General features: G+C 44.0%; 1 pseudogene; it reads right to left on the bottom strand.

Annotated features, from left to right (window-relative positions):
• Nucleotides 1-39,547: 39,547 nt before the first annotated feature.
• LOC126290527 (5S ribosomal RNA) lies at nucleotides 39,548-39,664 on the bottom strand (annotated as a pseudogene).
• Nucleotides 39,665-72,089: the final 32,425 nt, after the last annotated feature.

Below are 72,089 nucleotides of genomic sequence, written 5' to 3'. Positions count from 1 at the left end.
GCCTCAGTTTTCTTGGTCATTGCTTCAGAATTCTGAAATCGAATATCACGAGGCATTGTCTTTAGTGATGGAAATAGAAGAAAATCACAGGGTGCAAGATCACGGCTCTAAGGCGGATACAGTATACAGGTAATATTAATTGAGCCAGATATGGTTTGACTTTATACTGAGGTGATAAAAATCTACATCTACATCTACATGACTACTCTGCAATTCACATTTAAGTGCTTGGCAGAGGGTTCATCGAACCACAATCATACTATCTCTTTACTATTCCACTCCCGAACAGCGAGCGGGAAAAACGAACACCTAAACCTTTCTGTTCGAGCTCTGATTTCTCTTATTTTATTTTGATGATCATTCCTACCTATGTAGATTGGGCCCAACAAAATATTTTCGCATTAGGAAGAGAAAGTTGGTGACTGAAATTTTGTAAAAAGGTCTCGCCGCGACGAAAAACGTCTATGCTGTAATGACTTCCATCCCAACTCGTGTATCATATCTGCCACACTCTCTCCCCTATAACGCGATAATACAAAACGAGCTGCCCTTTTTTGCACCCTTTCGATGTCCTCCGTCAATCCCACCTGGTAAGGATCCCACACCGCGCAGCAATATTCTAACAGAGGACGAACGAGTGTAGTGTAAGCTGTCTCTTTAGTGGACTTGTTGCATCTTCTAAGTGTCCTGCCAATGAAACGCAACCTTTGGCTCGCCTTCCCGACAATATTATCTATGTGGTCCTTCCAACTGAAGTTGTTCGTAATTTTAACACCCAGGTACTTAGTTGAATTGACAGCCTTGAGAATTGTACTATTTATCGAGTAATCGAATTCCAACGGATTTCTTTTGGAACTCATGTGGATCATCTCACACTTTTCGTTATTTAGCGTCAATCATGGGATATCGATATGTACATATACAGATGGCGGTAGTATAGCGAACACCGGGTATAAAAGGATAGCGCATTGGTGCCGCTGTCATTTGTACTGTGGTGGTTCACACGGCGGGAATTAACAGACTTTCAACGCGGAATCATAGTTCGAGCCAGACGCATGGGACATTCGATTTGGGGAATCGTTCGCGAATTCAATATTCCGCGATCTACAGTGTCAAGAGTGTGTCGAGAATACAGAATTTCAGGAATTACCTTTCACCAAGGGCAACGCAGTGAGCGACGAGCAAAACGACTAAGAGCAGCGACGTTGGCATAGAGTTGTCAGCAACACCGCGTGAAATAACCGCAGAAATCAATGCGGGATGTACGACGAACGTATCCGCTAATACAGTGCGGCGAAATCTGGCATTATTGGGCTATGACAGCAGACGATCGATGCGAGTGCCTTTGCTAACAGCACGACATCACCTGCAGCGCCTCTCCTGGGCTGGTGACCATATCGGTTGGATCCTAGGCGACTGGATAGCCGTGGCTTGGTCAGATGAGTTCAGATTTCAGTTTGGTAACAGCTGGTGTTAGGGTTCGGGGGTGACCAGACCTCACGAAACCATGGACCCAAGCTGTCACTAAGACATTGTGCAAGCTGATAGTGGGTGTATAATTGTGTCAGTTGTGTTTACAGGAACACAACTGAATCGATCATCGACTGGAAATGGTTATGTTCGGCTTCTTGGAGACTGTTTTCAACCTTTCATAGACTTCATGTTCCCGAACAACGATTCGCCATGTCACTGAGCCACAACTGTTCGCGACTGGTGTGAAGAACATTTTGGACAATCTGAGCGAATGATATAGCTTTCTAGATCTCCCGACATGAACACCATCGAACATTCATGGGACGTAATGGAGAGGTCCCTCGTGCACCAAATCCTGCACCGGCAACACTTTTGCAATTGTGGGCGGCTTTAGAGCCAGCATGTCTCAATATTTCTGCAGTGGACTTCCAACGACTTATTGAACTCATGACCCGTCATGTTGCTGCCCAATGCTGGGCAAAAGGTGGACCGACACGATATTAGGAGGTATCCCGTGACTCTCGCTACCTCAGCATACGTGCAATGTGGGGCCGCACATTGTTGCAATTAAGTCGGGACCCAATACGAGAATGTTCTGTTCGTTTCCTTGCTAGGTGCTTCCCGAGTTTAGCCATTTCTGACATGTATTATGTTGCTGTAACAGTAGAGTGCAGCGGAACTGCATGCCGTTAAGTCATTCCATGACAGTAAAGAAATGTGGTCAGCATCACTTTCTTTGCAGATGGAACAGGCTTCGCCTATTTTGGTGTTGGAGAACGTGGCGATTTCCACAGTGCGCTCGTTCGTTTTCTTCCTAATGACAATATGCAGCCGTAACTGATCACCGCTGACAATCGATTCCAGAAACGCATTCTCTCCATCATTAAAGAGATGCAACACCTCACGACTTCTGTGTATTCGCACAGGCTTTTGTTCGGGAGTCAACCCGTGGCACCCACCATGCACAAACACGGGTTGTATGCAGATAATCATGTATAATCGTAAAGACCTACCTTGTGGAATTGTCAGTACTTAACTGAGCTTAAGTGATGTTGTCCGTCACTCCTCACGGGCAATAATAGAAGCCGTGTCGACGTTACTTCAGTCACAACAGATGTCGAAACACTAGGCCCACCTTGTTCAAAAAATGTGTGTGAAATCTTATGGGACGTAACTGCTAAGGTCATCAGTCCCTAAGCTTACACACTACATAACGTAAATTATCCTAAGGACAAACACACACACCCATGCCCAAAGGATGACTCGAACCTCCCCCGGGACCAGCCGCATAGTCCATGGCTGCAGCGCGTGAGACCGCTCGGCCAATCCCGCGCGGCAGGCCCACCGTGCTTAACACAAAAAAGCCGACTTTCTTTGCACGAAGTAGTGCATCTTCACCGTAAGCTTTCTGCAGATTTTCGTTAAGTTTCAATGGCTTATGGTTTAAACGGATACAGAATATCACTGCGCCGTACTGCTCCTCTTGCGTCACCTCTGTTGTTAGGTATGGTAAATGTGAAGAGCGTCTACAAAACAGAACAGTACGGACAACCTAGCGACACGAGAGTGCTGCCACTTATGCACATTATACAGAAAAACTCGCTGTTTTGAAGTAATTATGTTGCAGATGGTTTGTAGGCAGTGGTCTAGGATTGCGCCGGCACAGTATCTCAGCGTATTCGGTCCAAGGGTTAGCAGCCCTCTGTAATAAAAAAAAAAAACTGAGCTAATGGATCTACAACGACGTCCGCCCCGAGAAGATACACCGAACAAAAGCGAACAAAATGAGATCATTAAAAAAAAAGAAAAAAAAGGGTAGCGTCTTTGATTTATAATCAAAACGTCTTTGGACCGGTTTCGTTCCCCGACGTTACCTAAATTTTGATAAATAATCAGCATTGGCGGCCGAAGACTTCCGGCATAAGAAGTCAGCCTCATTCTGCCAACGGCCTTGTCAAAGACGGCGGAGGAGCGGATAGAGGTTCTGGGCACTCTCTTGTCCTAGGGGTGGGAAACTGCCCCTAAAGGCGGAAGAATCAGCAATGATCAACGACATGTGGTTGCAGAAGGCAATGTAAACCACTGCATTAAAGACACGTAACGTGTATCCACAGGACATGTGGCCTGTAGTTGAAGAAGTGTCATGATGATCTCTCCATTGGCAAAAGATTCCGGGATAGTCCCCCATTCGGATCTCTGGGAGGGGACTGCCAAGGGGGAGGTTACCATGAGAAAAAGGTTGAATAATCAACGAAAGGATAACGTTCTACGAGTCGGGGCGTGGAATGTCAGAAGCGTGAACGTGGTAGGGAAACTAGAAAATCTGAAAAGGGAAATGCAAAGGCTCAAGCTAGATATAGAAGGGATCAGTGAAGTGAAGTGGAAGGAAGACAAGGATTTCTGGTCAGATGAGTATCGGGTAATATCAACAGCAGCAGAAAATGGTACAACAGGTGTAGGATTCGTTATGAATAGGAAGGTAGAGCAAAGGGTGTGTTGCTGTGAACAGTTCAGTGACCGGGTTGTTCTAATCAGAATCGACAGCAGATCAACACCGACAACGAGAGTTCAGGTATACATGCCGACGTCGCAAGCTGAAGATGAACAGATAGAGAAAGTGTATGCGGATATTGAAAGGGTAATGCAGTATGTAAAGGGGGACGAAAATCTAATAGTCATGGGCGACTGGAATGCAGTTGTAGGGGAAGGAGTAGAAGAAAACGTTAGAGGAGAATATGGGCTTGGGACAAGGAATGAAAGAGGAGAAAGACTAATTGAGTTCTGTAACAAGTTTCAGCAAGTAATAGCGAATACTCTGTTCAAGAATCACAAGAGGAGGAGGTATACTTGGAAAAGGCCGGGAGATACAGGAAGATTTCAATTAGATCACATCATGGTCAGACAGAGATTCCGAAATCAGATACTGGATTGTAAGGCGTACCCAGGAGCAGATATAGACTCAGATCACAATATAGTAGTGATGAAGAGTAGGCTGAAGTTCAAGACATTAGTCAGGAAGAATCAATACGCAAAGAAGTGGGATACGGAAGTTCTAAGGAATGACGATATACGTTTGAAGTTCTCTAACGCTATAGATACAGCAATAAGGAATAGCGCAGTAGGCAGCACAGTTGAAGAGGAATGGACATCTCTAAAAGGAAGCCATCACAGAAGTTGGGAAGGAAAACATAGGTACAAAGAAGGTAGCTGCGAAGAAACCATGGGTAACAGAAGAAATACTTCAGTTGATTGATGAAAGGAGGAAGTACAAAGATGTTCCGGGAAAATCAGGAATACAGAACTACAAGTCGCTGAGGAATGAAATAAACAGGAAGTGCAGGGAAGCTAAGACGAAATGGGTGCAGGAAAAATGTGAAGAAATCGAAAAAGATATGGTTGTCGGAAGGACAGACTCAGTCAGCATACTGGAAAGTCGAAACAACCTTTGGTGACATTAAAAGCAACGGTGGTAACATTAAGAGTGCAACGGGAATTCCACTGTTAAATGCAGAGGAGAGAGGCCAAGAGAAGTCTACTAATAATAAATACCGGCCTTAATTTGAGGAAGAAATTTCTGAGAATGTACGTCTGGAGCACAGCATTGTATGGTAGTGAAACATGGACTGTGGGAAAACCGGAACAGAAGAGAATCGAAGCATTTGAGATGTGGTGCTATAGACGAATGTTGAAAATTAGGTGGACTGATAAGGTAAGGAATGAGGAGGTTCTACGCAGAATCGGAGAGGAAAGGAATATGTGGAAAACAGTGATAAGGAGAAGGGACAGGATGATAGGACATCTGCTAAGACATGAGGGAATGACTTCCATGGTACTAGAGGGAGCTGTAGAGGGCAAAAACTGTAGAGGACGACAGATATTGGAATACGTCAAGCAAATAATTGAGGACGTAGGTTGCTTGTGATGAAGAGGTTAGCACAGGAATAATTCGTGGCTGGCAGCATCAAAACAGTCAGCAGACTGAAAAAAAAATAAAATGCAGATATTAACATTATCAGTGAAACTAAATTTAAAAAATCAGTTTCAGTCTTCGTTTTAATAAATGTCATCCACCGCCTTCTGCCTAATTTGATCGTAAATCTTACAGAGTTCGGTTAGTCTCTTGACTGTAATACTGGATCACCTGTGTCTTCCGTATGGACTCCCATTTCTTATTCTACGAGGGCTGTCCGGAAAGTAAGTTACGACTGATCGCGAAATGAAAATCACAGTGAAAATCAGAAATGTTTCATTTATAACAGTTAGCTACACCTTTCAGCTACTTCTCTACGTAGTCGCCGTTCTGACTCAGACATTCGTCGTAGCGTTGTACCAACTTTCCAATACCCTCATCATAGAAGGCAGCTGCCAGTGATTTCCGCCAATTCTCTACGCTGGCCTAAAGTTCGTTGTCTGACCCAAAATGTTGTCTTCATAGCCAGCGGTTCGTTTGAGCAGAGATGAAACTCAGTGGGTGACAATTACGGACTGTCTTGCGGGTAACCAAACATTTCCAATTGAAACGATGCAGGAACATCTTCATTGTCCCTGCAGAATGAGGCTGAGAATTGGCTTGAAGAAGAAACCGCACGACAGTTATGTAATGTTGGTTGCATAGCTTCAGGGGAAAATTCTCAGCAGGCCCTCGTACTTGGCGGGAGACACTATTTTCTATACCATATTTACGCGCTCACTAAGAGCTCAGGAATGAAAAGAGCGACATAATTCTACGTAGAGTCATACTAGAGACACTGCCCAACACATCTTTGCAAAGCTTTATCGAATTTTCATAGTCGTTTCCATTTCGCGACCGATCGTAACTTACTTTCTGGACAGCCCTCGTATAATGTCGTAAGACACTCCCGCGTCCCCGGAGATGCCTTCAGTGTAACCTCTCAGCCTACCCACCCTCTGTTCTGCGTTTATCACTAGGTTACTCAATGCACACTCTTAATGACGACGACACTCCATAGCGTATCCTAATTATAAAAAGCAAAGGAAAACTCGGTGGCTGGTCGGCGTTTCACGACCTTCTGCGACTGATAGCGGAGTTAACTTTTTTTTTTTTTTTTTTTTTTAGCTAGCTGATGGCTGTAACAGATAACCAATAATAAAACTAATGTAAGGTGGATACGTTGAATGACCGAATGTCAAACTGTGTCAAGAGACTCCTGGAGGGGTTGGTGAATTTTGCTTTCTCGGAAATAGGACAGACAAAATTGGAGAACGGAAGACGTAGTAGTAATAACTTTTACAAATCAAAACAGCTTTTTTTAAATAAAAGGAGTAACTACTAACATCCAAACATACAAACCTTCGGAAAAAAACATGGAAAGCTGCCTGAAGCATTTCTGTGTATTGAGGTGAAAATGGAGAACGGGGAAACACAAAATGATAAGAAGGCTTTAAAATTCGACGCTGCGGGAGGTCAAATGGATTGATCTAGCATGGAATTCAGACTTCCTGTAACTTACGACTTAGAAAAGTAAAAAGCGTGATGAATAGACAGGGTGTTTACGACATGAATCGTTCCTCAAAACTGGAGTTGAAGAGATGGTGGAAGAAAAAGAAATGCAGGTCTTGATAGAGTATGTAACACCACTGTTGATGATGTAGGACAGGCTACTGTCGTCAAGTTGAATTGGAGAAGATAAACTAGCAAGGGGAAGTAATGTGGAACTAGTTCACACTGACTGTGTTGTTTCTGTTACGTATATTGGGTTCCGTTCTGCACGCCAAGCGGAGTGCTTTAAGTGTGTGTACATGTGCAGTTCAATAAACTGTATGATTTGTAGGCACATACACTTATAGTTACACATCAAATGACGCCGCACACACTAACGTGGCAACACAACTTATTGCCGGCCGCGGTGGCCGTGCGGTTCTAGGCACTTCAGTCCGGAACCGTGCTGCTGCTGCGGTCGCAGGTTCGAAACCTGCCTTGGGCATGGAAGTGTGTGATGTCCTTAGGTTAGTTAGGTTTAAGTAGTTCTAAGTTCTAGGGGACTGATGACCTCAGATGTTAAGGCCCATAGTGCTCAGAGACATTTGAACCATTTTTGAACACATCTTATTACGGGCAAAATACACAGTCTTTTTTTGTGGAAATATTATTTAAAGGCTTAATGCCCGCATTATGTAACACGTAAACAGCGATGTGAAGCACCGTAGTAGCTCGTTTGTTGATAAAACATCTCAGATTCTTTTTGCATTGCAATTAATACTGCTTTAATGTCGTGGTCTCGCATAGAGAAATATTATTGCGTGGCATCTTTTTCACTGATTGTTTAGGAGTTAAATTAATTTCTTTTAAATTATGTAGCTGAGACATGAGGTAGCCGTTATGCAGCAACTACAAGACTTTAATGAAAATTGCTATTAATATTTGCAAATAAATTAAAATGACGCTGAAGTTAAATTGAAATATAATAATATAACTGAAATGCAAACTTTTTAAGTCATTGCCGCGGCTCTGTGCCGTTTCATACTTTCGGTATTCAATAGGACGTTGCGGCCGAGCAGATGGCCGACAACAATCAATCATGGGCTCGCACTGTATTGCGCGTTCTGGTAGTTTAAAAAAATAAGTTATTAGTTCCCTAACACGGAGGGATACTAAAGATACATAAAAAAGATTTTAAGAGCAAATAAACACCTATATTTAACCCAAATGCTACATAAGTACTCTTACAATGTCTCTCACGTCTGTCACCATCCAAGATCAACACTAGGGTAATTGTTTACACAAAATCATTCGACTGTTTCAGAGTTATTAATATTTATAACATAGAACAAAGGATAAGACACATAATAAATGCATATTGTTTTGAAGTACAATTATTTTGGATTTCAAATGTTTTTCTATACATTTTCTACATATGTACACAACCATGTTTTTGTTTACCGAAGAAACAAATATTCTACAAGACATCCTTTAATTACTGACATGCAGTATATTACATTGAAGAGCCAAAGAAACTGGTACACCTGCCTAATATCGTGTAGGGCCCACGCGAGCACGCAGAAGCGCCGCAACACGATCAGGCATGCACTCGACTGATCTCTCAAATAGTGCTGGACAGAACTGACACCACCAACCCTGCAGGGCTGTCCATAAATCCGTAAGAATACGAAGATGTGGAGATCTCTTCTGAACAGCACGTTGCAAGGCATCCCAGATATGCTCAATAATGTTCATGTCTGGGGAGCTTGGTGGCTAGCGGAAATGGTTAAACTCAGAATAGGGATCCTGGAGACACTCTGCAGCAATTCTGTGTTGGGTGTCGCATTGTCCTGCTGGAATTGCCTGAGTACATCGGAATGCACAATGGACATGAATGGATAGAGGAGATCAGACAGGATGCTTACATACGTGTCATCTTTTACAGTCGTATCTGCACCTATCGGAGGTTCCATATCATTCCAGCTGCACACACCCCACACCATTACAGACCATTAACCAGCCTGAACAGTCTCATGCTGACATACAGGGTCCTTGGATTCATGAGGCTAGCCGAGCGGTCTAAGGCGCTGCAGTCACGGACTGTACGGCTGATCCCGGCGGAGGTTCGAGTCCTCCCTCTGGCATGGGTGTGTGTGTTTGTCCTTAGGATAGTTTAGGTTAGGTAGCGTGTAAGCTTAGGGACTCCATGACCTTTGCAGTTAAGTCCCATAGGATTTCACACACACTTGAACACACTTATTCATGAAACTGTCACAATACCTGTACACATACATCCGCTCGATACAATTTGAAACTGGACTCGGCCGACCAGGCAATATGTTTCCAGTCATCAAAAGTCTAATGTCGGTCTTGACGGGCCCAGGCGAGGTTTAAAGCTTTGTGTTGTACAGTCATTATGCATACAGGAGTGAGCCTCCGGGCCCGAAAGGCCGTATCGATGATGTTTCGTTTAATGGTTCGCGCGCTGACTCTTGTTGATATCCCAGCACTGAAAGCTGCAGCAATTTCCGGAAGGGTTGCACTTCTGTCACGTTGAACAACTCTCTAAAGTCGTCGTTGGTCCCTTTAGTTCTTGATCTTTTTCCGGCCGCGGCGATGTCGGAGAACTGATGTTTTACTGGATTCCTGATATTCACGGTACACTCATGAAATGGTCGTATGGAAAAGTCCCAACATCATCTTTACCATGGATACGTTGTGTCCCATGCCTCGTGCGCCGACTGTAACACCACGTTCTAACTCACTTAAATCTTGATAACCTGCCATTGTAGCAGCAGTAACCGATCTAACAACCGCACCAGACATTTGCTGCCTTACATACGCGTTGCGCCGGCCGCGGTGGCCGAGCGGTTCTTGGCGCTTCAGTCCGGAACCGCACGGCTGCTATGGTCGCAGGTATGAATCCTGCCTCGGGCATGGATGTGTGTGATGTCCTTACGTTAGTTAGGTTTAAGTAGTTCTAAGTATAGGGGGCTGATGACCTCAGATGTTAAGTCCCATAGCGCTCAGAGCCATTTGAACCATTTCATACGCGTTGCCGACTGCCGCGCCGAATTGCGCCTGTTTACATATCCCTGTATTTGCGTAAGCATGCTTATTTCAGTTTCTTTGGCGCTTCAGTGAACAAAATAATATGCTTCGTTGTGTTAAGCACCATGTCGTACCAAGTCTCTTGTAACGGTTATGACAGCTAATAAAGATGTCGGATTTTGACAATACAATAAAATATACACACTACCTGACAAAAAGTGTGAAGCAACCGGAAGAAGAGGAAACGAAATGAAAATTTACTGGCTAAAATGGTTGTTGTTGCTGTCGTTGTCGTGGTCTTTAGTCCGAAAACTCGTTAGATAGAGCTCTCCATGCGTCTCGGTCCTGTGCAAGCTTCTTCCTCTGCAAATAACCAATGCAACCTACTTCCATTTGAACCTGCTTGCTGTAATCACCTCTTGGTCTCCCTCTACAACTTTTACGCCCCACTCTTCCCGCTAGTACAGTAACGTGTCCTATCAAGCGATTCATACGTTTAGTAAAGTTGAGCCACAAATTCCTTTTCTTCCCAGCTCTATTCATTACGTCCTCAGAAGCTACTGATCTACCCATATAAACATCAGCAATCTTCTGTAGCAAAAATATTCTATTCTCTTCTTGTCTGAATAGTTTGTCGTTCACATTTCACTTTTATGCAAGGCTGCACGCCAGAAAAATACCTACAGAAAAGTCTTTCTAAGATATAAATCTATATTTGACGTTAACAAAGCTTTCTTCTTCAGAAAAGCTTTTCTTGTCACTGCCAGAGTACATTTTACGAGTATATGCTCTCTAGCTCGGCCAATCATCAGTTATTTTGCTCCCCAAATCGAAAAACTCATCTTCTACTTTAAGTGCCTCCTTTCCTAATCTAATTCTCTCAGCATTGTCTGATGTAATTGGATTACTTCCATTACTCTTCTTTGGCTTTTGTTAATATTCATCTTACATTGTATTACATTACGTTCAACTGCTCTTCAACGGCTTTTGCTGTCTCTGACAGAATCATAATGCCCTCGGCAAACCTCAGAATTTTTATTGCTTCTCCTTGAATTTTAATTCCGCTTCCAAATTTTTCTATGGTTTTCTTTGTGTTTGCTCTCTGTATAAATTAAATAACAGAGAATAGGCAACAACACTGCCTCACGCTCTTCTCAACCACTGCTTCCCTTTAACACCTCTCGACACTTTTCACTACCGTCTTGTTTCTCTAAAAGTTATAAATAGCCTTTAGTTCCATGTATTTTCCAGTCAACATTGTCAAAATCTTTCTCTAAGACTATAAACGCTGTAAATATAGGTCCTCAACCCAACTTCTAAGATAATTAGTAGCATCAGTATTGCCTCGTGTGCTCCAACATTTCTACGGAACCCAAACTGGCCTTCCCCGTGTCAGCTTCTATCAGTTTCTCCGTTCGTCTGTAATATGTCGTGTTAGTATTTTGCAACCATGATTTAATAAACAGATAGTAAGGTAATATTCACACCTGTCAGAACAAGATTTCTTTGGAAGTGGAATAATCACAGTCTTCTTTAAGTTCGAGGATGTTTCGCCTGTCTTATACATCTTGAACACCAGATGGAATAGTTTCCCTAGGCTGCCTCTATCATGAATCTAAGGCTCACAACCTACTATCCCGTGTCGTAGCAAGATGCTTAAATCTGGGAGACGTTATGGGAAAAAACCATAGTTCCATTTTGTGACAAAAGTCCCATTTTCGACTTTCCTAATATTCCAAGATCATCCTCTTTACCGTACTAACCCGCATCAACAATAAAAGACTTGCAGCTGGTATTAAACATTACGAGAAGCACAATCAAGAAATGTCATTTGTACTTGAAGAACAAACTTCGAGTATTTGAGGGTACTATCAATCTCATATGTTGGCAACGCATATGGAGGCAACGCGAGAAAAATCCTAGAGTGTCCAAGACTCCTTAGCTTTGCCTTTCCCATTCTGCTTTTTGGTCAGGGCAAGGTAGATATATCGGCACAAATTTTCTTCGAAGAACTGCCAGTTCATATGGTACAAACGTACATATAAATGATGAACGGATGCGCTAAGAAAACGACAATGAAAGCTGAAAGTTGATTTGAACTACTTAGCTTTTGTACACATTATGTGATCAAAAGTTTCGGGACTTCCCAAAAACTTACTATTTTTCACATTAGGTGCATTGTGCCGCCACCTACTGTCAGGTACTCCATGTCAGCGATCTCAGTAATTAGACGTCCTGACGCTCCTTACACCGAGCGAGGTGTCGTCTCGCACTGACTGGTGTGCTGTGTGGCTTATGAGGAGCCGCTCCACCATGAAATCCAAGTTGTCTGGCTCCCCGCCTAACTGTCATAGTACTTGCAGTGGATCCTAACGCAGTTTGGAGTTCCTGTGTGATGGTGAGGATAGATGTCTGCCTATTACACATTACGACCCTCTTCAACTATGGAAATAAAATATTGTTGATTTTCACAGGGGTTTCTGTTTCGCGACCAATCAGGCTTTGCTTTCCGAATAGCCCTCGTAAGTCGCCCTGCTTTCCATTAGAGTAGGCATGCTGCTATGCCGCACATCAAAAGAAAGCGTGTTGTCAAGAAACGTGCCTTTAGCTGTGTGACAAAACATACACACTATGTGATGAAAAATATCCGGACACATCCAAAAACCTACCTTTTTCATATTAGGCGCATTGTGCTGCCACCTACTGCCAGGTACGCCGTATCTGTGACGTCAGTAGTTATTAGACATCGTGAGAGAGCAGAATGGGGCGCTCCGCGGAACTCACGGGTATTTCGAATGTGGTCAGGTGATTGGGTGTCACTTCTGTCGTACGTCTGTACGTGAGATTTCCACACTCCTGAACACCCCTAGATCCACTTTTTCCGATGTTATAGTGAAGTGGAAACGGGGAAACGTACAGCACAAAGGCGTACAGGCCGATCTCGTCTGTTGACTGACAGAGACCGCCGACAGTTGAAGAGGGTCGTAATGTGTAATGGGCCAATGTGTATCCACAGGAATTCCAAATATCTTCAGGATCTAATGCAAGGCGCTGCAGTCAGGGACTGTGCGGCTGGTCTCGGCGGAGGTTCGAGTCCTCCCTCGGGCATGGGTGTGTGTGTTTGTCCTTAGGATAATTTAGGTTAAGTAGTGTGTAAGCTTAGGGACTGATGGACTTAACAGTTAACACACATTTCTTTTTCTAAGGGGGCGTTACAACATATTCATTGGCGGCTGCTGTGTAAGAGCACATGAACACCCTAACTTTCGACACCTTGCTGTTATATTGGTTATTTTTCTTTGAATACTGTTAAATGTAACATAGATGCTGCAGTGTGAAAGACATGGCACTTAAATTTACCACAATACTGCTGCTCTGAACTCGTGAAACTTGGCATCAGGGTCGTCAGCACACAAAAAGTTGTGCACGTTTTAAGGAGCTTCTGCGCATGAGGAACTCGCGTGACGTAATTGCCTTAAGGACCAAACTACATACGGATTTGTTGAACTATGTGCACGGTTCACAATGTGCACAGCCAGCCCTTGCTACTCAACTACAGTTTACGTCATTGCCACCAGGTGGTAGCACGCTGCAGTAGACTTTTATTCCCGTTCGCTCCGCATAAATCCTGCTAAACGAAAGCACACTCCTCAGATATGCTAATTAACTCACTGTGTACTGTACTAAAATTAGATCGGACGTCAGTATATGTTAAAGTTATATTGACAGTAAATCTATTTTCTGGGTTTCTCAATGAGTTATACTACATCAAGTTATGAATTTTATCATACAGTCATCCAGTTTAGGCGCCGAGAATCATAAGGGCCTAAAGTACATCACCGTCCATTGTGAGATTGTAGCATTTATTCATGCTTCTGAAATCCTTTGCTCTGATGGCGAGTCCGGTTTATATGCGCTGTACGTCCACACTGTATATATGATAATTCACGAAAAACTGTTTTCAATATTGTCTCGAATACTGACTGTAAGTATTGGATCGACAGCGGTTTGCTTTAGGCCCTCATGAATTGCACCGCCTCAATTTGCATTCTGCTCAAGTGGCTTATGTTTGTAAACATAACAACTTGAGTTTAATCATTCCCACAAAAGGCACTTTGTATTTGGAGTTGGTTGTTTGCTGTGCGGGAATCGGCTTTCGTGTGCAGTGTAAAGATGAACTATGTTGAATCTATTTTAAGTGCTGAGTGAAAAATAAAGCTGTGAGGACGGTTCGTCAGTCGTGTTTGGGTGGCTTAGTCGGTAGAACAGCTGCGAAAGGTAGAAGTCCCCAGTCTCGGTCTGGCACACAGCTTTAATCTGCCACATAGTTTCCTATCAGGGCACACTGCGCTGCAGGGTAAAAATCTTATTCTGTGTACAGAAATGTGAATTACCAGGAAAACTTAGTCGCAAAGGAACTAGGGCCTCCGAGAAAAGATATTTTGATTGAGAGAGTGACGAAATCAAATAATCGTGACAACAAGCGAACGATTTATGAGGAAGTGTACACCTAGCAAAAGTTTCTGTGTGGGTGCAGCGTAAGAATATGTGATTTTCCGCCCGGAAGAAAATTCGTGAACTAGTACATCTGTTAGTACATCTTGTAGATTTCTCCGAAAAAATGGAAAAGCACGAAAACTTCCACTAACACAAATATGCAAAATGGAGAGCTGTGAAACCTTCCTTACACATTAGTTCGTTATTGCCCTAGACTGCACTTCATTATGTACAAAACAATAAAATTCCACAAAAAGAATTCTTTCTTTAGTCAGATACGTTATACATTTTACTATTATTATTAATACTGTTGTTATTATTGTTGCAGAGGCTGTAGTTTTATAAACATTTTGATAAGCATAACTCTTAAACATCAGATGCTATTAACCTCACATTCAAATTTATTTGAATCTAAAATTTTGTGAACACCCGGAATTTGTACTCAAGGGCCGCCACTGGACAGATTATTTTGGAGGTCGGGCAACCGCAGCCAAAATAGTTAATGCGCTTGTGGTTTCACTCTCCAGGAAAACACAGACGCGCTACGTATTTAATTTTTGCTTGTCTGTAGACGGAAAACGCTATGTCTTCTTCGTGCAGCGCGCAATTCCTGCTGCGTATTCACGAAGTACAAGTTAAAATATGCAGGGGATTAACTATAATTATATGTGCAGGCAGTTTATGGTACTAATAAATCGTGAGTAGAACACAAATTAATCGGTAATTTCGGAAGGAGTAATTTTATATTTGATGCTTTTCTAAATTTATTTATTTAGCAATTGCCATAGAAAGAAATCTTTTACTATGATTGGTCACTGAAGTAAAGCACGGATTAGCGCGGGATAGTACTGCAACCTGATTTGCTGTTTGTGATATCAGCCAATCAGAAAAATGCAGGATCGCGCCAATTTATGCTAGGAACAAAGCTTTTGGCGTGATCTAGGGAAGTCGGGGCTGAAGGTTCGAAGTAGTAACACCTCATTGAAAGCAGCTCCGACGAAAGTACTGTAAAATGGCGGAAAAGGGCTAATTACGAGTTGGCGAAGTAGTACAAAGCGTATTTAAGTGAACAGTATAGTGGAAGTCCTGTGGAATTTCGGACGGAATATCAAAATTATTGCTTTTGACTGTTAGTTAAAACCGCGTGGCGTGTTGTGCGATCTAAGACTGGAACTGGTATTACGTGTGGAGCAGAGTGCACAACATTTTAGCGAGCATTTTCATAACTAAACGATCCGGCGAACTCTATTAACTTCGGCAACGGGTGTAAATACCATAAACTGGATACGTGTGTGATTGTGGTTTGCGTGGAAACTTTACATTGTGTAGACACTTAGTACGGACTTGGCAGTATTAACTGCGATCTTTATCGTAAAAAATACACCTGAAAATTTACATTGCCAAGTTAAAACTTTTATTTCAGTAGCTGGCCACATCCCGTTTACCGGACAATTCTATGTGTGTTGCGACCTGCAGTAGACAGTAGTGGTCTAGTATTTTCTACTACAGCTTTTAGCTAGACAAATGAACACTGCTGGACACAGGCAGGGCGGTAAAAAAAGTAACGTGCCAGCCGCAAGTACCCGCCCAGAGATCCGAATGCGGGACTATTTTACCTCCGGAATATTTTACCCAAGAGGAAGCCATCATCATTTAACCATACAGTAAAGCTGCATGCCCTCAGGAAAAATTACGGCTGTAGTTTCCCGTTGCTTTCAGCCTTTCGCACTACCAGCACAACAAGGCCGTTTTGGTTAGTGTTACAAGGCCAGGTTAGCCAATCATCCAGACTGAAAAGGCTGCTGCCCCTTTTCTGGAACCATACGTTTGTCTGGTCTCTCCACAGATACCCCTCCGTTGTGGTTGCACCTACGGTATGGCTATCTGCATCACTGGACACGCAAGCCTCCCCACCAACGGCGAGGTCCATGGTTCATTGGGGGGGAATAATTTTTTTTAAAAAGTGTTGGAGGCATTACTATCCAGCACACCCTCGTACAAAGTACTACTGAATGGAAGCGGATTTTAATATCTAGCACTATTATGGATGGCAGTAGCTTGTATGGATTTTCTGGTCCATTTGGACATGCGATTCACTGATTGACATAAAACTAATTACCTTTTTCCATCGGAATGCGAAGTAATGACAATATGTCTATCATGCCTAACCGCGTATAAGAAAACAAACACATCCTACACGAATGCAGCCGACGTGTTTGTTAACCCTGTGTCATATAGCGATCTCACTAGTAGATTTGCAGCAGCGTGATGTGGCAGCAACATGTGATCGCGTGACAGTGCAGAGGCAAGACCAGAACACGTAGTAGAAGTAACTCACTTAGCAACTCGGGCAACTGCAAATTGGGTCCACACTACTTCGAGTTCGGCACGAATTCTCGCCGCAAGCCATCTGATTGGGCGTTACAGACCAAAGAGCCTCGCGCGAGGCATGCCAAGCGTTCACACAGGGCAAAGGGCTAACCTAGGCGGTACCATTTTTGAGGCCTGTGATCATTTGTGGCTCGCTGTCAGGTGTCAAGGACTGACTGAACACCGTGGCAATATGTACCTGAAATCTGATATCTACTAACTAATCTGTGATGAAATGCCAACTGTATCAGATGTACTGACATGAAGTTGATGGCATTGCTAAGGGTGAATTGTATGCGGTGCAGTGATATGAGATGTCATTGTGGTAGAACAGGGCCTGTAGCTCTTACGTTTGTGTTGCGAATGACAAAAATTTCTCGTCGAAGTCTTAGACGGATGAAGATCTTTTCCAGATTCTAGCAGTCTCCAGCATCCCTGGATCTCAGTAGTGTAGTTGCACTATTTCACAACGCATTGTAAGTGACACTTCAGATTCGTAAACCATGTCTATGTACTCCTTTATAGCTCAGTAATTTACAAGAGGGCAACTGTGTGCCGTACCGAGACTCGAACTTGGGACCTTTTCTTCACGGGGACAACTGCTCTACCGACTGAGCTACCCAAGCACGACTAACGATCCCCCACCACAGCTGTACTTGCGCAATTACCTCATCTCCTGTCTTCCAGACTTCACAGAAGCTCTCCTGCGACCCTTGCAGGACTATCACTACTGGAATAAAGGGTATTACGGAGACATGGCTTAGCCAGAGCGTGGGGGATGTTTGCAGAAATTTTCACTCTGCAGCTGAATGTGCAGTGATATGAAACTTCCTGGAATATTAAAACTGTGTGTTGTACCGAGACTGGAGCTCGAGACCCTTGGCTTTCGTTGGCAGTCACTTGTAATAGAGCAGTTGCCCCCTAAAGGCAAAGGTCCCGAGTTCCAGTTTCGGACCGGCACACAGTTTTAATCTGACAGGAAGTTTCGGTAAATAACTGTCGCCGCGAATGTGTGTTGTGATACGGACCGCCGGCCGCGGTGGTCTCGCGGTTCTAGGCGCTCAGTCCGGAACCGCGCGACTGCTACGGTCGAAGGTTCGAATCCTGCCTCGGGCATGGATGTGTGTGATGTCCTTAGATTCGTTCGGTTTGTGTAGTTCTAAGTTCTAGGGGACTGATGACCACAGCTGTTAAGTCCCATAGGGCTCAGAGCCATTTGAACCATTTTTTTTGATACGGACCACAAACTTAAAATGTATCTTTGGTTAAAATGGCTTTAAGCACTATGGGATTTAACATCTGGGGTCATCAGTCCCCTAGACATAGAACTACTTAAACTTAACTAACCTAAGGACATTACACACATCCATGCCCGAGGCAGGATTCGAACCTGCAACAGTAGCAGCAGCGCGGTTCCAAAAATGTATGTTTTTTACGAAATTATTGTCTGTGTAATAGTTGTAAGAGTTTGCGATTCTTTTGATTAACATTACTGCGGAGAACAAAAGTACTCGTTGGAAATAGTCTTTGTGTAGAATAAACGATTAATTTTCGATCTTCAGACGGCTGGACACATTTCTCAGCCGGCCGCAGTGGCGGTGCGGTTCTAGGCGATGCAGTCTGGAACCGAGCGACCGCTACAGTCGCAGGTTCGAATCCTGCGTCGGGCATGGACGTGTGTGATGTCCTTAGGTTAGTTAGGTTTAAGTAGTTCTAAGTTCTAGGCGACTGCTGACCTCAGCAGTTAATTTCGCATAGTGCTCAGAGCCATTTGAACCACATTTTTCATGCGGACTACATATCGTTTATCGTCTATTATAAACTTATAAATGTGGTTAACAATAAATAACGAACAACTATTAAATGGCAAAGTAGTGATTACATACCTTGGAGTACACATTGAAGAACGACAAAGCTTCAATGAACACATAAGTCTAATAACAAACAAAGCCGACAGTATACTTCACAAACTAGCCACATTAATTCGACACGATGCAGGCTACCAATCACACACATAAGGATCTACTACTGTGCACATTTTTGAGTCGGTACTGAGCTTTACAGCTAGTACATTGGCACATAGACTCGCTCTCGTCATGAACAGATTCAATGTTAGGCGACGGCAGAGGAGTGTGCTAGTTAGACTACCTGGGCGTTCGAGACCACATCAGTGGATTCGCTGTATGTGGTGCTTGGAATATACCCGATCAATATAACCGTCAGATATCGGGCTGCAACTTACTGGCTGTAGAAGATAGGTGCCAATTAAAAATTTGGCGTGTGGGCTCTTGGCAAAAGGAGTCGGACTAGAGTGATAAGGGTCATTGAGTCTATTCATTTTTCCCCAATGTCAGGGAGCGGTTACGGTTGCGCCATGTCAACCCCAGCTGAGGCATGGTTCATTTTGTGACTGGACATGGCCCTTATCCCAACCATTTGCGGCACCTGTTGCTTTCAGAAAGCTGTCCTTGCACGAGGGTGGGAAATTAGTTCCCCATAACACTACATCTTCAAATGCGTTAGATACAGAAACTTGTGTAAAAACATAGAACACATAACTGAAACAACACTATACTATGCACTGAGGAACTCAGATACACGGACACAGTTGAACGCAGTCGCCAACAACTTCTCAAAAGCAGAATATGACATATACAACCACATTAATCAATATAGAAGGCGCAGAAGACAAAGAGAGTCTCGAGTAGCTCCAGTGCCGACGATGAATCGAGTGACAGTGACAACAATGACATAGCATAGACATACAAAACATGCATACGAGGTCTGTTCGAAAAATTCCGTAATATTCGTAATTTAGCGCCAATACTGTGCTTGAACGAAATGCGGTTGGCATCCCTGCACACGCCTGTGTTTAATGTCTGATAGCCGGAAGTTTCATTATTGTAAGTCTGTTGGGTACTGTTGAGTTTGTTTGAGAAAAAGGTTGTGTCGCACAGTAATTTCGAGATGGCGGAGTCGAGGAGCAGCGGGTCTGCATTAAATTTTGTGTGAAACTCAAGAAAATCTTACAGAGACACGCCAAAGGATGCAGGAACCCTACGGTGATGAGTACTTAAGCCGTGCGCGATGTTACGATTGGTTCACACAGTATAAAAGTGGCCGGGCAAAAGTTAAAGATGACCTCCGTTCACGACGCCCTCCGACGTCTACCACGACGCTCGTGTCAGCAACGCCGACGTATTTGTGCGTGCCAATCGAAGACAAGTTGTCCAAGAGATTGCAGAAGAATGTTATGTTTCAGGCGGATCATATCACGAAACCCTGACACAGTATCTTAGTATGCATCGTGTTGCCGCACATTCATCACTTTTGGTGCGTGACTATTGCACAAAAAACGTAATCGTTGGGGTGCCTCATCCTCTGTACTCTCCTGACGTGGTCCTTGCGGGCATTTTTTTCTATTTCCAGAGTTTTCCAGAGTTGAGAACTCCGTTGAAAGGATGACAATTTGCGACGATAGACGAAATAAAAGAAAATCGCTTCGCGCGGTCCAAGAAGAGGCTTACCAAGACTGCTTCTGGAAGTGGAAACGGCGTTAGGAGCTGTATATCAGTTGTGGAGGACAGTATTTAGAAGGAAATTATGAACAGTGAGTAAAAGATAAGCGTAGAAAAATTTTGTGGATAAAGTTTCCGAATTTTTCCAATAGAGCTCGTAACATACAACACCTATAACATGCAAAACTACTCAGTTGAACGTTAATCAGAGATTGCAATTTATATCTGATTATGAATGAATCTAATTAAAAGCAGAAGTAATTAGAACAGACGGTGGATAGATATTGTACTAGAATCCATCTTAAGCCGGCCGGAGTGGCCGAGCGGTTCTAGGTGCTACAGTCTGGAGTCGCGCGACCGCTACGGTCGCAGGTTCGAATCCTGCCTCGGGCATGGATGTGTCTGATGTCTTTAGGTTAGTTAGGTTTAAGTAGTTCTACGTTCTAGGGGACTGATGACCTCAGACGTTAAGTCCCATAGTACTCAGAGCCATTTGAACCAATCCATGTTATACCTATACCCAATATTGTTTAGTAGTTGAATAAATGAACACATTATTGTAAATGTAATAACATGAATATAATACAAATTTAATATAAAGTAAGAATGCAATTCCAAACAGTTAAAATATACAACGGAAACAGATCATGAATATTATGCAGTTATACAAAATTAATGGGTCCACAACTCAAAAAAGTCTCGTCTTATTCTACAAAAATGTTTTTGCAAGAATAATAATAGGTTAGTGGTGGCTTGTTCAAAAATTGGTACAAATGGCTCTGAGCACTATGGGACTTAACATCTGTGGTCATCAGTCCCCTACAACTTAGAACTACTTAAGCCTAACTAACCTAAGGACATCACACACATCCATGCCCGAGGCAGGATTCGAACCTGCGACCGTAGCAGTCGCGCTGTTCCGGACTGAGTGCCTAGAAACCGCGAGACCACCGTGGCCGGCGGTGGCTCATTGTTTCTCCTACAGCTATGTGGAAACAGTATATAACTTAATTATATTACTGCCGGCCGCGGTGGTCTCGCGGTTCTAGGCGTGCAGTCCGGAACCGTGCGACTGCTACGGTCGCAGGTTCGAATCCTGTCTCGGGCATGGATGTGTGTGATGTTCTTAGGTTAGTTAGCTTTAAATAGTTCTAAGTTCTAGGGGACTGATGACCACAGCAGTTGAGTCCCATAGTGCTCAGAGCCATTTGAACCATTTGAATTATATTACTTTGAGGCGGGACCTTTTTCCAAAGCCATGCAGAATTTTTTTACTAACTAACGAATTTTTTTACTAACTAACATAGTAGTAGAAGTTGCTATGTAACCTAACAAAAATCAACTCACAGGAAACTCTAACAAACAACACGGATACAAATTAGATCCAAGGGATCGTCTTTTCCCGGAGAGGGATATTCGTGTGGATAAAACTAAAATGGGTAGCACCACATGTGAACGCGGGACTTGGAAGTTCAGTACCAGGTCCCTTTCCCCATGAGATGTTGGTGAACGGATGTCTGTATCTACTCTTTCATGTCTTCTTTTACTGGCTTCTTAAATTACACCATAAGTTTACAATTTCCTACTTCCAAATTCCTGTATTTTTCGTTAGAAAATAAGTGTTGCTGTAAGTAAATAAAAGATAACATCAAAGTGCAGACAAAAGAATTGCACGCAATTCCAGCTCTGCGTGGTGCTACAGCGAGGCCAACAGGTCCGTGGACTTATCTGCACAGCAGAATTTTCCTACGCGATGGTGGCAATGGGTACTGGCTAAGAGGGACAAAGACCTTCATAAAGTAAAAAGATGGCAGGCAGGCCCTAGTAGTTGAAAAAATGCAGTTTATTAAACGGTTACTGTAGGTACTCATGTGAAACGAACCTATATGAAAACGTTCACGTTCCTGCAGCCAGACCAGAAGTGGCCGCTTTTAAATACGTAGCTGCACAAAACTAGAAGAGTTTCTGGCAAGGACAACTGAAGCACGTGTTGAGAAAGAATGGCTATGGAGATAAAGATACTGAGTGAGCGTTGTCCAAGGAACAGAAGCGCGGACGCTCAATAAGCAGAAGACGATCGACCTTTATTGCTTATTTCATTCCTGTAGGGCTGTCTGGAGTGCGCGGAAATGAAACTTGGAATATCAGCAGTTCATACAAGAATGGATATTTTTGGAATGAGGTGCCTCAGAAGAATGCTGCAGATTAAGTGGGTATGTCGAATAACAAACGAGGATGTACGTAAGTCGGAGTATCGGTTAAAATTCTTGTGCCTGCCATTGGTGGGCCATCGTCATAAGCTAATGTCCCCGCGCTGATGGAGAAGAATGGGCGTTATTCGCTACACACATGTAAACTATCAGTGCCCCATAGTCACTGGACAGAAATGCACTATTCCACACTTACACTGGAGAAGGGTTATTGGTTGAAATTCCTCCTACTGCTATTACTTGGCCGTCATCATTGGCTAGATTCGGAACGGACAGAACAAGCGAGGGGGAATGTTCACCCTAATGTTATTGTCCGCCGACTGACTCGCAGCTCGTTGTTTGCATTGCTCTCACACTGCGGCCGCATATTCACTTCCTTGATGGCGGGGAGCCACGATGCCGGAAACCTATACCGTTCTCTCTGTTGAAATTATATGCATTCTTGGAAATTTCAACTGCTTTCTTCTATAAATGATGGTTTCTGTAGCCAGCAAACGTACGTTATTAAACCCGATGCCAGAGCCACAGTTCTCATGATGTGCTGCTACTGCTGATTTTATGCTTTGTTTTAGCTGCGTGTGTCGATCGCATTCCTTAATGCGTTCTTTAACAGATCTTCCCATTTCGCCAGAATACACTTTGCCGCAGCCATATATCACTTGATAAACGTCTGCATTGTGGAGGCAATCAGGTGCATCCGTTTTTTGTCGGAAGAAATCTTTTATTTTGTTTTGACTAAAGAAAGATTCTGGATACGATTTTTCTTTACAATTCTCCTTATGGGGCCAGTGATCCCAGAAACGAACGGTAACCTAACGGAGTGGGTGGAGCAAGCGACCACCACACCTCCCATGTCCCAGAATAGTGATAACATAATTTTACTAGCTGACGGTTGACGCTTAAATTTCTTAACTTCTGATGATGATGCAGTGATCACGAGCCAGATGTTAACAAGGGAAGTCCATCCTTTGCGACTTACGCTACGCTGACAGTTCATCTGCACACGCATTCCGAAAATTTAGCCTGACGTGTAAGAAGGAATACGCTAAACCATGACTCATATGTAAGATATTGGTGATTTCGTCCGCTGTGATACGTCAATTTTCCATAATCATACCCTCAACGACTTTTGAATTGTCCTCGGATATTGACGTCGACAGCGTGCCCGATCTTTTCTCGTCACATAGAGGAGTCGTTGCCTGTCTGAAGTGCTCTGTCCATTTTTAGATCATCCTTCGCGATGAACAGCAGTCACCATACTGCACTTGCATTCGACGAATAATTACTGCGGGTTAAGCACCATCGCAAACAAAGAGTGAGTCACTGCCCTCATTTCCTCGTTGGTGCAGATCGACAATGGAGCTGCCATGTTTCACGGTCTGCTACAATGTAACGACAAAAGCGGGACCAAGAGTGACATGCGACTGCAGACTCCTAAGGTACGAGCATATGGGATTGGTTCCCAAGTGTGTGAGCGGCTCGAAGAATTTCTTAAGTAATAGAACCCAGTACGTTGTCCTCGATGGTGAGTGCATCGGAGGTGAGGGTATCATCTGGAGTGCCCCTGGGAAGTGTGGTAGGTCCGCTGTTGTTTTCTATCTACATAAATGATCTTTTGGATAGGGTGGATAGCAATGTGCGGCTGTTTGCTGATGACGCTGTGGTGTACGGGAAGGTGTCGTCGTTGAGTGGCTGTATGAGGATACAAGATGACTTGGACAGGATTTGTGAATGGTGTAAAGAATGGCAGCTACCTATGAATATAGATAAATGTAAATTATTGGAGATGAATAGGAAAAAGAATCCTGTAATGTTTGAATACTCCATTAGTAGTGCAGCGCTTGACACAGTCACGCCGATTAAATATTTGGGCTTAACATTGCAGAGCGATATGAAGTGGAACAAGTATGTAATGGCAGTTGTGGGGAAGGCGGATGGTCATCTCCTGTTCATTGGTAGAATTTTGCGAAGATGTGGTTCATCTGTAAAGGAGACCGCTTATAGAACGCTGGTGCGACCTATTCTTGAGTACTGTTCGAGCGTTTGGGACCCCTATCAGGTTGGATTGAGGGAGGACATAGAAGCAGTTCAGAGGCGGGCTGCTAGATTTGTTACTGGTAGGTTTGACCATCACGCAAGTGTTACGGAAATGCTTCAGGAACTCGGGTGGGAGTCTCTGGAGGAAAGGAGGCGTTCTTTTCGTGAATCGCTACTGATGAAATTTAGAGAACCAGCATTTGAGGCTGACAGCAGTACAATTTTACTGCCGCCAACATACCTTTCGCGGAAAGACCACAAGGATAAGATAAGAGAGATTAGGGCTCGTACAGAGGCATATAGGCATACAGAGGCATATAGGCAGTCATTTTTCCCTCGTTCTATTTGGGAGTGGAGCAGGGAGAGAAGATGCTAGTTGTGGTACGAGGTACCCTCCGCCACGCTCCGTATGGTGGATTGCGGAGTATGTATGTAGATGTAGATGTAAATACCGTACAGAGCTCTTGCATGTGACTATACTTCAGCCCGGATACTAGCATTGTTACCAAGCTCTACGGCGAGAAATTGCAGAAGTCCCGTTCGTTTTTGACTTCCCCTCGTATTTGAAGACGAAGAGTAATTCACAGGATAGACTAGACCGAAACAAAGGAGCTAGATCAGGCAAAAATATATAGAGTCCCGGGCAGACAATACATATGAAACGTTTTCTATAAGACAAAATAACTGTCTCAGCCAGTTAATGACGATCTGGCCTCAGAGCCCCTGGAACTTATCAGATCTCTTACGAGTGAGGAGGCAACTATGCAGATCAGTCAACCTGTACAGTTTCCAGACGCTGTGCACGCCAGTGGCAAACTGTAAATTGTGATTTAGAACGATGAGAGGTTGCTTAATATAAAATCGTGTTTAGTGAAAAAGGATCTTGTCCCACGCATCTATACTATGTGATCAAAAGTATCCGGACACCCCCAAAAACACGTTTCTCATATTAGGTGCATTGTCCTGCCACCTACTGTCAGATACTCCATATCCGCGACCTCAGTAGCAATTAGACATCGTGAGAGAGCAAAATGCGGCTCTCCGCGAAACTCACGGGCTTCGAACGTGGTCAGGTGATTGGGTGTCACTTGTGACATACGTCTGTACACAAGTTTTCCACACTCCTAAAGATCCCTAGGTCCACTGTTCCCGATGTGATAGTGAAGTGGAAACGTGAAGCGACACGTACAACACAAAAGCGTAAAGGCCGATCTCGTCTCTTGAGTGACAGAGACCGCCGACAGTTCAAAAGGATCGGAAAGTGTAATAGGCAAACAACAATCCAGGCCATCATACAGGAATTCCAAACTGCATGAGGATCCATTGCAAGTATAATGACAGTTAGGCGGGAGGTGAGAAAACTTGGATTTCATGATCGAGCGGCTGCTCATAAACCACGCCGGCCGGAGTGGCCGTGCGGTTCTATGCGCTACAGTCTGGAGCCGAGCGAGCGCTACGGCCGCAGGTTCGAATCCTGCCTCGGGCATGGATGTGTGTGATGTCCTTAGGTTAGTTAGGTTTAATCAGTTCTAAGTTCTAGGCGACTGCTGACCTCAGAAGTTAAGTCGCATAGTGCTCAGAGCCATTTGAACCATTTGAGCCTCATAAACCACACATCACGCAGGTAAATGCCAAACCACGCCTCGCTTGGTGTATGGAGCGTAAACATGGACGATTAAACAGTGGAAAAATGCTGTGTGGAGTGACGAATCACGGTAGACAATGTGGCGGTCCGATGGCAGGGTGTGGGTATCGCGAATGCCCAGTGAACGTCATCTGACAGAGCGTGGCACTATCACAGCACATACCTACATTACTGTTTTAAGCACCTTCCCAATATTGAAGAGCAATTCAGGGATGAAGATTGCATCTCATAATGCACCGCCTGTGGCAGAGTGGTTATACGGCAATAACATCCCTGTAATGGACTGTCCTGCACAGTCCTTTGAAATGTTTTGGAACGCCGACTTCGTGACAGGTCTCACCGACCGACATCAATACCTCTCCTCAGTGCAGAACTCCGTGAAGAATGGGCTGCCACTGCCCAAGAAACCTTCCAGCATCCGACTGAACGTATGCCTGCGAGAGAGGAAGCTGTCATCAAAGCTAAGAGTGGGCCAATTGAAATCCAGCATTACCGATGGAGTGCGCCACGAACTTGTAAGTCATTTTCAGCCAGGTATCTGGACACTTGATCACATAGTGGATCTATCAGGACTCTTGTGACTAAAGGGGCCGTAGAGATATAAAGATGCAGTAAAATCGTTAATTGGGTTGGTGACTGTGCTTCATCAATAGGTCTGACGGATTGGACACAAAATTTACAACCTGCTAGTAGATGGAGACGATATACCGGAAATTTAATCCTTTCTCTGGAATGCTTTTATGTTTCGAAGAAATGTGTTACTCAAGAGCAACAAATGTTGTAACGTCCCCTTAGAAAAATTATACATGACTGTGCTTAAGCTGACACACAATATTTTTTAGCGCAAGGCAATGTGACTTTCAATAATCCCTACAAAAGACATATGAAACGTCCCCTTAGAAAAATTGTACACGACTGGTCTATGTGAAACGTCCTCTTTGAACAATTATACACGAATGTGCTTAAACTGACACACAATATTTTGTTAGCGCAACTCAATCTGACTTTCAATAATCCCTACGAAAGAATGGCCCTGACTAACATTAACCTATACGTTTCACAAATCACTTACCTCACAAAAATCTTCGTTACTCGAACTACTGCTATACAGCGAGCGCCACTACCGCCAGCTAAATAAAAGATTCAAACTAGTGAAGGCACTAACTAATGATAGGCATAGTTAGCAAATGAAAGAATTTGATAGAGAACAAACAATGTATTTACCTCAATAGTGTTCAGAAGTCATAATGTATATAGCAGTCCATGACATCCCGTCTTACAAATTTCAAAACTCCGCCATCCCTCTCCCCACGTCCACCACTGCTGGCGGCTCACCTCCAACTGCGCAACGCTACGCGCTGTTAACATCCAGCTGCCCAACTCTACAGTGGCGAGTATTACAACAATGCCAACCAGCCACTGACTGCACACAGCACAGCCAGTGATTTTCATACAGAGCGCTACGTGGCGTTACCAATATAAAAAACCTAAACAGCCTACTTACAATGTTGATGAATAATAATTCGACTTGCAGGATGGAGGAACCTCTTTCCGGACATCAATTTCCACTCCTTTACTTCTCGACCAAAGTACAGATTAGATTATACTAGCGAACGGCTACTAATATATCTCATTCCCTTCTCAACCACTGTTCCGATTTCATGTCCTCCTGGTTCTGCAAAGGACTTGTGGTTTCTCTGGTGTTTTATTCTACTAGCTCCATAATTTCATTTTTATGTTAACAATTAAATAGCTGAGTACCTGGCGTTGCCTTGATGTGTATTTATCCTAGTCTTCTCCGAGACCATCTTCTCCTCTCCATTCTCTCTATCCATCTCTTCCGCTACCCTCTCTCTGTCTATCTTCTCCCCCCTCTCTCTGTCAATTTCCTCGTCGTTTCTATCTCTCTCCATCTGCTTCCTACCCCTCTGTTTGCATGCCCCTTTTCCCTCACAATCCTTAACTTCCCCTCCCCCTCAATATATCCTCCTCAGCCACTCTTCGGTCCATCTCTTCCTTCCCCTCAGTTCATCTTTTCCTCGCCCCCTCGCCTTTCATCTCCTCCTCCCCATCTCTCTGTCCACCTCTTCCTTCCTCCTCCCTGTATCTTTTTTTTCCCTCTCTCTGTCCACCTCTTTCTGATCATCTCTCTGTCAATCTCCCCCCTTTCCTTTCTGTCCATCTCCTCCTCTCCCCTCTATCTGCCCATCTCATCTCCTCTCTGTTCATCTCCTCGCCTACCCTTTCCGCCATATCACCCTCTCCTTCTCTCATTCCTTCTCCTCTTCACCTCTAAACGTCTCCATCTCATCATTCCCCCTTTCCGTGTGTTCATTTCCTCCTACTCCTTTCTGTCTCTGTACTATCGCCCCTACCTCAATAGAAGGTTGCTGGTTCTTACCCCCACACCATTTCTTCCCAGATGGTAACCAAGTTTTGTTGAAATCGATCCAGGTGTTTAGGACGAGCATTTTACACGTGGCTTTGCCATCTACGAACGTCACAAATATTTAACGTATTTCACACATACACTCCTGGAAATAGAAAAAAGAACACATTGACGCCGGTGTGTCAGACCCACCATACTTGCTCCGGACACTGCGAGAGGGCTGTACAAGCAATGACCACACGCACGGCACAGCGGACACACCAGGAACCGCAGTGTTGGGCGTCGATTGGCGCTAGCTGCGCAGCATTTGTGCACCGCCGCCGTCAGTGTCAGCCAGTTTGCCGTGGCATACGGAGCTCCATCGCAGTCTTTAACACTGGTAGCATGCCGCGACAGCGTGGACGTGAACCGAATGTGCAGTTGACGGACTTTGAGCTAGGGCGTACAGTGGGCATGCGGGAGGCCGGGTGGTCTTACCGCCGAATTGCTCAACACGTGGGGCGTGAGGTCTCCACAGTACATCGATGTTGTCGCCAGTGGTCGGCGGAAGGTGCACGTGCCCGTCGACCTGGGACCGGACCACAGCGACGCACGGATGCACGCCAAGACCGTAGGATCCTACGCAGTGCCGTAGGGGACCGCACCGCCACTTCCCAGCAAATTAGGGACACTGTTGCTCCTGGAGTATCGGCGAGGACCATTCGCAACCGTCTCCATGAAGCTAGGCTATGGTCCCGCACACCGTTAGGCCGTCTTCCGCTCACGCCCCAACATCGTGCAGCCCGCCTCCAGTGGTGTCGCGACAGGCGTGAATGGAGGGACGAATGGAGACGTGTCGTCTTCAGCGATGAGAGTCGCTTCTGCCTTGGTGCCAATGATGGTCGTATGCGTGTTTGGCGCCGTGCAGGTGAGCGCCACAATCAGGACTGCATACGACCGAGGCACACAGGGCCAACACCCGGCATCATGGTGTGGGGAGCGATCTCCTACACTGGCCGTACACCTCTGGTGATCGTCGAGGGGACACTGAATAGTGCACGGTACCTCCAAACCGTCATCGAACCCATCGTTCTACCATTCCTAGACCGGCAAGGGAACTTGCTGTTCCAACAGGACAATGCACGTCCGCATGTATCCCGTGCCACCCAACGTGCTCTAGAAGGTGTAAGTCAACTACCCTGGCCAGCAAGATCTCCGAATCTGTCCCCCATTGAGCATGTTTGGGATTGGATGAAGCGTCATCTCACGCGGTCTGCACGTCCAGCACGAACGCTAGTCCAACTGAGGCGCCAGGTGGAAATGGCATGGCAAGCCGTTCCACAGGACTACATCCAGCATCTCTACGATCGTCTCCATGGGAGAATAGCAGCCTGCATTGCTGCGAAAGGTAGATATAGACTGTACTAGTGCCGACGTTGTGCATGCTCTGTTGCCTGTGTCTATGTGCCTTTGGTTGTGTCAGTGTGATCATGTGATGTATCTGACCCCAGGAATGTGTCAATAAAGTTTCCCCTTCCTGGGACAATGAATTCACGGTGTTCTTATTTCAATTTCCAGGAGTGTATTTGTACACTTAGTTCACCCAAATTTCTAGTGTATTTCACCCTGCAGTTTCCTTTTGATGCTGCACACGGTCTTTGACGTCATATCATCTGAACTATGTTTCGTACAGTGATATCATATTGTAGATGCATCCATCGAAGTATGTAGATACTAATTGCTAAATGCGTTGCGAATAGAGTTAGAAGCAAAGAAGTAACAAATTTAATCATCATGCACGATGCTGCAGTTTTTCACCTATCGCTGTGTTTACGATGCCATATCTTCTGAACTATGTTTTGTAAAATCATATAATTTTGCAGGCACATTTAGTGGTGTGTGTAAATACTGTCTGCAGAATTTTTCACGCATATAGGTAGCAGTAAATAACGCTACACATTAAAACGTCATGCCTGATGTGACAGTTTCTCGTCTGAATAACGAAAGTATGGTAAGCGATAAAGTTTTTCTTTCAGTATTTTGTAGGGGTCATCAGCGAGAAAAAGTTTCGTAATGGTTTGAAAATACGTATAAAGTTTGTTTTGCAATTACTGAGTGCTCTCACTTTCACATGTTGGATGAATAAAATATGGGTATCACGCGTCATGGACTAGAGTACTTTTTCAAACTCACCCCACCTCTTTGATAGGTCATACTTTCCAGTCAGTAAGCCGTATGTTTACCAAGTTTGGTTAAAATGGGTCCAGTGGTTTAGTAGGAGGTGTGGAACATAAACAGAAACGTACAATTGTCTAATATGCATGGACGTAATGAAGCTTTTCAGGCTGTAGGTCTACTGTATAATAGATTGATGACTATGTACAACAGAATACTCATTGAAGAGCTAGGAATTGTATCACTACAACTTTAAGAGCTCAGTGCTCAGAGCGCTGATAGCAATTGGATGTACATGGGTGGTGACCAAGAACGGGCTTGATATAATTTGGCCAACTAAAAGGGGCGTATTTTAGTGCGACGATTGTTATTGCAAAGGGAACTTTTTGATCCTTTTCATTTAAGTGTGTATGACGCGTGTCTGTACATATCTTAGTTTAGAACATGTAACACAATGAAATTGGGGCATTAGGATCGAGACGTTTTTTTCCTCTTAGTAGAAGGTTGCTCTTTTGGTGGACGTAAGTAGTCAAGGTACATTGTTTGGGAGCCTTTCCACGTTTTATTCGAAATTCCTTGATCTACATTTGAGAGGCTTTCGCTCTGTTGTACAAGCCATTTAATTTGAAATAAATGTTTGATCGAGTGATTTAGTTGACTTTCCTTTAACAAAGACACCAACGATCAGAAGAAACTATGGGTGAAAAGTCCTTCTCCTCCGGCCCACCAAACGAGAACAGAAAACAAGCAAACCTATTTGGAGAGGCAGTTACTTATAACGAATATTTATAAAACACGTCGAGAGATCGTAAAAAGAGCCAGCTGGAAGTGATGTCCTGGCACTGTGTCAGCATGTACACCAGAATGTCATCTCTTACAGCAAGTACAAACTTTGGCCTTTACGGTTTTGTTGGTGACATATATACCAATAAAAAAAGGAGTACTTTAAGGGCCGCTTCCAGCCGCATTTACCGCAATGACGGTCGCTGCCAGGCAGTCTCCCCGTACCTCACAGTGGCGTCCCATCCCGCCTGGGAAATAAAGCAATACGGCCCAACGGGAGTGAAATATACGCCGCAATATGCGCAGCCTTATTTATGCGTAATTCTGCAGCAGTTGGCAGCACGCGGGTCGCGCACTACATCACGGGCTCGAGGTCTTATGAGGGCCGCAGCTGACGTCGTGGCCGGCGCAAAGGAACACGCGGGGAAAGTGGGCGGGGTAATGTTGCCCGCCCCGGCGCTTGTTTACGCCCTGAGGAATGGGCGCGCCATTAAGATTATGGCCCTGTGATAGCGACTTCGCAGTTCATATCTCATGCGAGGATTCAAGCGGCAGTAATTGCCTTAGAGATGCCGGGACTGGCCCCGTTTTTTTCCCCCATGCAGTGCCTCCATGAACACATCCGCCGATTCCATCATGGGGTTGGTAGCACTTGCTGCACACTTGACTGGCCCCGAGAGTTATGTTGATAAGAGCGGCTGTAGTAGATTGGACCGAATATTACAGCGAAATTGTTGTAAACGGCGTTATTAATGTGCGCGCTGAAGCTGTTAATGCAGCGGTAATTTTGCTGCAGCTTTAGACGCGAGAAGCCAACGGCTGGTGCAAAAAAATGTGAGTTGTTAGTTACTTCAAAAGCGGTCGCTGTAGCTGTTAATACATCTATCCTACTGGGAGCCAAGATAGTCAATGCAATCATGTAAAAATGTTTGCGATTGCCTACGGAACCATAATTGTATCCAGGTCTACACTTCTTCGTGTGAAGTGAATCAACGGCAACAAATGTCTTTCTTCAAGGCTCCAAAATTATGGAAATCGCAAGGGGAGAGAGTGGAGGATGTTGTAAGACGTCGTGGTCTCCTGACTTTCATTGCTTAAATATTCCGCCCTCACAATCATATTCCGCACATCAAGACGCTTCATTCGAACCCAAACTCGATAAGGTAAAGTCAATGTTGTATGAATTCATGCAAACGATAGGCAAATAACTAGTAAATCCCACCGAGAATGAAATACTCGAGGCTGGCGTACACACACCCATTCTAGACACGACAGTCACAGGAGCTTTTAGTTCCGGAGAGGCAGACCGCACACCGGGAGGCCGGTCCCTTCAGAGGACGAGTCAGCCTATCTGCATCGGACAGCGACCGCCCGTAAAGCAGCCAGCGTTTGCCCGAGTGAAAGGGGGAACGACCCCGTGTTCGGCTTAAAAGCAAATTCCGCTACATTGTGTGGGAGCACCCAGCCTATGCATTCTTTACAAACATAGCACGCAGTTTCAGAAGTTTTCACAGGGAGACAGCAAACGCCAAACCCCGATGCTACAGATTTCCGGATTGGTCGCCGTAAACGAAACATCAATCTCCCATTTTAGAAGAGCAATGCTGATTGGCAGACAATATTCCTGACGCCTTGAGCTGAAGGAGTATGGAAGAGACAGAAAGATATACCCCTTCACGTCCAGTGTGAAGAGGAGCCATTCTGTTGGCGCTCTTGTAGCGAGAACATGTAACGAGAGAGTGTGCACTCGTACGTGTACTCCGTCGAGAGCGAATCGGAGTGCGACTCTATATTGAGTCCTTGCGATTAAGCGTTGTTCACTGTGTTGGCCGCCACACTTAACATGCGGTGTGAACAGACAGAGTTATAGTTAAACGCCTGCGAGCGAATTTTTGAGTGGCATCGCGTTGGACTGATTATCTGACCGGTGCACCACACCAATAGCTAGACTAGGGGCGAATAGGATTCCTTGACTTCATCAAGGAGTAGGGAGAGTTTGATTGGCGAAGGTCAATCCAGATAGAACGAGAGTTATCTTATTTGTCAGCAGCAAGCAGCGCAGACAGCAGTCATTGCAGCATACAGTATTGTGCGCTACAGATCCTGCAAACCCCATATTTCCTCCACAACAGTACACTTCACTGCATTTCACACGCGGCAGCTTGGACCGTACCTAGCAACATTCTAACGGATAATTATTCAAGTTAAGTAGGCATGGCTCTTAGCCATTCTGCCAAGTCAATAACAATCTTAAACTTTGTATAGAAATTTCATTAGCGAATCCTATCCTTACGAGGTAACTTCACATTCAGAAAAGAACAAATAAATAACTTGTTCAGTTCAGAACTAAAAGTGCCATTGTGATTTCTCAGTATTTTTGCAAAATAAATTATAATTTTCGTTAGTTTCATGTTTTTCTTACACTAACTAGCACTACTCCAGTACCCAAGTATCCCACTAGTTCCGTAAGAAATTTTGTGAATTTTTGTGTCATTTCCTTACAGCGGACGACTCCAGAAGTTATTTATTGCTGAAAGTTTTTCAGGCATTTCTCTTTATAACGTTAGGAGCGTCTGTTTGACTTCTGTAGTAGTGTGGGGGTGGAAATTGCATCTTGCAGGAGCCACAAGGTACGTTTGAGATTACTCCATTGCGCAGAATGACAGAATAGCACCCACACGCTCACAGAATGTGTAAGGGCTTCCCATGGTGGCTGACTCAGATTCTGTGATGCTTGTTTCGAATAAAATGCGGAAGTTTCCCTGGGAATATCTTGCACATCATCCACACAATTCTGATGGCCGTCAGTTGCTTCAGACAAAGAGGTTCGCGCTGGAGTGCAGCCGTGGTTCTGTAGGCAACCGCAAATATTATTTCATGAAGGTACAGCCCAAATCGTCTGTGATATCGCGCAAACATCGAAGTTCCACACCGAAGTCAACATACACAGGCGTTAGCGAGATCTCGCTGCAATCGGAAACGACGAATGGGAGGACCTCCGCTCTCAGCACAGCAGCGACCTCACACTGAGATCAACATAGAGCCGAGCATGGTGGCACTCATTTCCAGTTTGCTACCTCAGCTGAAGCAGTCAACATCATCAAGTAGGACTAAAGAGTTATTCAAGTCTCAGACGTATTTTTGTAAATGTTGAACGTTAATCTTCAAGAGGCTAGTTTGCAAATTATTGCATGAAGTGGTGTTTCAGTAGTCAATGCCAGTTGTAAATTATCAGGCACTCCTGTTGCAAGGGACTGCATCAATTTAAATAAATCTTTCTGTCATTCATGTAATAAAGGGAACGAATATCTCAAGTTGTAGTTCCAATGAATAATCTCCCAGAGCAATGAAAGAGCCCATAGTCATGGCCAGACAATTACGATATTTTCTGGTCGTAACATTCTCTCACGTTGGGTTAAATGTATTAACAGTAACGGCGATTACTTGATGAACAGGTTACTTATCTTTTTCCAAGCGTCTCTTTTCGTTTGATTGCCCTTTATACGTTCATTCTTGAGCAGTTTCACTCAAGCCGCTGAAAGCTTATCTGAATTCAGCTCTTAAAATTTACCAGCAAACCTACAATTTTTTAAAGAATGCATCTCCTACGCATCAAACTGCTGCAATCTTCTGATTACTTAGGGAGTAATTTATGTGTTAAATATTTGACGTTAAGCACGTAAGAGAGAAAAAGTTTAGAAAAGATTTGAAATTACGTTTATAGTCTGTTAGAAGTTGCTAAGTGGTATCATTATGAAACATAGCACGAATATAGTCCCGGTAATATGCGCTCCGTTTTGAACTGAACCTAATTTTTCACACATCTCAGTGTTTGTGACGTCCTATCTTCTGAACTATGTGACTCGCAATGATATAATTCATTGGTATATGCGGATACCGTCTGCAAGTTGTACTGAAGATTTATACTGTATCGCTGCGGTGGCAACACCGGTTCCCATCAGACCACAGAAGTTGAGCGCTTTCGGACTAGGCTAGCACTTAGATGGTGAACCGTTCGGTCTGCCGAGCGCCGTTGGCAAGCGGGCGGCACTCAGCCCTTTTGGAGCAAACTGAGGAGCTACTTGATACAGAAGTAGCGGCAGCGGTCTTGTAAACTCACATACGGCCGGAAGGACGGTGTGCTGGCCACATGCCCGTCCATGTCCACATACACTGACGCCTGAGGGCTGAGGATAATACGGCGGCTTTTCGGTACCGTTGGGCCTTATTGACGGAGTTTTGTCTGTTGTACTAAAGAAATAATAAATTATAGCGTAATGACTGACTAAAGCTTCATGAACAGCGGAAACATCGTAACAGTCAAAACTTCTTTCCTTTCAGTATTTCATTGGAGTGTTCACGAGAGAATGTTTTGAAAAGATTTCAGATTACGTGCAGAGTTTGTTGGAAGTCACTTAGGGGCCTCATTCTCAAATACTGCGTGACTATACGTTCGGTAATTTACGCGTCTAGAGTTGTACTGTCTCAAGACGCAAACAGAGTTTCTAACTATAATAGTTAAGTTCCTGTGCTCAACTTTTAACATAAAATTAAGCTTCTTAATGAGTAGATTGTGACAGAATTTTTAATTTTGTGAAATCAATCAGTACTGAAAATTACATCTTTGTTGTTCCTGGAAGCTGTTAGACGGTAAGTTGCAATTGTAAACGCGTGGCTGGATGACCATTTTGATAATATACATTGTGTCGTCAAAAGAATCCAGACACCTGTTAGTGGTCATTTACATGGGGCTTATTGACCCTTCGCCTTTACCAGGGCTTGAGTTCTGCTGGGGACAGTTTCAGCGACGTGTCGGAACATCGGTGGACAAACTGCAGCCCATTTTCCCCCAAAAGCTGCGGCGGGGCAGGGTCGATCGTCTGCTTTCTCTCTTTCACTTATCGAAAGTCCACCTGCCTCGATATCCTTCTTTCCGACATCCCTTCGCTCTGTAGTAGCAGATACGTGCTAAGCAGTGTAAAGCGCCGTTGATGAAATCACTTCCTAATACCTGCCACACAGGATACGCGTAACTAGAGTTGAAAGTCAGTGCCTGAAAGTTCGTTTTTAAAAAATCGGGCTTTCAGAGGATGCAGCATTTAAAATTAGATTGATTCTACTTTTCATTCGTATGCAAAAACATGTAATGGCTATCAAGTCCGTATTTAATATGGTAACTCTCTGTCATTCGAAGTTCACTGTCTGTACAACATAGTTTCACTCGAAAAGCAGCCAGAATTTTTGCAAGTCCGACCCGACTAATTTTCACGCTCTAACAGTAACAGACCCATAACTACTCGCGAGTAAAACATCCCCTTAAAAAATTAACCATGCCAAATCCGTACTTAACCTTTCTGACCCTTCAAGCGATACGGGACAAACGTAGTAGCAAAAAAGATGAACGTATCAAACAGCTTCTGACTGTACAGTCAGCGATAAGTAACTGCACTTACAATGCTCAGTTGCGAAGTTCCTTGTCGAATCGATTTAAATTGGAAATCGCGTGTTGAAGGCAGACACAAGAGTGGGAACTACTGCAATAATCCTGTGGAAGAGTAATTCGGGCACAAAAGAGGTCGAGCAGACCTGTCCAGTCTCCCGAGAGCCAACCGGCCGCACACACCTTCAGGAAATTGGAGAACGACTTCAGCGTGTTCGTCGTCAAAGAAATGCAAAAGAAATCTTCCTTATCCACGACAACGCAACGCCTCAGACAAGTCCGCGCATCCGAAAGGAGCTCACAGAAATTCACAGGACTGTTCACTCTCATCCATCATGCAGTCCAAATCTCGCACCTTCCGTCGTCCACTTGTTTTGGCCATTGAAGTAGGCACTCCGAAGGAAGCAGTACGTGGATGATCATGAGCTTATTGATGGAGCAGGACGTTGACACCTACGTCCGTCTCCAGAGTGGTACGGTGAGGACATAGAGTCACTCCAGTAAGGTGCCGTCGCATTGAACGGAGGTTATGTTGAAAAATAGGGATTTGCAGCCAAACGATTGGGGGAATAATATGGTGTATTGGAATCCTGAATAAAATCTAACTGCTTTCAGAAACAAAATATGTTGCCGTACTTGTTGAACGCCTGCTCGTAATTTACACAGATTCTACATTACCTTGTCCTCATCTGTAGCTCAGCGTGTTCTGCTGTTATATGGGGGAACCGTGTGCGAATACAATAATGCTACGAGCATATCCTTGGTGGGAAGACTAGAACGGTATTTATTGCGTCAAATGCGGCGAACTGGAAGGCTATTTGATTGAGAAGTAACTTCCCCAAAGACAAGAGATCCAACTACGAACAGGAGGGCGGTGAGCTCACCCCATGGTCCTCCATACCATATCCACATGACGCCACTGGCAGCGGGAGACGCTTCCGGTCAGTAGGTTCCGAATAGCTCATCTGGGCCAGAAGACGGAGATTTGCTCTGTGAATTACGTTACCATCCTTTTGTGGTTATTGTAACCAACAACTTGGACGCATATGCTGTCATATCGACTGTACGATAGTTCTCGCATTTATCTGTTCAGCGATCTTTGGAAATGTTTGGATGATGAATGCCAATGGTACTTCTCCAGTCTTATAGATTTTGCACACTAGTTGAAAGCAAGTGCTGACAGGAATGAATATTAAATTACTACCGCTGTAATAAGTAATTACTTCAAATTAATGAGGTGAATTATTTGCAGGACTGTGGAAAATGTGGTAGAAGCCAGCCTCTGGAAAGACCAGTTTGAGTTCTGGAGAAATGCATGGCAGTCCTGACCCTGTGATTTACATCAAACGATTGATTTAGAGAAACCTCCTCACAAACACAGGGAGCAAAAGGAAATCTGCACCTTATATAGGGGATAGAATGCAGTTATAAAATTGGAAGTAGATGGAACGACAGGAGTAGTGACCCAGAGGTTGTAGCCTCACCACTTTGTTAAGCAGCACAGGGAACCAAGGAGAAATTTGCAAAGGGAAGAAGGGAAGAAGAAAAAAATCTCTGAGGTTCTCCAGTGACGTAATTCTGTCAGAGACAGCAAAGAACTTGGAAGAGCAGGTGAACTAAATAGATAGTCTCTCAGAAAGAGGTGTATGGTGAACATCGGCAAAAGAAAAAGAAGGATTGTGTCCAGAGAATTCGGTTACAAAAAGGGACACTGAAATTATTAAATGAATTTTGCTGTTTAGCAAGATAAATAACTGGTAATGGTCGAAGTAGAGAGGGTATAAAATGCAGGGTGGCTGCAGTTGGCAAAGCAGGGAATTAGTTAACATCCATACATGTTATAAAAATGGGTGTAAGTGTATATGTAGGTTTGTATGTCTGTTCATTTCCTTCTAAATCACTGGGCCAATTTCGGCCAAACTTGGTACATTTATCACTTGCTGTCTCGAGAGAAGCGTTGTGGAGGAAAGAACCATTTACCTATCAAAAGTGTAGCCAATGAAGCACAAATAACCTCGCTTTAGTCATCTAATATTTGACAATATATAAGAGCACTTAGTAATTTGCAACAAACTTTAAATGTAATTTCAAAACGTTAAGACACTTTTCTGACAAACCCCATAAAATGATGAAAGGAGATACGTTTATCGCTTACTATATTTTCGGTGTTCATGTTGTAAAACTGCCACATAAAGCATGATATTTTAACTCATTAACTCTTTATTTCAAATTGTGTTCGTGACACATTTTGCAGACAGTATTCACATGTACCACTGATTCACTGGATAAATTATATCACCCGACACATGCTTCAGGAGCTTTGACGTCATAAACACTGAGCACTCCGTCTTCAGGCCACGAATGGCCTACCGGCACCATCCGACCGCCGTGTCATCCTCAGAGGTGGATGTGGATAGGAGTGGCATGGTGTCAGCACACCGCTCTCCCGGTCGTAATCGTGGTATTCTTGACCGAAGCCGCTATTATTCGGTCGAGTAGCTCCTCAAGTGGCATCACGAGGCTGAGTGCACCCCGAAAAATGACAACAGCGCATGGCGGCTGGATGGTCACCCATCCAAGTGCCGGCCACGCCCAACTGCGCTTAACTTCGGTGATCAGACGGGAACCGGTGTATCCACTGCGGCAAGGCCGTTGCCTCATAAACAATGAGATGCCTGAAAAACAGATGCATCACGCATGACGTTTTAATTTATTACTTGGTTACTACTAACACATTTCCCAGACAGTACCTATACATGCCATTTAATGTATCTGCAAAATTATATCATTGTGCCCTATACAGCTCAGAATTGTTAAAATTCATGGCGAAACCTACAGCTGCACTTTATTTTGCACAATCCGCTACTAGTTTCGATCAACGACCATTGTCAAGCTTAGCTGACATAAGGGCAGGAAAGTTATACCATAAATTAAACGAAAGTAATTTGCTCTTCTGAGCCCACCATAGTTCGTAAAAAATTTTCATAGTAATAACTGTGTACAATAGTTTTCAGGCAGCAAGACCACATCGACAGCTAGTAACACAATGCTGCCCGCTAAGCTTGATAATGATCACGGACCGAAAATAGTAGCGAAATGTGCAAAATAAAGTACAGATGTAGGTTTCACCATGAATTTTCATAATTATTTGGCGGCTTAATATCTCCACCTTCAAACATACGTAAAGATACAGTTCAGGAGATAAACACTGAGCTGTTTGAAAATGAAACTGTACAGCTAAACTCGTTAGACATGTAGGTGAAATGTATGTACAAATACGTGTGAAGTGTGTTAAATATATGTGAAGTATATTTGACATGTGCATACATGGGCAAACCTATGGGTAAAATTCTTATTCCAAACTGTAAGTAGGCGTTTAGGTTTTCTTTATTGGTAACGCCACGTAGCGCTCTGTATGAAAATCACTGGCTGTGCTCTGTGCAGTCTGTGGCTGGTTTGCATTGTTGTTGGCTATTGTAGTGTTGGGCAGCTGGACGTTAACAGCGCGTAGCGTTGCGCAGTTGGAGGTGATCCGCCAGCAGTGGTGGATGTGGGGAAGTGAGATGGCGGATTTTTGAATTTTTGAGAGCGGATGATCTGGACGTGTGTCCATCAGAAACAGTATATTTGTAAGAATGGATATCATGAACTGCTATATATATTATGACATTTGAACAGTATTAAGGTAAATACATTGTTTGTCCTCTACAAAATCTTTCATTTGCTAACTGTGCCTATCAGTAGTTAGTACCTTTAATAGTCTGAATCTTTTATTTAGCTGGCAGTAGTGGCGCTCGCTGTATTGCCAGTAGTTCGAGTAACAGAGATTTTTTTGAGGTAAGTGATTTGTGAAACGTGTAGGTTAATGTTAGTCAGGGCCATTCTTTTGAAAGGGAATTTTGAAAGTCAGATAGCGTTGCGCCAAAAGTATTGTGTGTCAGTTTAAGCACAGTCATGTATAATTTTTCTAAGGGGACGTTTCAAAACAATTTCAATAAAACTTGATACACATAGAATTACGATCTCGGAAAAAATAGTGTGGGGTGGGGGGGTTAGAATCACCAGCCTTCTATTCGGGTGAGGATGATAATGTGGGGTGGAGGAGATGGTTAGAAACAGAGAGGGGAGGAGGAAAAGTGGGGGGATGGGGTTGGGGTGGGGGAGGAAGGAGTAGACGTATATAGAGCCGAGGAGCAAATGGACGCAGAGATAGGATGCAAGAGATTGATGGAGAGGGGGTGAAGGATGAGACGGACAGAGAGAGAGGACAGGAAGTGATGGACTAACAGAAGACTGGAATGTAAACACACCCAGGCAATGCCGGTTACTCAGCTAGTCTGCTAAAAATTTAAGTGTTACGTTCTGAAGATATTTGAGGTCTTCAAATGTGATGCTGTAAAAGAATGCTGAAGATTAGTCGGGTGTATCTAGTAGCCAATGAGAAAGTACTGAATCGAATTAGAGAAATAGCTAGCACAACTTGACTAAAAGAACAGATTCGTTGACAGGATACATCATAAGGCATCAAGGATTTTTCAGTTTGATAGTAAAATATAACCAGAATGAGATTTGCACTCTGCAGCAGAGATTAGTAAAATATAAGTGACGGGAGCCAAAATTATAGAGGGAGGACAAGGCTTGAATACGGTTGAGAAGGTTTAAATAGATGTTGGTTGTAGCAGTTGTGCTGAGATCAAGAATCTTGCACGTGATAGACTAACGTGGAGAGGTACATCAGACCAATCCTCGGACTGATGACCGCAGTGACAACTTCAACATTCTTTTGTTAGTACCTAGTTGAGGATGTGGAGATGGAGTAGTGTGAATATGGGAGGTGGGAGGCGGTGTGGAGGGAGAAATGTGGGAGGATGCTGGCAGATTGCTAGCTGGGAGAGGCCGGCTCGGGGAAAATTGATGGCGTGCATGACAGCAAAAATGTCTCGTGCCCGGAGACCACACTGGGAATCCTGTTAAGGGTGTGTCTGCATGGAAATTGCGTGCCAGTAACGGGATTCCCTGAAAGCTGCGACGCATAAAGTCATATAAATGGGCTGGCCCGCCCCTGTTCCAGCATGCCGAGGGTAGGCGGCGAGTTTCAGGGCTCGCGCTTCGAGCTATGCAGCGCGTTTCAGGGCGAAAAGTGAGTATTTTGGGGGGTCGCCATGTAGATTAATTGGAATAATACATTCTATATGCCATGAGTCCAGTTTTTATTGGCTGCAGAGATACAGCTGATCACAAAGTTTTCATTTCGCGTGTCGGTACTCCAGCATCTACAAGTTTAGTTACGGACTGTCAATTTTCTTTTGAATTTCAACTTGTGAATTTGTGTTTTTGTCAGTTTTTCGGCTGAAGTTCTGATATGTTGGGTAATCCTACTGTATCGTTTAACCATACTGTACATATTTACTAGTGCTGAATATATGAATGCGGTATTTATTCTAGTAATCTTTGTCTACATCTGTGCTCCGTAAACCACTGTGAAGTGCTTGGCAGAGGGTAGGTCCCATTGCTCCAGTGAAGGCTTCTTTCCCGTTCCATTCACCCATAGAGAGCGGGAAGAATGTTTAAATGCCTCTGTTCGTGCTATGATAAATCTAAACTTGTTCTCACAACATCAAATTGAGCGATAGGTAAGAGGTTATAGTGTATTCTTAGAGTCATCATTTGAAGCCTCTTCTTGAAATTTTGTAAGCAGTCTTTCTCTGGATAGTTTACTGTCTATCTTCGACAGTCTGTCAGTTGTGACGGTACGTCACATAAATGGACATTTGGAGAAATGGAAAGGAAGTTTTTGTCATGAGACGTGTGAATTATAAATTATTTCAAGACTGTGTACGTGTGCCCGATGTATAACAAATAGTAAAGAACCTAAGTTATTATTATCAAAACACAAATATCGACGTAATTAACAAAACACAGTTTTTTTGGTATAATCTCTGTGTAACATAGGTCATGGAGATCAGAGACAATGCTCTGACTGAACTCTCATGTTTTGTTTTGTCTAGCGGTAGGCCGCCAGTGTAGTGCTGTCTGATAATTAACGTAAGTTTTATCTGTATTTTTGAAAAAACATAATAGAAATTGTTATTAGAGAGTGTGTATTATTGACTTAGTTCTCACCTCTCATGATCGCAACCATTAATTATAATTAACAAAGTTTTACAGGACTCTTTAGTACAGGGAGCTCATCTCCCCTAGTAGGATTTAGTTGGCCATAACGCTGACAATTCATGTTATTAAATGTAAATGTGAGAGACTTCTCAGTTTTTATCTTTCATTAATTTCGAAGTTTAATTTCAGTCACCAAAATCGATAGCAGTGAATAAGTTCAGTATGTTTCATTTTGGCCACCTAACGGCAGACGAGATTCTCTCCAGTTTTGCCTTGCAAATAATGAATAAGAAATATTGAAAATCATTACATTCCGCAATATCTCAGTTACTCTTCATGTAATTTGGTACATAAATAACCAGTAGCCCCCTGAGACCCATATTAATAATTACAGTTTGCGTAAGAATACGCATTTTTCTTTTCTAAATAGCAGCGCTAACGTAAACTATTTATTAGAAGGCGGTGAGTCGCGGGCTGTGTTTAAAAAATATATATCTTACGTACTTCGGGGCAGCCGATGTCCGTACGACTGTTATCACGGAATAGTTAATTAAAAGTCTCATGCTAGCCCACAATATTTAAAGCCACCCCAACCAAAATCATAAAATATATAATTATAAAAATGAAAATATACACTTATACCGTGATACATTTCCATTTCTTCAGCATCTCTGTGATGATGTTCCACAGATCAAACGTACATATGCTTTTCTGTGTATACTCTCAATATACCCTGTTAGTCCTACTTCGTACAGGTCCCACACACTTTAGCAGCATTCTAGGACGTGTCACATGAGTGATTTGTAAGCCATCTCTTTTGTAGACTGACTGCATTTCCCCGGTACTCCACCAGTAAACCGAAGACTACCATCTGAAACGGCGTGTTTTACCCACGAATCAGCCAATGTGCTCATTCGATTTCAGATCCCAACAGAGTGTTACACCCAGGTATCTGTGAGTTAATCGATTAAAATTCTGACTGCTTGACATCGCAGTCATAGCAGACTATGTTTTTTTTCTTTTAGTGAAGTGCGCCATTTTACATTCTAAAGATTACCTATCTTTGCAACACTTTGAAATCTTATCAAGATCTGACTGAATATTTATACAGCGTATTTCACACTGTACCTCATTATAGATAGCTGCATCATCTGCAAGAAGTCAGCGGTTACTATTAATATTTTCCGCAATTTGAACAAAAACGATCCCAGCACACTTCTCTGGGGCACACCAGAAGTTCCTTCTACATGTATCGAGAATTCTCCAACCACGATACTGCTGCGTCCTCCCTTCCAAAAAATCTTCAGTCCAGTCACAAAAATTCGCTTGATACCCGTACAATCATACTTTTGGTAATAAGCATAAATGAGCGACAGAGTCGTATGCTTTTCGGAAATCAAGAAATAATGCATCATCCTGATTGCCTTGTTCCAAAACTTCCAATATGTCATGTGGCAAACGGGCGAGTACGATTTCACATGACCCATGTTATTGGGGTCCATGCTGGTTGGAGGTCATTTTGTTCGATATACATAATGTTTGAGCCTAGGATATGTTCTAAGATTTTACAACAAATCGCTATCAAGAATCTGGATAGTAGTTTTCTGGATCACTTCTAGTACCCATCTCGTAATTGGATGTGACACGTACTTCCTTCCAGTTACTTGGCACAGTTTTTTGTTCGAGAGATCCCTCAGCCGCCAGTTCAGTATAGAACGTGATAGAGAACCCATTGGGCCATGGAGATATGTTCAGTTTTAATGATGTCAGCGGTTTCTCAACGCCGCTTATACCAAAACATATATGACTCATTTGTTCAGTGGTACGAGGGTTAAACTGGGGTAGTCCTCCTGGATTTTCCTTTGTAAAGGAATAGTTTAAGTCTTGATCTCAAGATGTTTCTTCCTTCCAGTATCGTACTTCAGACCTGTTATTTGGAAGTCGCTACAGGACTGCTATTCCTAAACTTCTTAATAAAAAAATGGCTCTGAGCACTATAGGACTTAACATCTAGGTCATCAGTCCCCTAGAACTTAGAACTACTTAAACCTAACTAACCTAAGGACAGCACACAACACCCAGCCATCAAAACTTATCAATAACCTTAATAATAAATCATTATGCAGATGAGAATATCCAGTCCATGTAAATTTTGACGCTGTATGAAAGCATGCACGCTATTAAATCTAATTCTAGTCGTTGCGGATACAAGCTGTAAACTTTTCTTTAACTCTGTACGGTGATAGGTCATTGCAGTATTCTTCTCCATCTTTAGACAGCCAGTTGCCGTTTTGAATGAACAAAACTTTCTGTCCTCTTCCTCTCTCTAAGAGAGAACTGGGTAGGACTGGTAATTGGTGGAACACGGCAGTTTCGTTAGGCGAAGGGAGATTTTTTTCGACTGCTGTAAATTGTTCATTGCCCGGAACTTCAACTTCGTCATAGGGCATGAAAGAGTACGCTTCTTCATTGCAGGGCATCAGGAAGAGAATAGGGATGTATTCACTTTAGGGCTCATTACAGATACGGGGCCGACCCGACTATCACGAGTGGTAAGCATGAGCCGCCTTTCGCACATGAAGAGGGGACCGCGAAATTATTCGGTCCAAGTCAGAATTTCATTCTTCTTAAGTAACACATAGTTTCACTCAGTATGGGCATAGGTGGAAGGACTGGTGCTTGTTCTTACGTTTCTCGGTCTTTTCTTTAGGTTAACTCACTAATAAATCGGTAATCATGGCGATTTTCATGGGCACCACGTTTTTAGCATTCCATCTCAAACCCACCTATCCGTGCCAAGATCTTTCATGTATGTCTCTGCATCCTTGTGCCATTTTGTAATTATTTGTGTTGTCCCTTCAGTGATCAAAACTATATAAATACGTCTAGCAATAAATCTGATTATTATAGCGATCCTTAGTTTCATTTAGTAGCTTGATGGGAACCCTTATCAATATTTCTACTGAGTTGTGGTACCCACGTATCATTTACAATTGAGTCACCTCTGTTTACTTCGGATAGCCAGTAATTTTCCGTAATATGGCTTTGCTTTTCCGTTTCCAGTGACCTCATGAAGAGCCATCGGTTCACGCTACAGGTCACAGAGTTCCGATTTCCTAGCATCTCAGTAGTGTGCTAAATACTCAACTGTCACCTCGCAGTGTCCTTTTGGTCTCTAACCTTGTGAAGTGTTAGTATGTCACTGATGGCAGGGAGTCCCGTACCTGGGGAAGTTCGGCCGCCGAGTTGCAAGCCTCTTCAGTTACCTCTTCAGTTAACGCGTGTCGATGATGATGAAATAATGATGTTGACGACACAACACCCAGTCCCCGAGCGGAGAAAATCTCCGAACCGACCAAGAATAGAATCTGGACCCGCTACATGGTTGTCAGACGCTCCGAGCACTCAGCTAAGGGGCGGGCCCTTGTGGTACATATTATTATTTTTTGGGTCATCAGTCTTCAGACGGGTTTGAAGCGACCAGCCACGAATTCCTCTCCTGTGCAAACCTCTTCATCTCAGTGTAGCACTTGCAACCTACGTCCTCAATCATTTGTGGTATATACCGAATGTTAAATCTTTTGATTTGCTTTCGCAGATTATTTGCGTCATTAAATCATGCGGGACAAGGTGTTTCTGTCAATAAGCTACGGTTATTCGAGATTTCTTTATCCAGCGCTTGGGTTTCCCGATAATTTGTGAGCTTCGCTTCTCTAACTCTGGGAGGGACAATCGCTGAAATTCTAAGCACTTCCATCTGGGTTGGTCCAGAGCCCGAAGAACGCACCGCCGATGCCTGTCGTTTCGCGAATTGACCAAATCTTCAGTCTCTCTACAGATTTTCCCCACAAAACGCCACAATGAAAACCAAAGTGCTAGGTAAGTGAATTTCAGAAAACAGCATGTTAAATGTCAAACTTAAGACGTCAGAATGATAGCTGTTAAATAGATTTTCTGCCTGTTGAATCGTACACTTTCGTAAATCCCACAAACGTCAACATCTGTTGCTTGTTTCATAGCTTCTTGATTTTTACGATCAACATCAGATTGGGCATCTCTTCGGCACATGAGCTTTCTTTCCTAAATTCCATATAATAATAATCGATCTGTCTTTCTGTGTGTTTCTCTACCCTGTTTTGGAGAGATTTGCGTAGGATATTGTAGGTACTTTCTCTCTGTAGCTATTCTCACCTTTAGGCTCTCTTTCCTTATGTGATGGCCATTCGATCACAATTTTAAAATTATTTTCCAGATATGTTTCAGGACTCTAGTTACATTTGTTATCTTATTATTCGCCCATTGTATCGTCATAGAAGCTATTTGATCATAACTACTAACTTGTTCTAGAGTCCATTGATCTCTCTTTCCACCCTTTCTTGTGGTTTCTTCTCTGGCCGTTGACATTCCTTACACGCGTGTCTTGTACGTCTCTTATGGTACTCCACAGTTCAGTAGTTTCTTGGTTAATCTCTATGTCCTATAGAAGCCATTGATATGTCTTCCTTCAAAGCCGACCAATTTTCCATTTCTAAAATTGTAATATGTAAGTGCCAATGTTTTCTAAAGGACCCACTGCTATCGCTGTTGACGATTTAGATGCCAGATACTGTACCGTCTGGTCTACATTCATCAAATAAAAAAGCATATGCCCCCACCAAGGAACGGACCATCGACCTCCTGCATGCTAACCCTAAACTCTCTCCGTTGCACCAATGTACAGCGTGACCGATATGTACTGACAGAGATGGTTATCATACATGTGGTTACAGTGTTGCCGAGTTGCCACTCTTCAACGTCCTTTTTCATTCGTATATACACGTCGGACGAAATTTTGTGACCCACATTTCTCGCTTCACCAATAGAAATATCGATGCTTTTGTTGTTGGATTTTTCCTTTATTTGATCTCCGCAGTACTTTCTGTCTTGTTCTGTTCCACTTCTTCCGTGCATCTTGTCTGATTTCCAGCTTACTTTCGCCTTTTCGTTCCGCCATCCACATTTTCTGCTCTTCGATGTGTTACCTTCTTCCTGCACCTCCTGTTTGACGTCTTGCCATTTCTCTCTACTTACATAAGTCTCTCTTGTTTCTTTATATTAGGCAGAAATTTCTTTAATTAAGAATGACACTTTTTAAAATTTGAGTAACAAATAAATAAAGCACTCAACTTATCAAACAAACTGAGCTTTATTTTGAAACTTAGTCGCTGTAGCTCTTGTCTGAACAAAAAATCGTTGAAATAATCACTTCGGCTTTGAACACACTGGCACACACGATGATCCAATCGTTAATCAGTCTGTTTAATATTAGGGACGTTATGTCTGCGATAGCCTGACGGATGTTCGCCTTGAAACTGTGAAAAGTTAGTGGCTTGTTAGTAGAGACCTGGGCTGTGATACAGCTCCAAAGAATACAAAATCCATGGGTGTTGGATCACACGACCGTGGCGGCCAATGCACCACGTCATGAGATGATCCGATCGCCAAACTTCTCTCTCAGAAAATCGAGTGTAGAATCAGCTGTGAGGTACGTAGCACCAACCTGCTGGTACCACAAGTTTTCATTATCTATGGTCTCGAGTTCTGGCCACAGAAATTCGCGCAACATGGATTTGTAGCGGTTTCCGTTGACGGTAACGGTTGTTCTCTCATCATCTCCAAAGAAATAAGGTCCAGTGACACCGCCACGCTATAAACAGCGCCACACAGCGAGTTTTTCTGAATGCTGTGGCACCTCGTTGACCACTGTGTTCTTGTTGCACCATTAGCGACAGTTTTGAGTGTTGTCGAAACCACTAACCCGAACAAAGTCTTATCTGAGCAGATGATTTTTCAATCGAAATCAGGATCATCTTCCAGCTGCTGTACGTCTCAATCAGTGAACTCCCGACGCTGTTAGTGATCGTCAGGCGTCAGCCCTTGAGTCAGTATAGCATTGCATGGATGCGGCCGAGGTCTTTTCGTTAGGTTTTCCAAGATGATGTCTCAGCTAGCTGCAACCGTTGAGATCGTCTTGAAACAAACATGTTGGGGTCTTACTCGGCACTTGCCGCTACTGCTGTGATATTGTCCTCACTTCGCACAGTACGTTGTTTTCTTCGTGGCTTCTGGTCGTGTAGAGTAAAATCTCGCTCAAACTTGGCCATTGTGCGGCGTATGGTCTGAACAGAGAAACGGTGATGGCGACACTATTCTCTGGTGAACAGATTATGAGCAGCCACAACTGAGCTGCCAAGTTGGTAAATTTTTAAAATTATTCTTAACGTTCAGAAAACTTGAGTCGCTGCACGATGACACTGGTAACTGCACTGGATATTTTGTACCTGGAAGCAAACAAATTATATGTTAGAATCAAGAAATACAGTTTTATAAATTACCACTGTTACTAAAAGACCCTTCAGCAGGCAGAGCGATCTGATTCAGTATCAGTTTCGCTCCTAACTTTGGCATTTAGCATCTCTTTGATGCTCTAATGTTGCTATTAGTCACATTATCTGACTGATATTCGCATAATTCAGACTGATGATACTCATATGATCTATTTTCGAGACAGTCGTCTAAAGTATGTTGACATTATTTTTACGATAATTTCGATGCAAGACTTGATTAGCTTTTATCTTTTTAGGTGGCTCGTTTGCGTGCTTGGAAATTATTCACTATCACTGTGTTGTTCTTTTCCTTGTTCAGAATTTTTCCTTAGATTTTTTATACACGGTATAACAAAAATTCTAAAACTATTTAAGGGCATACATTTTACATACAATGTACACAGGTCCCAAAACGCATTATTTTTATGGCGAAATTATTTCCTAAAGCTGTTCCTTATACAAGAATAAATACTAACAGCGTAAGTCGCCGTTTGTTCGTTTCAATTGCTGATGTACGGTTTCATGTATCATAAGCAACGTCAGCACATATCTAATTTTTCAATACCACCTGGCGAACTGCCGCATGTAGCCTCTGTATACTTCCGAAATGTAGCCAACATCAGCTGCCACTGTGTGAGCTGGTGATTGCTGTGGTAACCAGAATTTAACACCACAACTGAAATTTAATAAAAAATGACTCAGACTGATGAAAAAAGTGCTTAAATTCCAAAATTTCTTCATAGTAGATGAACCGTGGTAGGCACGCATGAGCAAAATGTGTCAAAATGCTACATGACACCCTCTCTCACATGAAATGTTCATAATGTTTAATGTTAGCTTTATTTCGCTTATTAATCCACCATGGTGTTGATTCTGCAACTCACCAATCTCCCTGGAATACCATAGTTTCGCAGCCCTACTCGTTACGCCTCATGAAACTTCTGTAGCACTGCGACGTAGTCTGATCAGGAAATTATTAGTCTGCAATAAAAGAAGCTTGGAAGGGCCACAGGGTGTTATGCTGACAGCCGCGGGTCGGTAGCCGCCAGCGTGGTGACATGTGGATTACAGTGACAGACGGGCCAGTGGAATCCACAGCGATGACAGCCGGCGCAGCCAAGCTGTAGCCACGTAGCAGGTGGAACAGTATTACCACCACGACGGGGCAAGTCTCTTGTTTTGGCAACGTGGCTGGGCGCCGGGTTTTAGTGAAACATGTGGGTACTGGAGGCTTATAAATAAGTCTGGATTTTTAGGCAAGGATCGTTTGTCATAGCCGGAAGCCAGCAGTACCACATGACGAAAGAGCGACGCCGGAAACTGAGACGACTGGGCTCCGCCAGCTGCTGGCACAGATTCGAGACTGGGCTGCAACCTGTCATCTGCAATATGTCCTTTAAGGGATTCGATGTCTCAGCACTGCTGATCTGCCGTCCGAACGCGTCGACTCCGAAGCTGATTACCTATGTAACCTCCCCACTACATGCTTGTGTATGGAATTTAGCCTAGCCATACTTGTCGCTCTACAGAAAAAGTCAACGTACCTCTCTTGAACTCGTTGGCTAACCCTTGACTAAACGGAACCTAATTTGAATTGACCTGTAACTGGTCTGAATACAACTTGTCTTTATACTGAATGCGCAACTGAAGTAAAACAATTATGTGGCCATGTCAAAATTTCAATTTACCCCGCGTCTTGTTGCAGATTTCTCGAAAGCACAACAGAAAATATTAAGCAGGCAACGGCTAAGCTAGATTTATATTTTTATAATTAAAATTTCCAAAGAATATTCAAATTATTGCATACCATACGTTGCAATGTTGTAATACGTAACACCAGACCTTCTTCGAACAAAGGGATGCGGAGAATAACTTTTGCTACGAAATGATATCCCAAGATCACAATTTTAGAATGAAGTATGTATTCAAAAACAGAGAGCCAAACTTGGCGTGATATTCACACATAACACTGATGCCAGCAATACTATGCTCAACAAAGTCATCAAAGTTTTGAAAAGGGTACAACGGTAACAAAGAATTTCTATAAAAACCAAACAGTTGATATATTAATGCATGAATCGGGGAGGTTGGTGTAGTCTTTCTCTCAGCTCTGAGCAAATTAACTTGCTGATAATAATAATTCCTGCAAACTAGCTGCGCAGCGCTGCAGTCTAATCTACAACTTCTTCTCTTCAAAAATAGGAACATTACTCAAAATTACTCTTTTCACCTTTCAATACATCATATTCATTCATCCTGTCCTTTACAATAAATCTATCTTCGTCTAACAGATACAATCACAATAAATCTATCTTCGCCTAACAGATAGAATCACAAGTGAACACAGCGCTTCTGAATGCGTCCAGTAACCACCACACTTCAACAAAGAAGTTATCACACTGCTCAGAGGCAAAGACTGTGCTACAAGACCAAAGTTTGTTTAACAGTAACGTAAGATGCTCCATTTCTCTCTCTCTGATGTGAACATTGATAACTTACAAAAATAAAAAATAACATGTCCGTCTTGCATCTTAGCTGAGTCAGTGTAAGTTGATCCTCAACAGTTCCAGTGGGCTGCGGATGGTAGCCTCACGCACCTAGATCAACCAATAATGTTACATGGTTGTGTAGACATCTCTATGGGAACGTCTCAGTATTGTCACAGCTCTATAGAGGCTACCATATCCGCCTGCAGCCGCTTGCACTTCGCATCTGAAATCTGGCAACAGCTCTTCAGTCAGGGGATCTTCTTGCGCTGTGTCGGCTGTAGCAGGTCTCGGTGACGCACTTCTGGTGCCCTATTCTGTATCGTTTATACCGATCGGAGCAGTAGGTTAGTCTCGGTAGTGACGTCATTTTCGATCATCCGAATTTCCTTTTCAGTAAGCTTCTGAGACCTGTTACCGAACGTTCTTCCCACCGATTTTTCGACACATGTACCGAGAGTTTTGGATTTCGTTAAGGCCCTTTCATTCGGTTAGCTGTGGTTTATTTACACCTGTAATTTGTTATTTTAAACAATTTGTTATTTTAGCTTTGCATGTAGTGAATGTGTTACTAAAGAATCACGACAGGACACATCTGGATCGAAAGTGAGTTCATTACAATTTTCCTTTGTTATCAATATGGTTAGGTTAGGTTAGGTTGTTACTGTGAATGATTGTAACATAGAAACACGTTTTCGGTCAATATTCTCTCAAAATACTTGTTATTTTTATGCAATTAAGAGTTTAATGATCATTAAATATTGCCGGCCGCGGTGGTCTCGCGGTTCTAGGCGCGCAGTCCGGAACCGTGCGACTTCTACGGTCGCAGGTTCGAATCCTGCCTCGGGCATGGATGTGTGTGATGTCCTTAGGTTAGTTAGGTTTAAGTAGTTCTACGTTCTAGGGGACTGATGACCATAGCAGTTGAGTCCCATAGTGCTCAGAGCCATTTGAACCATTTGAACCAATTCCCCGACTGCCAAAATATACTAAACCATAATTTTAGGCAAAAAAATCGTGGCTTCAATGTTTTGGGAACAAAATGGCATCAAGAAAATGGCTCAAATGGCTCTGAGCACTATGGGACATCTGAGATCATCAGTCTCCTATAACTTAGAACTTCTTTAACCTAACTAACCTAGGGATGTCACATATAGCCATGCCCGAGGCAGGATGCAAACCTGCGACCGTAGCAGTCGCGCGGTGCCGGACTGAAGCGCCTAGAACCGCTCGAACACAGAGGACGGCAAAATGATATCATTTCGGTTGAATTCCTGCCTCAGAGAATACATTCATCTGGTTATCGTAATTAAGTGATTGACACTGGAAGGTCACAGGTTAACACAAGCGCAAGACATACCATTTAAATGCTGGTACATTGATAACAAGTGTAACTTCCAGAATGTTGAATGTAAGCATGCAAACGTACATGCACTGTGTTGTACAGGTGACGAATCGTAGTTTGTGGGATGGAGTTCCATGGCTATTGCACTTGATCGGTCAGTAGAGTGACGGTTAATGCTGTTTGTGGATGACGCTGGAGTTTTCGACCGATGATGTCCCACGTAGGCTCGTTTGGAGACATATCTGGTGATCAAGAAGGCCAAGGCAATATGTCGACACTCTGCAGAGCATGTTGGGTTACAACAGAGGTATGTGGGCGAGCATTATCCTGTTCGAAAATACCCCTTGAAATGCTGTTCATGAATGGCAGCAGGACAGGTCGAATCGCCAGACAGACATACAAGTTAGCAGTCAGGGTGCGTGAGATAACTACGAGAATGCTCCTGCTGTCATACGAAACTCCAGTTGTAGGTCAACCGTGTCTGGCACGCAGACAGGTTGTTAGCAGGCCCTAAATTGGCCTCCTTCTTACCAACACTGACACAGAGGCAGAAACAACTTTCACCGGAAAACACAACGTACCTTCGCCCTCCCCTCCACGAGTTGTATCGCTTTACACCACTGAAGTCGCGAACAACAGTGGTCTCTGGTCAGTGGAATGCACGCTACGGGGCGTCTGTCTCGCAGCTCTCCCTGAAGTAATCAATTTGTAACTGTTCGTTATGTCACTGTGGTGTCAATTCCTGCTCAAATTGCTCGTGCAGACGCAGTACGATCCGCCAGAGCCATACGCCGAACACGATTGTCTTCCCTCTCTGTAGTACCACGTGGCCGTCCTGATCCCGGTCTTCTTGCGACCGTACGTTCTGGTGACCAGCGCTTCCAGCAATCGTGTACAGTGGCTAAATTTCTGTCAAGCCTTTCCACAGTATCGCAGAAGGAACGTCCAGCATCTTCTAATCCTATTACACGACCTCGATCAAAGTCAGTGACGTACTGATAATGGCATTCTTGACTAACATCAACTCACCACGTCCAATCTCAAAGGTAACGCCTATGACCCTTACAGACTTGTAGTGGCGTTACTGGCGCCGCTTTTATGCGACCGGCACGAAATCTGAATAGACATCATCTTTCACATGGAGAAACACGCCCACTAACTATCGTTCACGTCGTCCAACTCCTTCTCGGTGCTGCGATTTTTTTTCTGTCAATGTATGAAAATGTAGTACGCATACTTCCTGAACTCCCTCGGCAACATCTAGTAAATTCAGAAAATGTGGAAACTAAAAGAAGTTTAACATACATGTATAGTGTTCATTCAACTCTATGCTATATGATTTGTAGTTCGATGAACATCATTTGACTCTAGCAGCATAATGGCATCTTAGGAAATACGAGGTGTGTTAATGAACAAGATTTCCACTCTAAGCTATTCTTTCGGTTCTATGCTTTATGATTTACAGTTTGAGTAATGTCATTAAGTATAGAACAAACTTTCAAGAACATTGTCAAGTTAACACTCCAATGTTACCCCAAGGGACACAAAGACAAGCACTTCGAGATAAGCGAAAATAATGACTCACAAACCAACAACACTACCATTTTCTTAAAAGAAACTGCGACAGTCAGCCGGCCGGAGTGGCCAAGCGGTTCTAGGCGCTACAGGCTGGAACGGCGCGACCGCTACGGTCGCAGGTTCGAATCCTGCCTCGGGCATGAATGTGTGTGATGTCCTTAGGTGTGCTAGCTTTAAGTAGTTCTAAGTTCTAGGGGGCTAATGACCTCAGAAGTTAAGTCCCATAGTGCTCAGAGCCATTTTTTTTGTGACAGTGAATACATTATAAGCACGTAGAAGTAGCTCACTTTAGACGTAATTATACTGAGATAGTTAAGTTCACTTAACGATTCCACTCGCCAAATGCTCAGGTTCTTGTAACTCCCTGGTTATTCGAGTTTCAATATTCCTGTAAATTGACTACTGAACCCGATTGGTAAATACGATGAATAGTGATACGGACTGAAGAAGCTATTTTCGTCGAAGCCGATCGCTGCCGAAGCAGAAGCAAGCTGACTTGCGAGACCTGATCGTTCTGTATCGGACGTATGGGAGACTATTAACTGTGAGTTTCTTTCTTTCTTTTATCAACGAAGTGTACGAAGCAGAGAAAAAGAGTAATTCACGCAAACAGAACTAGAATAAGGCGTTACTTATATTAATTCTTGAAATTTAAAGTATGGTACTGAAGTTGTGACATTGGCGTATTTGCGATACGATGTCGTTGGTGCAGGACGTGTCCCACTTTTGGCCCATCTCTTAATTGTTGCACGTATGCGTTTAATTACAATAAAATGGAAAGCGAAACGCTAGGTCTCTGTATTACTTATCAGATTCCTTTTGTGTACAAAACATGTAGGAAGCCGACATGCTAATGCTTTTACTTGTTTCTCACATTTTCCACGCATATGAAGGGTATCCAAGTTTCTCACAAACATTCCAACCAAAACCGAAATATCATTACACAAATGTTACATTAATACATGAAGACTCTGTCCCAGAATAAAATGTATGATCATGACTCTAACCGTTCTCGTTTGGTGAATCATTATTTCAAAGCTTCTTCGTTTGTTTCACCTGCGAGAAAAAAGGCGGTTCCCGTTCTCAGTCAGGAGTGCAAGGGTGAGGCAATGGAAGGCGTTTCACGAAGGCGGAAAGGTTGAAGAAACGAAGCATCGTTTCCTATTAAAAAAGCGTAACACCATTAAAAAACTATTTTTCGTATTCAAAAAAGATTACTTTATAACAGGTACGTGCTGATAGAGTATAATTGTGACATATTTATTTGTGGCGACATTCTTGCGTAAATGCTTCACGGATTTCTTGGCGCTTCGTAGTTGTACGTAATCTCAAACTTTTCTATAGTTTACTCTGCCATCACCCTCAACAATTCACAGGTCATTTGGAACTTCATTTCGTTCGCGCGTCAGGAAGTCATCGAAGTTCCATACGCTGCTAGAGATATGTCGGTTGTCCGTGACGGAGTAACACCTACAGCGATGCTGACTACGTTAGATGGTGGATGAATCAGAATATTTCTCTGTGCCCTTTCAGAGTCAAGCACCCGTTTCCATGCAAATATTCTGACGGGAAAAATCGCAAAGCGAAAAAAATAATTAATGTAGAGTAGTGAAATTTCGGGCATACCTTTGTCTAGGTAACATATTTAAGTGATTAATACTGGATCACAGGTTAATGTAAGCGCGAGATAAATCATTGCAGCCGGCCGGTGTGGCCGTGCGGTTCTAGGCGCTTCAGTCTGGAACCGCGTGACCGCTACGGTCGCACGTTCGAATCCTGCCTCGGGCATGGATGTGTCTGATGTCCTTAGATTACTTAGGTTTAAGTAGTTCTAAGTTCTAGGGAACTGATGAACTCAGAAGTTAAGTCCCATAGTGCTCACAGCCATTTGAACAATTCTTTTGCAGTACCGCGTACACATTGTATAAAAGGGCAGTGCACTGGTGCAACTGTCATTTGTACACAGTTTTTTCACGTGAAAAGGTTTTCCAAGTGGCTGTAGCCTCACGACGGGAATTAACAGACTTTGAACGCGGATTTGTAGTTGGAGCTAGAGGCATGGAAGCTCGCCCGGCTAGCCGTTCGGTCTATCGCGCTGCTTCCCGAGCGGGAAGGCGTGCCGGTCCCCGGAATGAAACCGCTTGGTGGACTAGTATCGAGGTCCGGTGTGCCAGCCAGCCTGTGGATCTACCTCGGCGAATGCGCCTTAGTTATACTGTGTTGGCGATTGCTGCACAAACACCGTTTCCACGTAAGTGTACATCATAATTATTCTACCAGACAAACATTTGGGTTTACTCTCGTCTGGTATGAGACGTTCCCTGGGGGCGGTGGGGGGGTGGGGGAGGGTCCACTGGGGGCCGATCCGCACCGTAACCATGGGTTCGGCGTGGGGTGGCGGTGGGGTGAGACGACTGGTGTGGCCTGTTGTGTACCACTGAGGGCTCCGGCAGGAGGGAGCCTCTCCGTGGTTTCTAGGTCCCTGGTTTAATACATACATACATACGTAGAAGCATGGAACATTCCATCTCGGAAATCGTTAGGGAATTCAATATTGCTACATCCACAGTGTCAAGACTCTGCCGAGAACATCAAATCTGAGGCAATACCTTCCACCACAGACAACATTTTTTTTTTAAATCATTGCAAATCTGAAATGCTGGTTCGTTAATAACCGGTGTAACCGTCAGAATGTTGAATACCAACGTGCAAACGTGCATGCATTGTGTTGTACAGGTGCTGGATATCAGTTTGTGGGATGGAATTTCATGCCTGTTGCACTTGGTCTGTTAATACAGGTACGGTTAGTTCTGTTTGTGGATGACGGTGGAACTGTAGTCCTATGTTGTCCTACCCGTGCTCGATTCGAGACAGACCTGGTCATCAAGCTTGACGAGGCAACATGTCAACGCACTGTAGAGCATGTTGGGTTATAACAGTGGTGTGTGTGTGTGTGTGTGTGTGTGTGTGTGTGTGTGTGTGTGTGTGTGTGTGGTCGTTATCCTGTTCGAAAACACCCCTTGGAATGTTGTTTATGAGTGGCGGCACAGTAGGTCGGTTCAGTTGACTGACGTTCAGTTTTGTAGACAGGATGTGTGGTATAACAACCCGCCAGGGTAGCCGAGAGCGCTAACGCGCTGCTTCCTGGACTCAGGTAGGCTCGCCGGCCCCAGATCGAATCCGCGTGGTCTTTTAGACGGTGTTCCACATCCCGCTAGGTGAATACCGGTCCGGTCCCCACGTCGCGCCTCAGTTACACGCAACGCAAACATGTTCGCACTCTTTCACGATTTACACTACATGCAGACAGCGGCGGTACACTGATTCCATCCCTGGGGTGGCGGCAGGATGGGCATATGGCCACCCCTAAAACTAACCTTGCCAAATCCGACGTAACCACGCCGACCCTATGATCGCTGCGGGACTATGGCATCAGCGAAAGAAAGAAAGAAAGATGTGTGGGATAACAACGAGAGTCCTCCTGCTGTCATATGAAACCGCATCTCAGAGCACAAATCCAAGTGCAGGTCCAGTGTGTGTCGCACGTAGACAGAATGTTTGGCAAGCCCTCAGCTAGTCTCCTTCTAACCAACACACAGCCAAAGATGGCACTGAGGCAGAAGCAGCTTTCATGAGAAAGTGCACCAGGCGTCCATCCTGCCCTCCAATGAGTTCTGATTTCAGACCACTGAAGTAGCAAACGGTCGCGGCTTGGGGTCGGCGGAATGCGCGCTCAAGGTGTATTGTAGCTGCCCTTGAAGTAAGCTTCTCGTTCAAACTCAGTGATATGTTGAGAATGGCGTCTTCGTCACCTTAAATGCATTATTGACGAACATCAACTCATCATATCCAATCTCTTGCAACTAGCGATCACGACCGTTGCAGCGTGTGTTTAAAGCAAACCCTACTTGCACGGTGTCATGCGGGTGGCGCGAAATTGGAACAGACATCGACTTTCATATGTGGAAACACGCCTATCAACTGTCGTTTATGTCACGCAACTCCTTCTTGGCGTTGCTACCTTTATTAAACGCGCAAACAAAGTTGACACTCGACGCACTGGCTGATGGGAGTGGTTGTAAATGGGAAATGTCTTTGCAGTCGCTCCCATCAGCTACCGCGCCGATTGTCAACTTTGTTTGCTCGTACAATATTCCGTTTCTAAAACTCTGAATCAGCAAGAGATCCATGAAATATTTATCCATAGAAATTATTATTTGCGCGAAATTCGTATTTACCATTTCGCCATCAGGGAGGTAACAATCAGATACCTGTGAAAAGCTCATATTTTCAACAGTTTCTGACATTCTTTGGTAATACTAGGAAGAAAAGTATCATGCACTGATAGTACAACGTTACTGCTAACATCTAGAACCCAATATCATTTGACATTTTCAGCTGCATGGGGAAATACATTTGAGATAGGATTTCATGACAAATGGCTCTTGTCACACCTGCTACCGGTCAGCATCCATAGCTTACACGTGTGTGTGTGATGTTGCGGGATGTTAAGTCGCCGGCCGGGGTGGCCGAGCGGTTCTAGGCGCTACAGTCTAGAACCGCGCGACCGCTACGGTCGCTGGTTCGAATCCTGCCTCGAGCATGGCTGTGTGTGATGTCCTTGGGTAGGTTAGGTTTAAGTAGTTGTAAGTTCTAGGGGACTGATGACCTCAGCAGTTAAGTCCCATAGTGCTCAGACCCATTTGAACCATTTGATGTTAAGTCGTTCTGCATAGATCATAATATTTTGCTGTAGGGGAGAGCACCTGCGACTCGCTGGTATAAGAACGTGTCATACTCCCAGAAACATTGGTTTCGGTGATGCGAATGTAGAAGGTAATTGTTTTACATCGGATTTCTCAATTTACATATTTCAGAAATGATAAGTGAACTGCTACAACTTACTTAAGGGGTGCATTATTTCTTGCGTGCAGCCCAAATTAACTTCGGTTAGAACGCACCAGAACGTCGTTATGGCACTTCCCAGTATTATTTCTTTATTAACTCGCAGGGTCAAGCGAACACTGCAGACAAACGCATGTACACTCCTGGAAATTGAAATAAGAACACCGTGAATTCATTGTCCCAGGAAGGGGAAACTTTATTGACACATTCCTGGGGTCAGATACATCACATGATCACACTGACACAACCACAGGCACATAGACACAGGCAACAGAGCATGCACAATGTCGGCACTAGTACAGTGTATATCCACCTTTCGCAGCAATGCAGGCTGCTATTCTCCCATGGAGACGACCGTAGAGATGCTGGATGTAGACCTGTGGAACGGCTTGCCATGCCATTTCCACCTGGCGCCTCAGTTGGACTAGCGTTCGTGCTGGACGTGCAGACCGCGTGAGACGACGCTTCATCCAGTCCCAAACATGCTCCATGGGTGACAGATCCGGAGATCTTGCTGGCCAGGGTAGTTGACTTACACCTTCTAGAGTACGTTGGGTGGCACGGGATACATGCGGACGTGCATTGTCCTGTTGGAACAGCAAGTTCCCTTGCTGGTCTAGGAATGGTAGAACGATGGGTTCGATGACGGTTTCGATGTACCGTGCACTATTCAGTGTCCCCTCGACGATCACCAGAGGTGTACGGCCAGTGTAGGAGATCGCTCCCCACACCATGATGCCGGGTGTTGGCCCTGTGTGCCCGGTCGTATGCAGTCCTGATTGAGGCGCTCACCTGCACGGCGCCAAACACGCATACGACCATCATTGGCACCAAGGCAGAAGCGACTCTCATCGCTGAAGACGACACGTCTCCATTCGACCCTCCATTCACGCCTGTCGCGACACCACTGGAGGCGGGCTGCACGATGTTGGGGCGTGAGCGGAAGACGGCCTAACGGTGTGCGGGACCGTAGCCCAGCTTCATGGAGACGGTTGCGAATGGTCCTCGCCGATACCCCAGGAGCAACAGTGTCCCTAATTTGCTGGGAAGTGGCGGTGCGGTCCCCTACGGCACTGCGTATGATCCTACGGTCTTGGCGTGCATCCGTGCGTCGCTGCGGTCCGGTCCCAGGTCGACGAGCACGTGCACCTTCCGCCGACCACTGGCGACAACATCGATGTACTATGGAGACCTCACGCCCCACGTGTTGAGCAATTCGGCGGTACGTCCACCTGGCCTCCCGCATGCCCACTATACGCCCTCGCTCAAAGTCCGTCAACTGCACATACGGTTCACGTCCACGCTGTCGCGGCATGCTACCAGTGTTAAAGACTGCGATGGAGCTCCGTATGCCACGGCAAACTGGCTGACACTGACGGCGTTGGTTCACAAATGCTGCGCAGCTAGCGCCATTCGACGGCCAACACCGCGGTTCCTGGTGTGTCCGCTGTGCCGTGCGTGTGATCATTGCTTGTACAGCCCTCTCGCAGTGTCCGGAGCAAGTATGGTGGGTCTGACACACCGGTGTCAATGTGTTCTTTTTTCCATTTCCAGGAGTGTATATTAGATCGCAACATCGGTGTAAAGCGGCTATTACGCAACGACCCGCCGCGAACGAGACTGGTCAAGCGCGACAGCCATCTAGGGGTAGAACAGGTGAAACTACGAAAATTTACAGACACATTATCCGTGGGCCAGAATAGAGAGTAGTTCTGAACCAGCGATAATCCGCACATGCGCACTAGGCAGCGACAACTCGCGCATGCACAGAAAGGGGTACTGCAGTGCATTCTGTTTGTTATTTGAATATTATTAGATGGCTAGTAGCAAACTTCAGGTTTTCGTGTTGGGGATTTTCCGCGTTTCTTTCAGTAAGTAGGTTTTCGTATATGCTGAAAATACTTTTCTTTCGCCAGTAGGCAGTCGTTTCTTTTTGTGTGATACGCATTTAACGTTACACGGTGATTTTCGATTTGTATCGTAATACCTTAGCTTACGTTAAGTTCATGTGTGATTTGATTGCATCTTATTTCAGCACGCCAGAAAAGAAACTTGCAGTGATAGGCGAGTAAGTCCATGTAGTTTGGCCCAGTGCGACATACGAGGACACGACACACACACACACACACACACACACACACACACACACACACACGCACGCACGCACGCACGCACGCACGCACGCAAATACACACCAAACTCGGAAAAATAACACATATGTTCTTTAAAGTATAGGTCCTTTAACGTGTTACAAATTGGAGTGCATACATCCACAAAAACTTCGGAAATGGTGGACTATGCTGTTCTGTGGCTAAAAGCCAGACTCTTAAGAGATTCCCCAGTTGCCAGAAAACGTAATGTTACAACCAGCCTGTATCGTACCAGGGCATTTACCAATATTTTATTCGTGATCTAGCCTGGTACAATTACAAAACGTATAAACGAATGATTTAATTCTTACTTTCGAGAATGTGAGATATCCTACCTCATGACTGTGTCATACTTGCTAATGACATTGTCACAGACAGCACCTTCTCGAAACAGGCCATGTTCATCCTCACAAAGTTCAACAATTCTTGCGCATCTTCGGGCCGCAGATCTTTCTTAAACAGTGATATAATCCCCTGCCTTCGTATCGTAATATACACTAATCGACATTAAAATTGCTGCACCAAGAAGAAATGCAGATGATAAACGGGCATTCATTTGACAAATATATTATACTGGAACTGACATGTGATTACATTTTCACCCGGTTTGGGTGCACAGATCCTAAGAACTCAGTACTCATAACAAACACCTCTGGCCGTAATAACGGCCTTGATACGCCTGGGCATTGAGTCAAACAGAGCTTGGATGGCGTGTGAAGGTACATTGAAGGGTTTCGCAGGGATCGATTGAAGGATAGACCCCCGGGTCGTATCACATATGAAATGTAACTTCCACTGTTCGAAGTAACGTTAATGCGAACCAGAGGTGACCGAAACGTGTAACCAATGGCACCCCATACCAACACGTCGGGTGATACGCCAGAATGGCGATGACGAATACATTCTTCCTATGTGCGTTCACCGCGATGTCGCCAAACACGGATGCGACCATCATGATGCTATAAACAGAACCTGGATTCATCAGAAAAAACGACGTTTTAACATTCGTGCACCCAGGTTCGTCGTTGAGTAAACCATCCAAGGCGCTCCTGTCTGTGATGCAGCGTCAAGCCATTGTCTCCGAGCTGATAGTCCATGCTGCTGCAAACGTCGTCGAACTGTTCGTACAGATGGTTGTTGTCTTGCAAACGTCCCTATCTGTTGACTCAGGGATCGAGACGTGGCTGCACGATCCGTTACAGCTATGAGGATAAGATGCCTGTCATCTCGACTGCGTTCCGTATTACCCTCCTGAACCTACCGATTCTATATTCTGCTAAGAGTCATTGGATCTCGACCAACGCGAGCAACAATGTCGCGATACGATAAACCGCAATCGCGATAGGCTACAATCTGACCTTTATCAAAGTCGGAAACGTGATGGTACGCATTTTTCCTAATTACACGAGGCATCACAACAACGTTTCAGCTGGCAACGCCGGTCAACTGCTGTTTGTGTATGAGAAATCGGTTGGAAACTTTCCTCGTGTTAGCACGTTGTAAGTGTCGCCACCGGCACCAACCCTGTGTGAATGCTCTGAAAAGCTAATCATTTGCATATCATAGCATCTTCTTCCTGTCGGTTAAATTTCACGTCTGTAGCCCGCCATCGTCGTGGTTCAGCAATTTTAATGGCCAGTAGTGTAAAATTAACTATTGAACCTGTAATTCAGTACAGTAGTAACCTACATAAGAGAATAACAGTTAATAAATAATGATGAAAAACAATTTCTTCTTAAATAGGAACCTTGAGCTCGCATAAATAATGTGAGCGAATGACGTTCCTGTATGTCAGAGTTTCGTGCGGTAGAACGAATGAGTTTACAGGAGATCAGGCAGTCCTATTTGCGTTTCGCGTGTTACTGCCGCCTAGTGCACATGTGCGCCGTGTGTATCACGTGTGGATGGTGTAATATTTCTATGGGAACCAGTCCGTAGTTGGAGACAGGCACGCTTGAGGCGCTGCTGCATAGGTGTACGGTTTAGGCACATCTTCTATTAGGAGCTTAATTTGCCGCTGCGGCAGTACCAGTGATCGTGAGAGAGGGTGACCAATGTGATGTGATGGGCAGGACGTGGGACGAGGTAATGTGTGTGTGTGTGTGTGTGTGTGTGTGTGTGTGTGTGTGTATGTGTGTGTGTGTGTGTGTGTGTGTGTGTGTGCTGGGGGACAGACGGTAGCACCTTTTGTTTATATTAAATCTTATAGTTCTATTATTGCGATTATAAGAAATTAAGTTTTAAACCCAGAATTTCGGTATAGTATTTTCTCAGAAATAGTTTTATTATAAGTTTTTAGAAATAGGAGCTTGTGATTTTTGTGGCGGGGGAGGGTGTAATGTTCTATAGTTGTTAAGGTGCATTCCGGCAGCAAAAGTTTTAGAAATTAAGCCATGATGCAACCTATAATAAGGCTAATAGTATGTTTGGAATAGTTCATCGTAGGTAATCCGCGTTGTACTATACAGCTTCATATATAAGCTGCTGCTCAAGTAACTATGTTGCCTGACAAGTAGTAAACCGTGCCATTAAGTTTCGGGTGTGCAGCCGCAAGAAATCTCCTTCTAACATTTCGGCTGTATAACGTTCAGCCATCTACAGAGTGAGCCGCAAGACTGCCGTTCCAGTGCTCGCTTCGTCCCTTTATACTCGTGTACCGCGCGACTGCGCATGCGGCCACAGATGCAAATACGCCAGTGATGTTGGTCGGCGGCAATTGTATCTATGACTCCGCAGTTGATCTGTGTTGGCATATCGATATATCATTGTGAGCTGCACTGTGACGACGTCTTTTCGAGTTTATTACAGCAAGTGGCGGATTCCATCGTTTATCAAGATTGAAACAACTATCTCGATTAATTAAATTCGTCGTCAAGCGAATTTCAATTGCCTCCTTTACCATTGAGTTCCAAAAGGATGATGCAGTTACCAAAATTTCGACGTTGCCGCTGCACACCCGAAACGTAATGGAACAGTCTTTGCGCTGCCAAAACCTGAAGATTCACAAGAAGTAAACCATTCGGAAAGGGAAGAGGACACGAAATGAAAACTCACATGTTGAGAGGGTATGTGATATTTGAGTGATTACAAAACCCCAATTCATGTACAAAGGACTTGGTGGTATGAACCAACTGCTCATATGGTCTGGAAAGATGCACTGATTTGTTTGGGAAAGATGCATAATGCTGTTGTTTAATTTGGCTGTCACAACTGTATTAACTGGTCGTTGATATCCTCGATACTCATACTGGTGGGAGGTGAGGTCTAAACTAATCCCAAACATGTTCTATCAGGGAAAGATCTGCGCATCTTGCTGGCCATGCATGTAAGTCAATACCTGGTACACAGTTCATAGACACTTTTACCATGCGTAGACGAGGACTGTCCTGTCGAAAAATGACACCAGGATACTGTCACATGAAATATAGTATGTACCTGAAGTACCATTGTGCGTTAACATTACCCGCAATTACTAACAGCCGTGACGTGAAGCACAGCCAATAGCTCCCTACCCAATGACGCCAGGGGAAATACCACTGTGCCTCTTCAAAAGATCGGAAGAATGGGTCTCCATAGGCCACTGTTATGCTCTCCGCCGATGGTCGTTCGGCGTGTGAAGAACAGTGATTCATCGCTGAACACTACGTCATGCCAATAATCAGCAGTCTATGTTTCCCTGTCACGGCAGCACAACAGATGCAGCTGTTTGTGTTGTGGTGGTACCGGCAGCCTATGCACAGGACTGTAATTCCCTAGTCCGGCTACCAATGGTATGGGAAGCCCGCCCGGCTAGCCAAGAAGTCTAATGCACTGCTTCCTGAGTGGGAAGGCGTGCCGGTCGCTGGCAGGAATTACCCCAGTAGATTAATGTCGACGTCTGATGTGCTAGCCAGTCTGTGGATGGTTTTTAAGGTGTTTTTCCATGTACCTCGCGCATGTGAGCTGGTTTCCCTTACTCTGCCTCTGTTACACTGTGTTGGCGGGACAAACACCATTTCCATGTACGCGTACACCACAATTATTCTGCCACACAAACATTTGGGGTTACACTCATCTGGGTTGAGACGTTCCTGCGGGTCCACTGCGGGCCAAACTGCACAGTAACCCTGGGTTTGGTGTGGGGCGGCGGTGGAGTGGGTGGACTGCTGTGGCGTATTGTGGGGTTGTGAACCACTATGGTGGGACGAAACCTCTCCATCGTCTCTAGGTCCCTAGTCTAATACATCCATGCAATGGTATGGGATGACACACAATGTAGCAGAGAGTCCATAACTTATTCTTGGACGGCTGGCACAGTGGGAAAATATTACGTTGTGCTTTCTGCACAGTATGGTAATCCTGCCATCTGATGGTCAGACGTGATCGTGACAGAGAGTCTGGCTGCTCTACGTTTCCATGCGGTCCTACATCGGGCCGCTATACATCCGAATAGCCCACAAATCTAGATATTGCACAATTCGACTAGCCGACCAAATGAAGTCCTACAGTGAGGCCCCTATCAAACTGTGCCCGGTTGGGCTTCACTGTGTCACAGGAGTATAGATCGTGCAGGATACGGTGGCCGATGTGCAGTGCCCAGTTTTCGTCTAAAGAGCTGGGCGAGTTCATTCGTTTGTTCAGAATGGGAGGCCGATAGGCGTTTACCAACTTTCGGCCGGTTACGAGGCCTACAAGAAAGACAGGCCGAGGCACGTACGTCACGAAGGTAGTCCTGCGCTCTCTCGCTGGTTCAAATCAGCAGACAAGCCACGTTTCTACACCTGTTAACTCGTAACTAGGCGTGCCCGTACAAAAGAAAACAGAATCTTGTACTGGAATCCGCTATAATAGAATCTTACTGTTATTAGTTCTATTATGATGGGAAGTCGATAGGCCTACTTATAATTTGTTACGGCTGTACTGGCGTACAATAAAATAAAATCAGTTGCATAAGGCACCACTTCCAGCACGTAATGAGTACTGTTAAGTAGAAGAGACTAAATGCTATAAACAAGCCATTATACCATTTATATCGAGTATTGATCTAAAATTAAATTTTGGTGTGGTACTGTTAATCAGTAAGACTTCATAACAGCAGATTCCAGTGGAAGATGCAATTCTCGTTAGTACTTACACGCGAGCTGCGCGTTAACAGGTTTAGAAACGCAATTTGCCTGCTGAGCTGAGCGAGCGAGTGAGTTCAGGACTACTGCTAGGTTCATTAATTTCATTAATGGTGATAATCGTAATATTGAGTGAAATTTGAAAAAGTTTGCAATGAAAAATAGGGGTTGCAATGATTTTGCGTTTGGTGCATATTACACAATATGTTGCTGCATATGGTTCAAATGGCTCTGAGCACTATGGGACTCAACGTCTGAGGTCATCAGTCCCCTAGAACTTAGAACTTCTTAAACCTAACTAACCTAAGGACATCACACACATCCATGCCCGAGGCAGAATTCGAACCTGTGACCATAGTGGCTGCACAGTTCCAGACTGTAGCGCCTAGAACCGCTCGGCCACTCCGGCCGGCTTGCTGCATATGTAACTGAGCTAGCATATTGAATTTTTTTTAGACTTGTGACCAATCTCGAGAAAACTGATCCGACGTAGCGCATTCTTTTGTGATCATGCCATGCCAGAGGTAAAGCCAGAGAAATACCCATAACATTCCTCGTAGTTCACAAGGAACTTGAGATATCGAAATGAGATTTCCGGAAATGATAGCGCACAAAGTATAGAGTACAAAGCCATAAGGTTATTATGCGAAACTTCGATATCTACTGTACTGTTCTAGTGACAATAGACTTTTCCGATAAAAGAATGTAAGTTTTAAGGTCCATTGATAGCTGGTGAAATGAGAAATGCTATGGGTTTTGGAACAACATAAATGACATCATTAGATATTTATTTTGTACTGAGGATGTCCTTTTTCATAAGACACTGACCATGCATTTCATCAGTTTCTCATTTAATAAACTTAACAAAGCACTGTATCAGAATCGTCTTCGAGCTGCATCTGCACATCATGCTAGTTAGATGCGATTGTGTAAACTCTCCTGAGTTGGTAAAAGAAGGAAATTCTAATACGACAACATGAGAAATGTGAAGATTTTACTCAAAACTCCCCCCTCGTGACACTTTTTTGGAGGTTACAAATGATTAACAAACCAGGTGAAAAAAAGTCACAGTGGAATTCTTTTTAGTTTACTAAGATACTGACCAAAGAAGAGATGACACATCTTTTTCAATGGTCACCATGCAAGTGTGGGTGTGAAACGCCAAACTTAACGTTTACAGAAAAGCTGAGCACACGCTTCAGTATAGAACTACACCTCCCCTCCAGTGCTCGGCATTTCCCCTACAGCGCCTGCCCGCAGCCCCCACCAATACTACTCTCCCCATGCGCCCTGGCGTCTGCGTATCTACCAGCTACCGTATTCTACGTGCTCTGTAAGCGACATCTTTGTGTCCTCCACAGCTATCAGTGAACATCTGGTGGTTTTCATGTTCTGTACGTACTGTACCAGGCCTGGTAAAAACATGAATAACACTAATGCACTCTGGTGGCCGTCTTATCTGTCACACAGAACAGCAATGCTAATCTTTTACATACTCTAATGGTGTGTAAATGTACGAGATACGTCGTCTTCTGACCGTGACTTGTGGGTGCTTTGCATTTATCGTTAGGCAGTGTAAAACGTTTAAAGATAAATAGGGCCCAAAAAAAGTGGCGTTCAAGGGCGTTCTTAAAGTTTGCTGTTCGGATACCTTTCACAATTCAAAATAATAATATTCCAATCAATTTCTGTATCCGTAAATGATATTTCAGAGTGAGCTTTGAATGTGTATGCTAACTGTGCCTTTTGAACTGGTGATGTCAGTCAAATTAAGTGGTCAATTCATACACTGATCAGCCAGAACATTATGACCACCGACCTACTATCGATTTAAATTCGTCCAGGCGACAGCAACATCTTCTGGCGAGTACTGACTGCTAGTCAGACACACGCACTGCGGATGTAGTACCGCAAAAGGAACATCCAGCATCTTGTAGCCCTGTCACACGACCTCGTTCAAACTCAATGACATGTTCATAACGGCGACTATGTCGCCTTAGAGGCGACTTAAGATCAACTAGCCACGTCCAAAGGTAATTAATGCTCGCGGCGCTTACCGCGTGAATTTAAAGCAAACGTGGTTTTCATTCTCGTCGCGGTGCTACTTGCGCCACTATTTATGCGACGGGAGCGAAATCTTAAAAGATATCATCTTTCAAATGTAGAAACCGGCAGTTTGTGAAGTACTCCCCACAGCATTTGGATGCACTGAATTTATCTGTATTGTGGCCTTCTGCATAGCTCAAAATTGCGTGAAGTTGATTTTGTTTCCTAAGAGGCGTCGTAATTCTGGCGTAGGGCTTGCTTGGCGCCATGGGGACGCCGTCACAGGCCGCTGGAATACTAGCAGGGCCATTTGCTGGGCGGGGCTTTCCGGCAGTTGTGGCGACTGTCTTGAAGCGTTACCGATGGGTGTGGGTTTATTTTTGTTAAATAAACAGTAATCAATAGGTAGATCTCGCCATCCAAATCCAGTCGGGCGCATGGTACATTGTTTAAAGTGACAGGCCCTATACGAGGTCTGTTCAAAAACTTCCGGAACTTCACCGACAAAATTTTTCTACTGTTAGTTTTCACTTACTATGCATGGTCTCCTTCGAAATACTCTCCTCCACAACTGATACACCGTTCCCAATGCCGCCTTCAGATCCCGAAGCAACGTTGGTATGCTTCTTGTATCGCGTGAAGCACCGTCTGCGAATTCTCTTTTATCTCGTCTATCGTTGCAAATCTTTGTCCTTTCAACGAAAGAAAAGGAAGTCCGTAGGGGCCATGTCTGGAGAGTAGGGAAGATGAGGGAGCACATAACTTTTTTTCATTGTGCAACAGTCACGTACCTATAAGGATGAACGGACGGGAGCGTTATCGTGCTGCAAGAGCCATGAATTGTCTCGCCATATTTCAGACCGTTTCCTTCTCACGTTTTCATGACATCATCCAAATCTCTCGGCAGTCAGTCTTCGATTCGCACGCGCAATTGTGTTGACGTTATTGACATCAGCATAATCGGTACACATCGAAGGGCGTTCTGAACGACGGTCATACTTAAATTCCGTCGGGTCATTTTTAAACCGTATGAACCATTCATAACGCCAAGTACAGCTTAAGTAATCATCAACGTAGGCCTTGTATCATTTGGTGTGCCTCTGCAAAGGTTCTCTTGAGTTCCACGCAAAATATAATGCAGACGCGTTGCTCCTCTAACTCTGCCATCTCGAAATTCGTGAACTGTGCGACACAACGTCCCTCTCAATGCAGTATTGAACAATGACTGATGGACATACAACAATGAAACTTCCACACAATAGCCGGCCGGAGTGGCCGAGCGGTTCTAGGCGCTACAGTCTGGAACCGCTCGACCGCTACGGTCGCAGGTTCGAATCGTGCCTCGGGCATGGATGTGTGTGTTGTCCTTAGGTTAGTTAGGTTTAACTAGTTCCAAGTTCTAGGGGACTGATGACCTCAGAAGTCAAGTCCCATAGTGCTCAGAGCCATTTGAAACATTTCTGAAGTTACACAATTAACACAGGCGTTGAGCACGGACGTCAACCACATTTCGCTGCAACGACCTATTGGCACGAAATTACGAATGTTCCGGAATATAACAGAACTCATTATGTTTATCTGCGCAGATTCAATAGAATAGAATAATTAAATCTGTCAGTATGGTCAAACACTCAATCATATAATTTTAAACCGTGGCGCTTGTAACCGAAGTAGGGCACCTATGAAGAGAAACCCACCCTATACCAACTTGGAATAAACTCTGTGTGAGGCACAAATGAAGAGTTGATATGTCCAACGTTCTGAGTACCAAATCCCGTATTTTTCGTGAGAACATTATTTTATCCAAATATTCTACTCAACTCATCGCAGTAAAAATAAATGACAAAAATTGGAAAATAATTTGTTGAGAAAGTCCTAGGCGCTATAGCTTAGGATAATGAGACCTGAATATTTCGGACCCAGACGTTGGGCCGTAAGAAGCAGCTCTTTGTCATAGTTAATTACAGCAGTGGAATTTCCAATCTGCGGCCAGTATCGTGGCTAAGATGAGTTGCCGTTCGTCTCTGTTCTAGTTACATGCTACTTTACCGCCACACGTGCTATCAACGTCACTAGGCAGCATATCATCTCTCGGTGGGCAGTGGTCCTTTTGTAAAGAAAAGCTAGTACAAGTATACTTGCGTATCATGCATCTGAAGCACATTAATGTAAATCGCAATCTAATCTTTTTATTTGATACTGATTACAAATGCCTCACTTAGCTGCTACAATTAATTAATAAATAGTATTTACATAAAACCGACTTCCTAAAGTGAACAATGCAATAAACCCAGCATCACTTAATTACTCCCGTAGGGAAACTAACAAATTGCTCATTACATTAATTATATTCACTATCTAATTCTTAACAGAATTGACCATTGCTCTACGAGGCCAACAATGTGGAGCTTATATCAAAGCGCTCATTACACAGCGCTAACTTCAAAAACAATACGCAGTCGTTAGCGATTTGTCCAGGGAGGATTTGTTCCCACGAGGTTACGTGAAGTCCTTGGGAAAGGAAACGGCTGTAGAAAGCGAAGAGGAATTACTTGTTACGGTATTTGCTGCATTTCTTATTGTACAACCAGCGGAACCGATGTTTTAGGCAGTGCAGAAAAATGTCATGTGCCGTTTTGTAACTAATTGTAAGACCGATTGCTCCGAACAGTTTCTTTTGGGCTTATATTGTTGCTGTAAGGTACATTAATATCTCTAGACCACTTCCTCATATCATGAAGAATCCTCTGATATCTGCATAATTTTGGTTCTAATCGTTGGGGATACACTGATTATTCCAACTTAGCACAGTCATATACTTTTGAACTAAAGCTTCCTCAAACTGAAAGTTGGTTTTAACACAACAGTCCTCTACAAGCGATGGTAATGGTGGAGTTGTTAAGCCCTCTTCATTTATGACCTTTGAACAAACGCCACTGATCCTTTATAAAGGGACTTACCGTTTAACGGGAACTTTGAACGAAGGTAGCA

The sequence above is a fragment of the Schistocerca gregaria genome, chromosome 1 (genome assembly GCF_023897955.1).
Source record: "Schistocerca gregaria isolate iqSchGreg1 chromosome 1, iqSchGreg1.2, whole genome shotgun sequence".
In the NCBI taxonomy this organism is placed as follows: Eukaryota; Metazoa; Arthropoda; class Insecta; order Orthoptera; family Acrididae; genus Schistocerca; species Schistocerca gregaria.
This window is presented reverse-complemented; position numbering and strand designations above follow the sequence as displayed.